The following is a 72,089-nucleotide window of genomic DNA, read 5'->3' as shown; positions in this document are numbered from 1 at the left end:
CAAACGAGGTCACGTCTTTATATTCCTCATGTGACGTCAACGCACATGAGCCATGTTGTGGACCATGAACCGTTATTCATCTCCAGCAAGGTAAGACATTTTACCATCGGAAAAGCATTATACTGTCAGAATATGTGAAGGTCTTTAGCGACCGAAGTGCCATCCCAGGCAATCGTTGTTCAGACACGAGCTCGTGGGTTGGGTTGTATCACGCTGCACCAGACCTCGTATACATTGTCATCACGTATGCCAGTACTTACCGTTTTAAAATCTATATACTTAATAAATTTTTCGCAAATGTCATTATTTTCTTACTTTTATTTTTATCTAATTGTAATTAAAACTGACTTCTAGGGCAAGTGAAAAAGTCTTCATTACTAACAGACTACCTCGGTGAACGGCTTCCACGGTCAACAAAAATGTGGTTTTCAATGTTTCGTGTAGTTACTGAGTGAATGTAAAATGCTGTCGTAATCCATAAATCAAGATAACGATCGATTGTGAAAGGTTTAAAACAGCTGGGCAAGTATAATGACAAACTGGATACGTTTTAGCATCAGCTGCGCGCTACAAATGGGCATTTGTGCGGGACTGCGACTCGTTTCCGCATCTGCAGCTTGTCATGAGCGGTCGCCTTAAACCATTTTGTTTTTCATGCAAAGAAGAAAGCTCAACGCCGAATCATATGCTACGTAGCTGTACATCTTCGTTCATATAAATGATGCAAAGATGCATCCCATGCTATATTTTACTTTATGTACGAGGTTTGAATGAAAAGTAGTGCTCTTACCTTCGTTAATTTTGTCTGGATGTGATTATTTTAATAAATAAAACCCAGAAATAATCCTTAGAATGTCATCTTTACTTACCAATATTCACTTTTTCGTAAAATCGCCAGCCATTTGAATACATTTCTACCAACGATGAACAAGTTTTTTGAAGCCGTCGCGGAAGAAATCGACACTGTGTTTCTGCAACCACAGTCTAACTGTTCTCTCAACGTGTTCATCAGAACCATAATGATGTCCCTGCACACAATTGGAATGTCAGACGGTGCTAAATCAGGACTGTATGAAGGATTCTGTACGGTAGTGAGATTCAGTCTCTGGAGTTCTGCTGTGGTGGCACTTGAAATGTGTGGTTTGGCATTGTCATGCTGCAGGAAAACATTTCCCTTTTCATTTCGTCCGTTGTTACCGTCGTTTCAGAGTTTCCAGCGTTGTGATGTAACGCTCTGAATTTGTTGTTGTTCCAATATCAAGGAAACGGATAACACCATCTGCGTCCCAGAAAACTGTAACCACAATTTTTCCAGCAGGGGGCTGCGTCTTCAATATCTTTTTCTGGGGCCAGTCGCCCAACGACCCACAGTACTCACGTCAACACAATCATCACAAACCGCTTTCATTCTCTGATGAATCTCCTTTGAGGTGGCACCGTCTGCTGTGAAGAATTCAATGACTGCACGTGGCTTAAATTGCATTGACCGACCGTCTGCGCAGGGTTGCATACTCTAACAACACGACCGTTCAATGCTAAGGCCTCCCTCCATCTGGAGCTGTAGATAAAAGGCTACGGAACAAGCTAGTACCTGCCGCATACCAATGCTGCCAAATGTTGATGAGTTACGAAGGTGGAGGCAGTACTTTTCAGTCAACCCTCGTATAAAGAAATGGAAACCAAAAGTTTAGGACTCGCAAGTTGTTTTCGCTATGCAATTCTTCCGAAACGATTGGAGGCAACTGGATGTCACTTAGGCAACTTGTGAGAACATAAACAGTTTAGGAACATATAAAATTGGGGCTACAGTGTAACGTGGAATTCAAACCACGTTTTGTTTCTGAAGAAGCTCCACATGAGTGACAGGTGAATGTTAAGCTGAAAGACGAAGTGAAAAAAGTGAGCCAGCTGAGATTCGACACCACATCCATTCGATCTATAGCCAGACTCTTAACCATACTTTCTTTGGTAGTAGTCTAAGAAGGTGTCCCTCAGATGTCGTATATACCGGACAACACGACAAATGGTGAGAAACAAGAAAATATATAAACTGAAGAGCCAAAACATTATGATCACCAGTTCAGTAGTGAGTTGGTCCACTGTGTAAACGTAATACAGTAACGATGCTGCTTGGTATGGATTCTACAGATTCTTGGCAGTCTCGCAGGAGTATGAGGCAACAGGTGTCTAAGCACTGGTCAAGCGGTCCCTGCAAATTACGGGATGGTGGTTTAGGGCCACGCAGCTAGCGGCCGATACGTGTTCCCGTGGTCTCGTGCGCTGTACCATGCTGCGCTACACCTCGTGTATATTGTCATCATGTACGCCAGTACTTACGTTTTTAAGATCGGTGTACTTCGTAAAACTTTCACAGGCGCATCTGTTGGCGAAGACGGATACTTGCGTTCACTAGAATGTCCCTCAAACCGCTATAGAACGAGTCTGACTTTGCAACAAGGACAGTTATCCTGCTGGAATATAATATCGCCGGTGTGGGGAACTTCAAGCATGAGACGATGCTGGTGGTCAGCAGTCATATTCACATAGTTGTGTGGTAGAGGGAATGGATTGTGCGAAAAACTGAACGGGTGAGAATCGAAGCATTTTATATGTGGTGCTACAGACTAATGTTGAAAATTATGTGAATTCATAATACACTCCTGGAAATAGAAGAAAGAACACATTGACACCGGTGTGTCAGACCCACCATACTTGCTCCGGACACTGCGGGAGGGCTGTACACGCAATGATCACACGCACGGCACAGCGGACACACCAGGAACCGCGGTGTTGGCCGTCGAATGGCGCTAGCTGCGCAGCATTTGTGCACCGCCGCCGTCAGTGTCAGCCAGTTTGCCGTGGCATACGGAGCTCCATCGCAGTCTTTAACACTGGTAGCATGCCGCGACAGCGTGGACGTGAACCGTATGTGCAGTTGACGGACTTTGAGCGAGGGCGTATAGTGGGCATGCGGGAGGCCGGGTGGACGTACCACCGAATTGCTCAACACGTGGGGAGTGAGGTCTCCACAGTACATCGATGTTGTCGCCAGTGGTCGGCGGAAGGTGCACGTACCCGTCGACCTGGGACCGGACCGCAGCGACGCACGGATGCACGCCAAGACCGTAGGATCCTACGCAGTGACGTAGGGGACCGCACCGCCACTTCCCAGCAAATTAGGGACACTGTTGCTCCTGGTGTATCGGCGAGGACCATTCACAACCGTCTCCATGAAGCTGGGCTACAGTCCCGCACACCGTAAGGCCGTCTTCCGCTCACGCCCCATCATCGTGCAGGCCGCCTCCAGTGGTGTCGCGACAGGCGTGAATTGAGGGACGAATGGAGATGTGTCGTCTTCAGCGATGAGAGTCGCTTCTTCCTGTGTGCCAATGATGGTGGTATGCGTGTTTGGCGCCGTGCAGGTGAGCGCCACAATCAGGACTGCATACGACCGAGGCACACAGGGCCAACACCCGGCATCATGGTGTGGGGAGCGATCTCCTACACTGGCCGTACACCTCTGGTGATCGTCGAGGGGACAATGAATAGTGCACGGTACATCCAAACCGTGATCGAACCCATCGTTCTACCATTCCTAGACCGGCAAGGGAACTTGCTGTTCCAACAGGACAATGCACGTCCGCATGTATCCCGTGCCACCCAACGTGCTCTAGAAGGTGTAAGTCAACTACCCTGGCCAGCAAGATCTCCAGATCTGTCCCCCATTGAGCATGTTTGGGACTGGATGAAGTGTTGTCTCACGCGGTCTGCACGTCCAGCACGAACGCTGATCCAACGCTGAGGCGCCAGGTGGAAATGGCATGGCAAGCCGTTCCACAGGACTACATCCAGCATCTCTACGATCGTCTCCATGGGAGAATAGCAGCCTGCTTTGCTGCGAAAGGTGGATATACACTGTACTAGTGCCGACATTGTGCATGCTCTGTTGCCTGTGTCTATGCGCCTGTGGTTCTGTCAGTGTGATCATGTGATGTATCTGACCCCAGGAAAGTGTCAATAAAGTTTCCCCTTCCTGGGACAATGAATTCACAGTGTTCTTATTTCAATTTCCAGGAGTGTATAAGGAATGAGGAGGTTCTGCACAGAAATGTAGAGGAAAGAAATGCGTGGAAACCATTGTTAAGAAGAAAGGACATGATGTTAAGACATCTGTTCAGACATCAGGGCACAACTTCCAACATACTATAGAGTAGCCCGCATCTCGTGGTCGTGCGGTAGCGTTCTCGCTTCCCGGGTTCGATTCCGGGTGGGGTTAGGGATTTTCTCTGCCTCCTGATGGCTGTGTGTTGGGTGATGTCCTTAGGTTAGTTAGGTTTAAGTAGTTCTAAGTTCAAGGGGACTGATGACCATAAATGTTAAGTCCCATAGTGCTCAGAGCCATTTGAACCATTTTTACTATAGGGTAAAAATAACAGAGAAAAACAGACTGGAATACTCCCAGCAAATAATTGAAGACATAGGTTGCAAGAGCCACTCGAAGATGAAGAGGTTGGCACAGGAAAGTGAGTCGTGGCAGACCGCACCAAACCAGTCTGGAAAAGATTTCAAATAACAACAAAAAAAATAATAATAATAAATAAATTTGCTGCTATAATGATGCCTTCGATTACCACCAGAGATCCAATGGAAGCCCAACTCAGTGTAACCAATTTGCAAAATCCTGCCGTCACTGACCGGCATCTGTGATGCAGTGCATGTTTCATGCAGCCATCAGCCATTCGCCTGGGTGATGGCGTGTACGCACCCAACCACTGAACTAGTGTACAAGAACTGGTATTCATTCGATAAGGGACACGTTTCTATTGATCCGCAGTGAGACCACAGTGATTCTGCGTCCACTACAATCATAGCTGACGTTGTCATTGGGTTAACACAGGGTCACGTGACGTTTTCGTGATGTGCAACTCCGTTTTCAACGACAGTCTTTGAACGGTGTGCTCAGAAACACATGTGCCTCCACCAGCAATGTATTCTGTCGTCAGAACTGCCTACCCTGCATTACATAGCGGGGGAATCTCCCTCCTCTATGTTTTGTGGTGTAGTTGTCCAATACCTTACGGCCTAATCGTTATTTCACCATTGTTCCACCGCTTTCAATAGCTGCTCACGGCATTAGTGCGTCAAAAGTTGAGCAAATTCGCGTATCAGAGATTCTCGTCTCCAGCGGGAGCGCCGCAACAAAGTTCACCTTGTCAAAACCACTTATATTCGTGGATTTCAGTATTTGCAGCCAGTATCTTCGTTATATTCTCATATACACCGTGACAACAAGAATATAAGCGACATAAACTGAAGTTTGTTTGCGTGTTTCCACATACTGAGATTTCGCGCTACTCGCATAAGAGTTGCGCTAATAGCTCGGCTATGAGGATACAAATCATCTGAGCCGTGGCGGGACCGGAGCCCGTAGTATCTCTCATATATGTACGATCGATTTCCTAGTGCAGAGGTTTGTCTTGGGGCTTGGGTGGGCACGAGATATAAGCAAGTGCCGACCGCGAGTAATGGAACAGCGCTTTCAAAAAGAAAGGAGGCGGTGCGCGAGTCGGCGATTGGCAGACGGGCAGAAGCGAGGACGGCGTTCCCAAGGCCGGGCGGCGGTTATCACGTGATTATACTGGAGGCGGTAGGAGCTGGCTGGCGCTGTGGATTCTCCGGCAACCTCGTGAGCTGTGGATGTGCCAGTTTCCTTGGAGGGACACGCTGTTAAGGTCTTGCGAAGTAATGGTCTGACATCTTCGCAAAATCGTCCCAGCATCTAGACACCCAGTTGAGTACTCTAATTGCTAAGAGCGCTTAGTTAACTGTGATTGAGATCGCTCCTGGTACAGTAAGACGTTGCCGGACGCTTGATGTTATGTGTGGTTGATTTCATTTGATGCCTCTTACTAAGCGTGTGCTCTGCTTCGCATAATATTTGTGTATGTGCAAAATGTTACTTCATTAGCTATTGTTAACAGCTGTTTAATTTGCTTACTATATCGGTTAATCCATGTCAATATGTCCTCTGCGAGCAATCTGAGTTTTTACTTCTAAAAGTTACCGTGTTGAGCTTTGCACGCCCACTTACGGCGGCCAGTATGTGTGTCATTAAATTCTAGTGAGTGTCCGTTCTCGCGAGCCAGTTCATTTCCCAGTCTTGGCGTTTCTTTATCAGGTATTGTTTCAGTTTATGAAAGGACATGCGAGTGAAATTAGTGTAGTTGAGCCTTGATTTTATAGTGTTAATTTACTGGTCAAGCTTGAATGTTGAAGTTAAGAAAAGTTTTTTGGCCTCCTGTTGTCGGGCGTGATCTGTGTTTCAGTGCGATGAGGCAGCGGACAACCGAAGCGCAGAGCTCCCCTTTAGATAACAAGTTTGGCTTACGGGCAGTGGACTTCGCCTGGGCTGGTGTGTTCCTCGTCGGTCGCGTTTGCTGTGTTCACATTTCGGTGGCCTACTGGACGTCGGGTTGCAAACGGAGCCACGTCTTGGTTTGAATTTAAGTATTACGACCCTCAATCGGTTCCACCGTTCGTGGATAAGCTTTGACCTTACTTCTGTTATTAAACATTTGTTGTTGTTGTTATTGTTGTTGTGGTCTTCAGTCCTAAGACTGGTTTGATGCAGCTCTTCATGCTAATCTATCTTGCCCGAGCTCCTTCATCTCACAGTACCTACTGCAACCTACGTCCTTCTGAATCAGTTTAGTGTAGTCATCTCTTGGCCTCCCTCTACGATTTTTACCCTCCACGCTGCCCTCCAATGCTAAATTTGTGATCATTATACTCCTGATAACGACATCCTCTTGAATAGTCCCCGCCCGGAGATCCGAATGGGGGACTATTTTACCTCCGGAATATTGCACCCAAGAGGACGCCATCATCATTTAACCATATAGTAAAGCTGCATGCCCTCAGGAAAAATTACGGCTGTAGTTTCCCCTGCTTTCAGCCGTTCGCAGTACCACAACAGCAAGGCCGTTTTGGTTAGTGTTACAAGGCCAGATCAGTCAATCATCCAGACTGTTGCCCCTGCAACTACTGAAAAAGCTGCTGCCCCTCTTCAGGAACCTCCGTTGTGGTTGCACCTACGGTAGGGCTACCTGTATCGTTGAGGCACGCAAGCCTCCCTACCAAAGGCAAGGCCCATGGTTCATGGGGGCAGGATTACACATTTATGATTGTACAAAATGGTAACTTTCTATCTGTTAGATGTCCATTTTACAAGCCAACGGGCATTTGAATAATTTATTGGTTCGCTCTGCTAGGTTCTCTAGTCTATTAATTTCCAAGATTGTCAAAGTTACGTTTTAATAAATATGTTCTAAGTATTCGTGTTAAAATTGAGGCTGTGTGTCCACTACTATTTTACATGTAATATTAAAGTATTGGAATTGGAAGGCTCACAAATAACGTGCCTTAATTATTGTTTTGTTTAAGTTATGGTCAAATTCTGCCTTAATGGTTTCTGTCAAAATTTATATGAGATCGTTGCTAATGGTTTATAAGTTTATTAATTATTTTATTCTATGAGAGAGTTTCCTAAATATTATGCCTCACTGACGTGTGTCAATTCTTATGTAAGATTGTTTTTGGAAGTTAATAAACATATTGAGATTGAAATGTTCACTTTATTGGGTCAGCCCTTCCACTCCCCTTAAACAAAGCAGGTGTTAAGAAAAAGCGTTCCATCATCTTTACTTTAAAAACACGCTGTAACGGTAGTGATCATTTGTTACCTTTGAGACTTGACGTAATGAGGTCTTGTTAGTCAAGAACGCCTTTCAGGAGACAAAAACATTATTAAAAATACCCCACTGAGTTTGAACGAGGTCGTGTAATACGGCTACGAGAAGCTGAGTGTTCCCCTTTGCGATACTATAGAAACAGGAATGTGGCCACTGTACGTGACTCCTGGCAGCGGTGGTCAAGAGGATGTACGGCCGCAACATGACGGCCACGGGGCATTGTAGTGCATCTGAAACAGCGATCTGAGCAGCATTTGGCACCCCACTGACACAACGAACTGTTTGTTACTTCAACTATAGCTCCGATCCGGACGCCATGTAGCGCGCAGTCCACTAATCACAAACCGCAACAATTTTCAACTTCTATGGTATCAGGCGACAGATCATTGGAGGGCAGCCTGGACGTCTGTGGTGTTTACTGATGGAAGTTGGATCTCCCTCGCTGCTAGTGACGGCCTTATGTTGGTTAGAAGGAGCTAGTTAAGTATCCGCACACTACCTGTCTACGTTCTAGACACACAAGACATACTCCTCGAGTCATTGTCTGGGGAGTGATTTCGAATGACAGCAGGAGGATTCTCGCAGTAATCCCACGCTCCCAAACCGTAAATTAGTAAGTGATTCTGGTGATTCGACCAATTACGCTGCCTCTCTCGAAGAGAATTCCAGGGGGTGTTTTCCAACAGGATATCACTCGCCCACATACCGCTGTTGTCCACAGAATGTCACCAAGTTCCCTTGGCTTGTTCGATCATCAGGTCTGCCATCAATCGAGTACATATCGAACGTCACCGGATGACAGCTCCAGCTTCATTCAGAAACAACGCCCCGGTAATAGCCGACCAAGTGCAAGAGTCATGGAACAAACTGACTTCCGGCACCTGTACGAAACAATCGATGCACTTTTGCATGCTTTCATTTAACATTCTGGTCGTTACAATACTTATTAATGCACCACGATTTTACTTTTGCAATGACTTATCTCGTGCATATATCACCGTGTGATCATGCAATTAATTCACTTAAATACGTTATGTAGACGAACATATTAACGAAATTTCATTACTCTACGTTAATTATTTTTTGAGTTGCAACTGTTTTAAAGAGCTGGATTCGAGCCAACAACCGATCGACCATACAGCCTCAAAAACTCTCTCTCCGTCCGTAGAGGCTTGGGATGCCCCACGCCACCGACAGGCTGCAGTGTCATCCAGTGTCATCCTCAGCTCACACACGTCAATGGATGCAGATATGGAAGGGCACGTGATCAGCACACCGCTCTCCTGGCCGTATGTCAGTTTGTTAAACTTAAAGTGCAGTAACTACAGGGTGTTTGAAAAATGACCGGTATATTTGAAACGGCAATAAAAACTAAACGAGCACCGATAGAAATACACCGTTTGTTGCAATATGCTTGGGACAACAGTACATTTTCAGGCGGACAAACTTTCGAAATTACAGTAGTTACAATTTTCAACAACAGATGGCGCTGCAAGTGATGTGAAAGATATAGAAGACAACGCAGTCTGTGGGTGCGCCATTCTGTACGTCGTCTTTCTGCTGTAGGCGTGTGCTGTTCACAACGTGCAAGTGTGCTGTGGACAACATGGTTTACTCCTTAGAACAGAGGATTTTTCTGGTGTTGGAATTCCACCGCCTAGAACACAGTGTTGTTGCAACAAGACGGAGTTTTCAGCGGAGATTTAATGTAACCAAATGACCGAAAAGCGATACAATAAAGGATCTGTTTGAAAAATTTCAACGGACTGGGAACGTGACGGATGAACGTGCTGGAAAGGTAGGGTGACCGCGTACGGCAACCATAGAGGGCAACGCGCAGCTAGTGCAGCAGGTGATCCAACAGCGGCCTCGGGTTTCCGTTCGCCGTGTTGCAGCTGCGGTCCAAATGACGCCAACTTCCATGTATCGTCTCATGCGCCAGAGTTTACACCTCTATCCATACAAAATTCAAACGCGGCAAACCCTCAGCGCCGCTACCATTGCTACACAAGAGACATTCGCTAACGATATAGTGCACAGGATTGATGACGGCGATATGCATGTGGGCAGCATTTAGTTTACTGACGAAGCTTATTTTTACCTGGACGGCTTCGTCAATAAACAGAACTGGTGCATATGGGGAACCGAAAAGCCCCATGTTGCAGTTCCATCGTCCCTGCATCCTCAAAAAGTACTGGTCTGGGCCGCCATTTCTTCCAAAGGAATCATTGGCCCATTTTTCAGATCCGAAACGATCACTGCATCACGCTATCTGGACATTCTTCGTGAATTTGTGGCGGTACAAACTGCCTTAGACGACACTGCGAACACCCCGTGGTTTATGCAAGATGGTGCCCGGCCACATCGCACGGCCGACGTCTTTAATTTCCTGAATGAATATTTCGATGATCGTGTGATTGCTTTGGGCTATCCGAAACATACAGGAGGCGGCGTGGATTGGCCTCCCTATTCACCAGACATGAACCCCTGTGACCTCTTTCTGTGGGGACAATTGAAAGACTAGGTGTACTGCCAGAATCCAGAAACAATTGAACAGCTGAAGCAGTACATCTCATTTGCATGTGAAGCCATTCCGCCAGACACGTTGTCAAAGGTTTCGGGTAATTTCATTCAGAGACGACGCCATATTATTGCTACGCATGGTGGTTATGTGGAAAATATCGTACTATAGAGTTTCCCAGTCCGCAGCGCCATCTGTTGTTTACAATTGTAACTACTGTAATTTCGAAAGTTTGTCTGCCTGAAAATGTACTGTTGTCCCAAGCATATTGCAACAAACGGTGTATTTTTATCGGTGCTCGTTTAGTTTGTATTGCCGTTTCAAATATACCGGTCATTTTTGAAACACCCTGTAATAACTGAGGGAGAAAACACGTGTTGAAACGAGATTTTGTACAGCCAGCATGTAACAGATAACAAGACAGTAATCAGAATCGATAATGGTCATATTCCCCGATAGGGCGCCTCTACATCTCTACGTTAAACACCCCTACCCACTTACCATCTTCACCAACACCTGGTAATGTGAGATTTAGCACAATACGAAATTTGTTCCGATAACGGGGCAGTTGTAAGGCATCCCAGTAGGCAGCAAGCATACGCTGCAGAAATGTGAAAAAGTCATCTCCATTGTAAAGCATCGGTATTTTAGGGACCTTACATGAGCTCATCCATCACGACATTATGCTACAGTATAAGACCCTTAGAAAATAATGATTACATTATTTCAACAAAAGGCAATTGCAGGTAATCTCACGTTCTGGAAACTAACGAAACAATATCTACCAATATATGGGCAGGGGCATAAATATTCAAGTTAAATTGAAACACATTTTGGAGACTAACTGAGCAAGTGTTTAACGGCATCGGAAAACCCCATTAACAAGAGAACGGCGAGCTTCAGCGCAGAAAGGTATAAGGTCATAAAAATACAGTATTCCTTTTAATGTAAATACGACCGGGACCGATACTACGTGGCTGTACGGCGTTAAAAGGGTTAGCCTGCAACCAAGCGAGAAAAATTAAATTCACCCCTCGTGAGATGGTCATTGGCTGAAGCTACACTGGGTGACACAGACGCAACACGGTGGGGAGACCCCCATTATATACAAGCATTTTGACATTTAAAATGACGAGATCTCTCTCTCTTCTTGTAGCAGACCGCACAAGTCTGTGGAAAATAGCGAGGGCATTAAGAGCTTTGCTTTCTGCGAAGTGTGGATGACACGCTTTATGTATCGTGGAGACAGATAACAAAGAGGTAGGACTTTTGCGGGCAAAGAAATTGTGCACATCACTCCAACACTTAGCGAGTGTGCAATAGCCATTATTTCGACTACGGAAAGATAATCTTTCTACAGAACGCAGGAAAGTTGAGACTGACTGAAATCAGTCAAGGCCACAATAGGGAATTAGCGTTTCAGACCCAGCATGGAGACAACGCCGTTGCACATGCCACTCATTACAGTACCATTGCACATTAGGCCACAGTAAATGTTGATTCTAGACTTTGCTCACTCAAACTTGTGTACACTTTGACCACTGAATATCAAAAGCTAGGATACTAACCTATTCTCACATTGAGTATATGAGAGTTTTTCAGTGGTTCTAAAAGTAAATTTATTCTCCACCAACTCAGTGCATTGACCAGCAACAACTAAATAGATTAAAAGAGCTGATGAAGATTTTTAATCATTCTTTCCTGCGAAATTTTTTTTTTATGTGTATTGATGACGATTTGAATAATCGCTAGTTGAATATTTCCGAGAGTTAAATATTTTGTGTGTCAAAATATTTTGAGTGTCAAAAGCAATTGAACATGACTGTTGTGTATCACTTGACCCCTGAAAGCACAACTGATTAATTATACGTAGGAGAAGAAAGGGAATAGCTGTTTTGTCTCTCTAGAGTAGGCCCCAAAGTTTCACCTTTATTAATTCATGCATTCTAGTTAGGTGACAGCAGTATTTCTAATGATTTTTGTTACAGTACGCACCTGATATTAGCTTCCTTACAGGGCCAAGTTCATATCTATTTAGAATGTGTGTTGAACACCCTGGGCTTGAGAAGACAGTTCCGATATTTTGTCCATTTGGGTGCTAAGAGGTAAGCTATGTTTGCACACATTAGTACACTCACTGTGAAGATACAAATGGACAGACAATGACATAATGGAGACCCTGCCAGAATGCGGATTTACAGCATTCTGATAGATTGAGGGTCTACTTTTGATAAGTACAAAACACACAATTCTCCTAAACAATAACCTGACGCCAATTGGAGAAAAAATCTCTAAATGTAAATGTAACTCAACTGTGTAGTAAGTGCAGATAGAATGTTATTCATGTATTTCTTATTTGCTGCACAACACATCGCTGAATTGGGTTATGTTGATTTCTGACTCAACTCCATTAACCAAAAGGCTGTACAAAAGACGAGGAAATGGGTTCAAATTTTGAATATAAAACCGTGAATAATACTTTAGAATAGAATTATGTATTATGATCTGATGTTAACGTTTAGTCAGGTTCAGAATTACGTGAACAGCAACGCTTAGTGGTACGCTGAAACAGACAGAAAATAATCTATTAAAAGAAAGAGAAGTCATGGGAGATCTTGATAGGATCGACTTCTACAGAAAACTGGTAAATCAGCATGACCAACGCGAGACAGAAACATCGAATGAGATCGAAAATGCAGCACATGATGTTCGATATGGTCTAAAGAATGGACTTGAGAACGGCGTTGCTAATGAATCAGACGCTGAGTCTGTAGATAGTGATTTACAGTATATTGAATCATGCAGGCTAACAATTGCATGAAAGAACAGGTGTTAGTGCACCTACTCTATGATGGGAAGTGAAGGAAACAGTTCACGAGAAACGAGACAGGGAACCGTTACATCAGATGGCAAAAGACGAAAATGGTGTAGATGATAACACCAGCATATTTCCAATGTTGCGGCCTTTATTACAACAATTTCAGGAATCACAAATGCTTATAGAAGGGAACATAACCCAAGGCCAAAAATATCTATAAGGGCACATAACACAAGGGCAAAAGGTATTAGATGGGCGCATAACACTAGGGCTAAAAGAAACTAACACTGAAATACAAAAAAAGCGTGATAATATTAAAGGCCACTTAGATCAAATACGAACTGAATATAAGGAAGCACAAATCACGCTTCAAACGCTCGTTACAGGGCACAAAAAATTGAGAACAGACATTGACACTATCCAAACAGACACGTTAACGTTGCATGAAGTGACGCAACAAAGTGTGAAAAATGTTAAACAACAGGTCGATGCTTTTGCCATCAAAGCGACGACGAAGGGAATACATGTTACTGCTGAGACGACGTCTGACAAAAGAACGACAAAAGCAGCAGTAATGCAATTCAATGATAGTATTTTAAAAATACAAGAGAAAAACGAACCCCAATTTCTACGGCTGAGATCGGAAATTTTACGTCTTATCGAAAGTCGTGGTGACGTAGAAAGCCTTCGGGAGGGGTTGCAGACTACGATTGAATCCACTTTCGTGTCGGCAGATACTACTGTCAAAACTGCAAATTCTACAGTTATCGATAATACAGCAGATATGGTACACGAAATTAGTTATGACGTAAGATGGAAAGGCACATGTGGACGCCAATCGGAAACCGCATACTGAGAATGGGAAATTAGTCCAAACCAGCGTATGAAACAGTTTGTATTGCGACCATTTGTCGAAGAAAGAATAACAGGTCATTCGGGAATACAAGAGCGTGACTTGCAGCAGGTTTCAGTACGTGAAGCACAAAGCATGACATACGTCATAAAACCATAGAGATACGTTATGCAACGCCACAACCTGTAGGACGAATACCAATGGCTTACAGTATGGCGTCTAACGGGCCAGAATTGCTTGCACGTCAAGGTACAGAGCCGGTAGCGGGCGTTATGCACGCATATTGCACAGTGACACCTGCAAGTGAGTCTACGGCACAAATATCACAGAATGAACCAAGTCACAGACGTTTGCGTGGATTTGACGCAAACCAAGGACCGAATGCCAGTCTTCAAATTCCAGAACATACATAAAAGAGAGAAGCGAGAAGTTTTGATGATAACCACTTTCTTACACTGCGGAAATACCAGCGCTATAAGCAAGATGCAAACATTCTCCAACCTCGCACATTTATTGACCAATTTAAAGTAGGAATATCGACACATTGGCCATTAAAACGTAAGTTAGATATCAAATGCGCAAATGTAAAGGGAAGTGTTGCTGAAACTATGCAGAGGATAGCAGAAACTTGTGATTCGTATGTTTCGTTTAGAGCTGCCTTTATAGTAAGATATTGGTCACCTGAGGCTGAGATGAGAATAAAATATTGATTATTACAAAATGTCTCATTCGATAATTAGTGAGAGAAAAAAGCAGTCAAATTCTTTGAGAATATGGCTAAAACGAACTTGCACTTAGATAACCCATACAGTGATGGAAAACTGATTCAAATATTTAAAACTAAATTGCCAATGAAATATCAACAAGCCTTGATAGGACCTGGGGGCGACAATGTAGAAACATTCAAAGGTGTTTTGAGAGGAGTAGAATTCAACTAAGAAAACGACGCTCAAAGACGTCGCAATTTAAGGCAGAATAATTCTTAAAGAAAACGAAATAGTAAAGAGAATATCAGTAATAGTAGTAATGGTAGGCCGATATTGGGATTGAATGATGGACGACATTGGAATAATTGCGGAAACAGGAGTAGTGGAAACACTAAACCACAGCGTAATGGATAAGGTTTTCATTTTCGTTGGAACAGGCGGAATATAGACGAAAACAGGAATGGAAACTGGAGAACTCGGGGTAACCGACAGACTTACTTTAATCAGCGATCTACAGGACCGTGGAGAGAAAGCGGATGGGGAAGTGGTGCGAGAACGCAGCCACAGGCAAATACTTCGGTTAATTACCGGAGAAATTAACTGCAGATGGAGGTTGAATAACGCCCACCAAATCCTGGAAAACGCTAGGACTGACTGACGTTAGGTATTGCAGGAGTACAAGCAGATAATGCACTTTCTGCAGAACCGAATGGCAAGGCGTCCGCAGCAATAAATGGGTTAAGTTGTGATTTACCAGAGTTAGAATTGGGAACAGGAACGACTTAAAGATCAGTAAAAGGTGTCCGCACAGATACTACAAATAGGGAGGGAGTTAGTATTGGAGCGTTGGGACGAGATAGGTTGGACTGACACTGACTATAAGGATGAACATACAGTATTAACTAGTTCAGATGGCTCTGAGCACTATGGGACTCAACTGCTATGGTCATCAGTCCCCTAGAACTTAGAACTACTTAAACCTAACTAACCTAATGACATCACACACACCCATGCCCGAGGCAGGATACGAACCTGCGACCGTAGCAGTCGCACGGTTCCGGACTGCGCGCCTAGAACCGCGAGACCACCGCGGCCGGCTATTAACTAGTAATGAACATTTTGATTATGGTGTAGTTGCTTGATTCTGCGCAGACGAAAAGTGATTTTCAGCAGGATAATACATATCCTACTGTAACCTGTGACCCTACGATTGATTAAGACGATAGCATTAACCGACAAAATACGGCTAATACAGATCACAGAAAAAGAAGGAAATGCGAATAAGTACACATGATTGTACAGGATGGGCGTATGGGCAGGCGGAATGAATAAGGTAATTTTTAGATAAAGGCCATTTATTGGCTAAAGCATATTGAAAGGAGCTACATAGGCCTAGGGAGGTGAGGGTGAGCAAAGCGTAGAGTTTGGCGAAACATAGTTCGCGATGCTAACGAAAGTAGTTGTCTGCCAAAGCTACGTCCACTGTGCCGCAGCGCCGGGAGAAGCGGGAAGGTCGACACTGCTACAGGGCGCGCATCCCACACACGGGTGAGCAAGAAAACGAGAGAGCGGGACTGGAGATGGGCGGCCGGGTATATTCGACGCACCACGCGTCTTCCTCCGCCCTGATTGGTCGGGACTGAGAAACGCGCGGGAGCGGCAATGGAACTTTCCAGCGCGTTGCCTGCTAAGCGACGCCTGGGGCGGCGTTACCTCGTAAGCACATGAGAGAGGCACATGGCCACGGTGCTCTTCCTCGGTGTTGACTTCCTGTTACTGTCGGCCGTGCCATGACCGTAATGGAAAGATGAAGTTACCGTTTGAAAGCTCATATAATAAAGTAAAATTTCCTACTGTCTGCCGGCCGCTGTGGTCTCACGGTTCTAGGCGCGCAAACCGGAAGCGTGCGACTGCTACGGTTGCAGGTTGGAATCCTGCCTCGGGCATGGATGTGTGTGACGTCCTTAGGTTAGTTAGGTGTAAGTAGTTCTAAGTTCTAGGGGACTGATGACCACAGCGGTTGAGTCCCATAGTGCTCAGAGCCATTTTGAACCTACTGTCTGGCTCATCCGTTACACTCCTCCCCCTTCCGTGGGAGTGGAGTGCCACATAGTGCTACTTTGTGCCTACGGCAGCGGCGGCCGTGACGTCACGGCCGAGGGTCGGTGGGTGGCTGGGGGTCTTTGGCAAGTAATCAGCTATGTAACAGTGTCCTCATTTGTATTACTAATGTTCTTTTGTATTACAAATGTCCATTTGTATTACAAATGAAGTTGTGTGTAGGTATATAAGAAGCAGCGTCGGACATTATGGTTAGTTCTACTGAGTTAACGATGGGTACATGAGTCAAATCGTGGGAAATTTAAAAATTATACTGATCGTGGTGAAGAGAATCGGTTACTTTCGTCAGCAATACGAGAGATTAATCATAAACGTGCCGCAAAACGTAAGAGAGATATTTTAGATGAATCATTGGAGTTAACCAGACATGGATTTCTTGATGCTTTAGAAGATCTTCATTTAACTGAATTATTTAGTGTTACTCCATCTGAAGCGAAACGTCCTAAAGAAGAAAACGAACCGACATCAGGACTATCTTCAAGACCTGATAATCAACCTAATTTAGTAGACAACGAGTTTCAAGATCAAGGATTACCAATTCCCAGTACTTCTGCAGCCACAGAAATGGAAGTAGAAGAACAACCACGATCTTCTCAACAACTACGGCAAGGTACTACTAATACTGATACGTCCACTGGTGGTACAAGTTCTGGACAATTAACTACATTTCTGTTATGGAAGTCAGTAGAACAAATTAAACATAACAGTGTTATAATTATTAATACACATTTTTTTCTTTGTATGGGGTTATGCATATAAATGGTTTGATGTAGTTGCTCCTGATAATAAGAACAAAGTTGTAGGCAAAAGATTAGTTACATCTGGAGCTCAATTTATGACTAACGAATTAAGTCAGTTTATGAGTCAAATACAATTTGATTCATTACCACATAATTCATCTGTAAATAAATTATGGATATCGTTAACTCTTGTTGGTTTACGAGCCAGTTTTCAAACTGGAAGTACATTCAGTGCAAGCGGAAGTATTACTCATGTTCCAATGTTAATTTTTAATAAAGGTGCGAATCTTGCAATTGCTCATGAACCAGTTAAAGTTACGACTGAACAAACTAAAACTATATGTATTAGTGGTATTGCAGAACAAGGCTATACACAAACTATTTTATGAGGTTCAATTTCAGTGAATGATTATCCTACATGTTTAAATGTTCCACGTAACTTGCTTTCAAATTCTTAGTTTCTAGTAAATAATTTGTAAATGGTATTTGGCACAGATTTCATTACAGCGTTGTCATATAAACAGCTTAGCCATTCCAAACCTTTTAATACTATTGTTTGTCTACCATACTGCAATTCTCTTGTAGATACAGGTACTTTTTCGTCAACACATGCGGCCCAGTCAGTTAAACGACGGTTAAATTTGTCATCAGATTCTCTACTACGAATCTGAGATAGCTCTTCTTCGCCATCACTATCACTTTCAAAAATTAAGCGACGCACTGCTTAGTTCCCCCCCATGAACCATGGACCTTGCCGTTGGTGGGGAGGCTTGCGTGCCTCAGCGATACAGATGGCCGTACCGTAGGTGCAACCACAACGGAGGGGTATCTGTTGAGAGGCCAGACAAACGTGTGGTTCCTGAAGAGGGGCAGCAGCCTTTTCAGTAGTTGCAGGGGCAACAGTCTGGATGATTGACTGATCTGGCCTTGCAACATTAACCAAAACGGCCTTGCTGTGCTGGTACTGCGAACGGCTGAAAGCAAGGGGAAACTACAGCCGTAATTTTTCCCGAGGACATGCAGCTTTACTGTATGATTAAATGATGATGGCATCCTCTTGGGTAAAATATTCCGGAGGTAAAATAGTCCCCCATTCGGATCTCCGGGCGGGGACTACTCAGGAGGATGTCGTTATCAGGAGAAAGAAAACTGGCATTCTACGGATCGGAGCGTGGAATGTCAGATCCCTTAATCGGGCAGGTAGGTTAGAAAATTTAAAAAGGGAAATGGATAGGTTAAAGTTAGATATAGTGGGAATTAGTGAGGTTCGGTGGCAGGAGGAACAAGACTTCTGGTCAGGTGACTACAGGGTTATAAACACAAAATCAAATAGGGGTAATGCAGGAGTAGGTTTAATAATGAATAGGAAAATAGGAATGCGGGTAAGCTATTACAAACAGCATAGTGAACGCATTATTGTGGCCAAGATAGATACGAAGCCCACACCTACTACAGTAGTACAAGTTTATATGCCAACTAGCTCTGCAGATGATGATGAAATTGAAGAAATGTACGATGAAATAAAAGAAATTATTCAGATAGTGAAGGGAGACGAAAATTTAATAGTAATGGGTGACTGGAATTCGAGTGTAGGAAAAGGGAGAGAAGGAAACATCGTAGGTGAATATGGATTGGGGCTAAGAAATGAAAGAGGAAGCCGCCTAGTAGAATTTTGCACAGAGCACAACTTAATCATAGCTAACACTTGGTTTAAGAATCATGAAAGAAGGTTGTATACGTGGAAGAACCCTGGAGATACTAAAAGGTATCAGATAGATTATATAATGGTAAGACAGAGATTTAGGAACCAGGTTTTAAGTTGTAAGACATTTCCAGGGGCAGATGTGGACTCTGACCACAATCTATTGGTTATGACCTGTAGATTAAAACTGAAGAAACTGCAAAAATGTGAGAAATTAAGGAGATGGGACCTGGATAAACTGAAAGAACCAGAGGTTGTACAGAGTTTCAGAGAGAGCATAAGGGAACAATTGACAGGAATAGGGGAAAGAAATACAGTAGAAGAAGAATGGGTAGCTCTGAGGGATGTAGTAGTGAAGGCAGCAGAGGATAAAGTAGGTACAAAGACGAGGGCTGCTAGAAATCCTTGGGTAACAGAAGAAATATTGAATTTAATTGATGAAAGGAGAAAATATAAAAATGCAGTAAATGAAGCAGGCAAAAAGGAATACAAACGTCTCAAAAATGAGATCGACAGGAAGAGCAAAATGGCTAAACAGGGATGGCTAGAGGACAAATGTAAGGATGTAGAAGCTTATCTCACTAGGGGTAAGATAGATACTGCCTACAGGAAAATTAAAGAGACCTTTGGAGAGAAGAGAACCACGTGTATGAATATCAAGAGCTCAGATGGCAGCCCAGTTCTAAGCAAAGAAGGGAAGGCAGAAAGGTGGAAGGAGTATATAGAAGGCTTATACAAGGGCGATGTACTTGAGGACAATATTATGGAAATAGAAGAGGATGTAGATGAAGACGAAATGGGAGATACGATACTGCGTGAAGAGTTTGACAGAGCACTGAAAGACCTGAGTCGAAACAAGGCCCCCGGAGTAGACAACATTCCATTAGAACTACTGACGGCCTTGGGAGAGCCAGTCATGACAAAACTCTACCAGCTGGTGAGCAAGATGTATGAGACAGGCGAAATACCCTCAGACTTCAAGAAGAATATAATAATTCCAATCCCAAAGAAAGCAGGTGCTGACAGATGTGAAAATTACCGAACTATCAGTTTAATAAGCCACGGCTGCAAAATACTAACGCGAATTCTTTACAGACGAATGGAAAAACTGGTAGATGCAGACCTCGGGGAGGATCAGTTTGGATTCCGTCGAAATGTTGGAACACGTGAGGCAATACTGACCTTACGACTTATCTTAGAAGAAAGATTAAGAAAAGGCAAACCTACGTTTCTAGCATTTGTAGACTTAGAGAAAGCTTTTGACAATGTTGACTGGAATACTCTTTTTCAAATTCTAAAGGTGGCAGGGGTAAAATACAGGGAGCGAAAGGCTATTTACAATTTGTACAGAAACCAGATGGCAGTAGTAAGAGTCGAGGGGCATGAAAAGGAAGCAGTGGTTGGGAAAGGAGTGAGACAGGGTTGTAGCCTCTCCCCGATGTTATTCAATCTGTATATTGAGCAAGCAGTAAAGGAAACAAAAGAAAAATTTGGAGTAGGTATTAAAATTCATGGAGACGAAGTAAAAACTTTGAGGTTCGCCGATGACATTGTAATTCTGTCAGAGACGGCAAAGGACTTGGAAGAGCAGTTGAACGGAATGGACAGTGTCTTGAAAGGAGGATATAAGATGAACATTAACAAAAGCAAAACGAGGATAATGGAATGTAGTCAAATTAAATCGGGTGATGCTGAGGGAATTAGATTAGGAAATGAGACACTTAAAGTAGTAAAGGAGTTTTGCTATTTAGGAAGTAAAATAACTGATGATGGTCGAAGTAGAGAGGATATAAAATGTAGACTGGCAATGGCAAGGAAAGCGTTTCTGAAGAAGAGAAATTTGTTAACATCGAATATAGATTTATGTATCAGGAAGTCGTTTCTGAAAGTATTTGTTTGGAGTGTAGCCATGTATGGAAGTGAAACATGGACGATAACTAGTTTGGACAAGAAGAGAATAGAAGCTTTCGAAATGTGGTGCTACAGAAGAATACTGAAGATAAGGTGGATAGATCACGTAACTAATGAGGAGGTATTGAATAGGATTGGGGAGAAGAGAAGTTTGTGGCACAACTTGACTAGAAGAAGGGATCGGTTGGTAGGACATGTTTTGAGGCATCAAGGGATCACAAATTTAGCATTGGAGGGCAGCGTGGAGGGTAAAAATCGTAGAGGGAGACCGAGAGATGAGTACACTAAGCAGATTCAGAAGGATGTAGGTTGCAGTAGGTACTGGGAGATGAAGCAGCTTGCACAGGATAGAGTAGCATGGAGAGCTGCATCAAACCAGTCTCAGGACTGAAGACAACAACAACACTGCTTAGTTATTGATGTTCTAACTCGGAGGAAACGATTCATCGCTCAATAACGAGAGACTGTTATTACTTTCGTTGGAATCGGATGAACTCATTGTATCGCTCCGAGATAAGGCGCACTAATTAAAATAATATAATAAATACCGTTGCCTTCTAGACGCCACCGTTTGCAAGTAAATGTTTAACTGTTTAGCCCAATGACTATAGCATTTATTCATCAGGTAGTGACTGCAATAGTTGTTCACTTCAATCGTCTCTTATATACCTACTCACAACTTCATTTGTAATACTTCATTTGTAATATAGCATTGATGCAAAATATGTTTTGTTTTTACTTTTGAAATGAGATTCAGAGATACATATTCCCACTGGTGAGTCACTGCGGGGGCGGCTGGGGCGAGCCGGCATGGTGTTGTTGTCCTCAGTGGGCGGTGAGGGGGCGTGGCCGTGGCCGGGTCCATGCACTGGAACTCAGCGCTTGTAGGTATGAGAGGAGATTCACACGTTTAAAACACATTTAAAAAAGGAGTTATCACTAAGGAATCACTTCACTACACTGCACCAGTTTTTCCACATTAGTTGATGTCATAATTGCACTCTTAAAACTAAAAAAAAAAATGTTCAAATATGTGTGAAATTTAACTGCTAAGGTCATCAGTCCCTAAGCGTATACACTACTTTACCTAAATTTTCCTAAGGACAAAAACACACATACCCATGCCCTTAGGAGGACTCAAACTTCCGGCGGAATCAGCCGCACAGTCCATGACTGCAGCGCCTTGGACCGCTCGGCTATTCGCACGCGGCTCTTAAAAATAAGGGAGGGCAGATGCCTGATAGTTTATTTTTTGGCCAAATTGCTTAGTTGTTTTTAGTTATGGGCGATATTCGCTCTGAGTCTGAGGTTGTGGAACCATGGGAGGGGCGGCTGTAGCTGTCTACAGAATCCCTTTTTCTACAAAGTCCATATTAGTGAGATAATAAGAATGACAGTGGCTGCAGTTATCGTAGCTCAGGGTATAGTGGTGGTATGGAGTGTGGTGGCTGTTTGCCACTCATTTAATTGTGCAGGCGGTCATAAAAATTTTGTCCTCTTTCACATTTAAGAAGTCATCAATTGACTCTAAAAGGTGATCATATGACATATTAGACACAGCTGGCAAGTTAGCTGACAGAAGAACCACGAATGAACTTTCAGGTAGGAAAAATGTAGGTAAATGGGTGTGAATACTCAGAGAGTAGACCATGGTGGCGTGAAAAGTTATTAGTGATGTGGTGACGTCACAGGAGGAACGGTTTGCCAGAACTCCACTGTCTGATATTTCTATCTGGTAACTGTGCGCTTGGATGTTGTGTTTATAGCAATGAAGGGTTAACATCGTAGGTTGGGTAGCTGCGTATAGAAGACTAAACCAGGGATCCGTTAGGCGAACGATAGTTCGTGGTCAGGGTGGTGTTTGGCGCTTCCCAAGGAAGAGGTTAATCTCGCACCCCACAAAGTAGTTTCGAAGGGTAATCTCACGGCACATGAAATAATAGGCATGCATACATTCCCTAAACTGACCCTGTGACATCGTAGTATGCCTTTGACGGTCCGGACTAACAACGAGGATGTCGGCCGTATTCCAGTGTACACATTGTCGGGTGGCTGGTCACGCAACAGGAAATACACGTATTCTGTAGCACTCTAATTGACAATAGGGACAGGCGAGGGGTACAAGTATACGGAATTCTATGCTGTTGGCACGTTTGGATATCTGGGTCCTCGCTATGGCACAATAGTCAGGCAACGTAGTTTCATGTATGGGCAATACTAGATGCATTTATTGAGGTAAGTCGGCGGTAACATTCTGAAGTACTTGAAGAAATTCTTTAGGTGGTATGTGTTATGAACTTAGTCCTCCTCGTATCCCTAGTTGGATTTTGTTACAGAAGCTAATGTGCAGTAATAGAGTGGTCTGGATATTATGTGACAGAGTTTGTACGGCCTCCAAAGTTGCAGAGTTTTCGAAAGCCTCATATTGGTGGAGTATTATCTCGGTAACACTGCGTATCTGTCAGGCAGACTATATAAAATTGTTCTCGATATGCGTTAGTCTGAATTGTTGCCCTGCCAGCATTTCGTGGTTCTGTTACGTAAGTGCACCAAGTTGCCTAATTTCCTTGTTCCAGTGTTGGGCATCCTTATGGTCGGATACTCCGATCACAGTTTTTAACATAGCGCCTCCTGCGTCAAGCCAAGCTCTTTTTATGTGTGGGGCAGATAAAGTTTAGAAGATATTGAGCAGTTCGTGTTGAAAGTAGTCGATATTTCGTCGGAGTTCTCGTAACAGTAGTAAGGCTTTTTTTGGTCCTGTCTGCAAAAACAATGATTAATATTGCAACATTCGATCAGCAGGCTGCTTTAGCATTAATTCTTCCTTCATGAGTGGCAAGGCATCGAGTATCGTACTGATCACTAAATGATGAGGGGTATACCACAGAGTTTCAAATTTTTCAAAGACGACGCCAGACATCGACGGATGGTCCGTAAATGGAGGGGTTCTGGAGACCATACAACCAACTGACAGCAGAAATATCTTCTTCATGGCGTGGTGATGGTTCAGGATGCAAAGAGGTAACAGTGAGAGTCAAGGTGGCGGATCACTTGGGTTCGGTAAGTCCACGCCTCCCAAAATCTAAAAATAAACACAGACCTAAGTTCTTTATGGCGGCCGAGAATGGCAAAAGCGCGACGCATAGCAATAGAGAAAATGACAATCATTGATGGTAATACCTTGAACGTAGAATAGGGGTTGAAACTAGAATGTTAACATCATGTTGCAGACACAGTTCATAAGAGGAGACTGAATAACACTGTGGTGTTGGTCTTCCTTTATACGAGGGAGTGTTACTATCATGTTTTTATGGTAAAGCTTTGACAGCCGTGTTCGCGCACTATTCCTAAAGCAACAGGTGAAGTGCAAATCCATTTTACACATACAAGAGCAAATGATACATAATCCAGAGTATTCTATTGGCAGGTGTTTGTGCTTCTTGACTGCTACGATAACATTACTGGAGACGTTAAATGACACAAGACAAAATGACTACATAACTTCAGTTACTTCCATCAACATGTGACACCATAAATCCTATATTCATTTAGAATATCTGTTTAACAACCTGGGCTTTAGAAGACATTTTAGATGTTTTGTCCATAGGGCGCTAAGAGGTAAGCTAAGTTTCTACACATTTCTACACTCACATTGCAGGTACAATAACGATATGTGGGAAACGAGCAGATGCCGACATCATGGAATTAGTCTTCAGAATGAAGGAGGAACCCAACGGCAATATAGTGATGGTGTTAGCAGTGGCACAAGTCCTGGTGAGGACAGCAAGTTGCTTCTGCAGCCAGCGCCAGTTCCCCAGATGACCACTGCAGGTAAATCTTTATGGAAGTGTGTCCAAAGGCCCACATGAACAACATGTAGCCATGTCACGGCGTCCAATTCCATGCAGACGTTCATTAGTGAGTAGTAAGAGGAAGCAACCCCATGTGAATTGGGAGACTGATGTTAGTGCATACAACCTTGTAACTAATGCCTGATGATGAAGGTTAAGTGGCGCTGGGGTTGACCACCCAGTCCCAAGGAACAAGCAAGTCTGCCACCTCAAAGTGTCGTTCCCCAGATAGCTCACCACAGTAAAAAGTTCTCGGACGTGATGCAGTTTGAAAGGAATGAGAAGTCCGTCAACATGTTAAGAAAGGCTGTAGCTGTATAAGAGTAAAGAGTCTTCGTTTGAGTATAAGCAGTTTATGGGTAAAATTAGTATATTGTGTTGGACATACAAGGCAGACCTTACATGTTTTATCTGAAATACAAGCCTCCTTCCTAGTGTGTATTCATTAAAATATCGTAGCACAGCTTAAATATGTGAGCTTTCCATGTAAATTGACCAGCTACAACTAAATAAATTAAAAGAGCTGATGAAGATTTTCAAACATTCTTTCCTGCGATAAAAATTTTTCATGTGTATAAATGACGATATTAATAATTTCTTAGCTACAGTTATGGGAGGGGGAAATATCTACATATCCATTTACATGGTTACTCTGCATATCAAACGTAAGTGCCTCACTGGTGGTTCATCGAATTTCCTTCATAATATTTCTGTGTTATTCTGCTCTCGAATAGTGCACAGGAAAAGCTGAAAACTTATATCTTCCTGTGCGAGTTCTGATCTTCACTGTAGAAAATGCCTTACACAAAATATATGTACCTAATATTAGTACTTTCTACAAAAAGGTGAGCATGCGCCATTCCTGCTCCAATATGCCATTTGATCGGTAACCGATTTCCAATTAAAATCTATCGTCTTCAGTGTGTGTGCTTGGGATCACACTACATAGCCCACAGACTTGCAAACTACTAGTAAATTGTCGAAATTATGCAGTAGACTGATGTACAGTCACAAAATATCTAGTAAATTAACGAAATAAGGCATTGCCTACCCTTCAGACCTGCAAACTACTCGTAGATCAACGAAATAATGCAGGTAAAACGCTCTGCCGACACACTGGAGGTAGCCCAAGTAAAATTTTTTCCTGCTATTGTCTTAGGTTAGTGGAGGTAGCCCCACCAAAATTTGAGTTTAGCCCCGTTTTCTTGTGGAGGGGGCGAGGGGTGGGGTTAGGTTTGTGGCCGTAGCCTAACCGACCTTTTTTCCAGCCAAAATGTGAACTTTCAGCCATGTTGTCATTGTGATGTGGCTATATCTATGGCCATCATTTTGGATCTGCTACCTTGAATAAATCTGGCACCTTTTTCCTCCTATACATGTTGACATCTAAGATTGTGGAACCGCTACCAACAAAACTCTTAAAATAACAGGAAAGTCGATTCAATGACGAGTACCCGTTCACAAAACGGCACTCAAAATGTAGCAGCGGAGCAAACGAGCAAACACAACCTATCCGTATGGTGTCACAAGCGGAACTGCGATCCACTTTGTGTATATGAGTACGCCACCAGTGCCAGTCCAAACACAGATGTGTCAATACGTGACAGTTTGGATGTTAGTGCACTCGTGAAAATAACACGTTATCTTAAGTGGATTAAAAGGTACCAGGCAAATCTTCAGTGCTAACACTGAGACGACTAAAATATTAATTGAACTAAGATGAATAAATATTAATTTTTGAGAGGGTAAAATCTCACCAGAGTTACAGAACTTAACTACCCAAACGAGCTAAGATTCGCTGGCCGCTAGCACTTACTAAACACAGCCGTAGGCAATTTTGTAGCCATTACATCATTCAGGTGAGCCACGACTTTCAGTATAAATAAGACTCAGTTTCAACTTCATTGGTCGCTACTACATGTGGTGGCCTAGAATATATGACACAGTTAATTTCAAGCCATTGAACAAGTCACAATTAAAAGAAATTTTGAAACACATCAAACATGGGACTACGATAATTTAAAACACAGGTACAAGAAAATAGATGTAATACATGAGACAGAGTGATAAGGAAACATAGTCGATCACGTAACGAGTACCTTATCCCTAAAGGGCAGAGAAAATGGCAGTACAAAATGAAGAGCATTTCAACACCCACATCAGCAAGTATGTCTCCTTAATTTAGGGTAATCCTGCTGCGTTGACAGTGCCGGCAACCAGCACAATTTTGCCAACCACCAGCCTCTTAGACGGTCATGTGCCCATAAGCTCCATGAACAGCGGATTGTACTTCCCATGTGCCTCTTGTCTCTCTCTCTCTCTCTCTCTCTCTCTCTCTCTCTCTCTGTCTGACAGAGACCAACTACCTGTCCCTGTGGTCAACAACCTGCTCCAAGAAACTACAAGCAAAGAGTCAAGTAACAGGCGACCAAAGTGCCACCCAGTGACTAGACAGAGACAGATGCTGCCAATAGGCAAAGACGTAAAAACATAGAATGAACTGACAAGGCTCAAGCAATAAACATTGAGATACGTGAAAACGCTCACCCAGTTTATGATTATGAGAGCATTTAGCCACTTTCAGCAGACTCTAAACGTAGTTCGAAACTACATATAAATTTTTTCTCGCTCTCTTGCTAAACAACAATTATTTAACACATTGTCTAATCTGAAAGAGTTTTATACATGGGAGTTCAATTTTTTTAAAGAATTGTAGATTCACTGGTAAAGGTCTGTTAAACAAAGTGTCAGACGATTAGCTACAAATACTGTACATACTGTTGTACGATGCATATATAGAAGGAGGTGATGCGGTTGATTCTCTCACCCACATAAAGAACGTGCCGCACTTGAATTTAGAATTAACGATCGAATTTGAGAAATGATAGCTCGAAAAGCGGTGTACATCTTTGGTGCCAGTATCTAAAACCTCGACATATTTAGTCACCTACTTATCAGCCTTTATTCATCATTACAGAGCAGAGACAATGGAAATCAATGAATCTCGTCACACGGCTGTTTGACGATGTCAGCTATCTATTTCGACACACAGTTTACTTTGGGAAGTAGCCCCACCTAAACCGAGCGCTTTTTCTTTGGCTGAGAAACCAAAGAGTCATTCGACAGCATTACTCTTCGCAGTCACAGTTATGCTAATTTGAACTTTTCAAATCCAAATACATGTGAAAATGTGCCACTCTTCACTGTGCTTCTTCCTATTAACCACCATCAGTCTATACCACATTTCAAAACTAAGAAAGGTTTCTCATTTCTCTTTATTTAATTATTGACAGTCCACAACCTTAGCCAACAAATTACTAATACTTCTACCTCTAAATAAACTACTTGTTCTGGATCACAAGAAAGGTCCTGACGATAAACAGATCAATAAGCTGTCGCTTATTTCTAGAAGAGTATGTGAAGACTGAATGGCTACTAAATTATGTAAAATTTGTAGAGAAAGAACTGACAACAATCAGTGCAATGTTCGAGACGGTAAAACTATTATTTATCCAAGCGCAACTGCTGTAAAAATATCCAAAGTTTGGGTTCAGTGGAGTGTCAGGGTCCAACGTGGCTCGAGTTACGATTTTTGTCACCCCAATTAGTGTAAGATCGACGTACGAACAGCGTCTCTGGAACGCTACATAAATATGCCAAGCACGACAATAAACTCAAGTCTTCAAGTGCGAACTAGCGTCACGGAATTTATGGTTTCCACGTTATAACGCGATACTGGTGATGCGCGAGGGGACGTCAGTTCCTTTAGAATACCGATACAAACGTCATAACGTGCAGTACATTTCAAAATGGATTTGGTCCGTTGGCACGCATTTTTACTGCTGCAACAAGGCCGCGCGGAGTGGCCGCGCGGTTTGAGGCGCCATGTCACGGATTGCGCGGCCCCTCCTGCCGAAGGTTCGAGTCCTCTCTCGGTCCACGAATGTAGTTGTGGTTCTTAGCAGAAGTTAGTTTACGTGTAGTGTGTAAGTCTAGGGACCATCGACCTCAGCAGTTTGGTCCCTTAGGAATTCACACACATTTGAACATTTTGGTGCCAGAAGCAAGTACAGTTGCGTACACAGTATTTCAACCACATAGTAAATTCGTGTGATAAGATATTCATCTGATGCTACAAGTAGCATACAAAATAGATTTCACAGAATGCCTCACAGAAATTGTGGGAGCAATGAGAAAGTGATTTAATGTCAGTCAAAATGTTACTTTATTATCACAGAATTTCCAAGTACATGAGTTGCATCACGCCTTTAGGTACATAAGCATGCAGGTGCCAATTCAGAGATGTCTCTGAGGAATCCTCCACATCTTTCCCACCCTGGTCTACTTGCAGGTGCATGACCAGCCAGACAGGCCTGGTGCGTTATACATCAGCGGTGTCAAGGATGGCTGTTCTTGCGTGTTTTCCTCTTCCCATTTTCAAATAACCGTGAGCTTCGCTTCTTCCACAAGTGTCGTGAGAGCATCTCGCAGAAGGACGACATCACCGACTCTGATCCTCACCGATATTTTATCTGGGCGTTTCACTCGGTGAAAACTGCGTATGACCATGAGGTACTCTTTGCTCCACCACTTGCTGAAATCTGCTGACGAAATCTGAATTATCTTGTCAGGTCAGTCACGAGTGATAATCTCCATGTAGTTGGTAAGGTTGCGAACCTTGCTGTCACGAAGGAGCCGGTCTTCATTTTGGGCGATTGGTCTCGAGTTGCAGGCGGTTCAATATCCGCAAACCCTTCCTTGCCATTGGCAAAACGTCTGAGTATATGTCCAAGACATCTTTTGATTGAACCGACCATTCTCTCCCACCATCCCCTCAATCAAACAGCTTGCCGTGATTTAGACCTTCCCGTTATACATTGTTGTGCGAGATTTTAGTGGACCTTATCTACACAGAAGGCCGTCCACAGTTCCGTTATCTCTTTGTTGACCCTAGGGAATGGTTGTGCTTTGCCACTGTAGATTACGTGTGGAATGGCAATTCAGCCACACAGTGCTCATATTAACCAACATGTTGCTGCGTTCTGCACTAGCTCTAGACGAACAGCTCTAGTCTCAATACAGAGGAACGGTTCAGTGGAGGATTTAGTTGTGGTAATTCGTACTTTGGAGTACAAAGGCCGTGCAGCATTATCACCAGATGCTGGGAAGGGCCTGTGTGGTGTTACCCAGTCGGCTGGTATCGGAGTTTCTATTTCTTTACCGTCAAAGCCGCGCGCTATTTTACATTGGAGGCAGTGATATGTATCGTTCTTTAATGCGCGACGGGTATGCAACCAAGTGGAAGAACGAAGCGCAGGACGTACAATTAAAATCTCCAGAAGATCTAGCGGTTGTATCTAGGATTAAAAGGCTCGTGAAATTATGGTTTCCGTCCGGGATAAGTGGATGTCCTTCCTCATAAAGGAAACGACCACTTAGACACAATATCTACATCTACATCCATACTCCGCAAGCCACCTGACGGTGTGTGGCGGAGGGTACCCTGAGTACCTCTATCGGTTCTCGCTTCTATTCCAGTCTCGTATTGTACGTGGAAAGAAGGATTGTCGGTGTGCTTCTGTGTGGGCTCTAATCTCTCTGATTTTATCCTCACGGTCTCTTCGCGAGATATACGTAGGAGGGAGCAATATACTGCTTGACTCGTCGGTGAAGGTATGTTCTCGAAACTTTAACAAAAGCCCGTACTGAGCTACTGAGCGTCTCTCCTGCAGAGTCTTCCACTGGAGTTTATCTATCATCTCCGTAACGCTTTCCCGTTTTCTAAATGATCCTGTAACTAAGCGCGCTGCTCTCCGTTGGATCTTCCCTATCTCTTCTATCAACCCTGTCTGGTTCGGATCCCACACTGCTGAGCAGTATTCAAGCAATGGGCGAACAAGCGTACTGTAACCTACTTCCTTTGTTGTCGGATTGCATTTCCTTAGGATTCTTCCAATGAATCTCAGTCTGGCATCTGCCTTACCGACGATCAACTTTATATGATCATGCCTTTTTCGAAGAGACTGAAACTGTATTTTCGATCCATTTGAGTAGTGAGTATTTTCGTTAAAGGAAACTTCGTTTTTGTACAATCTTGAACCAATAACGTCGAAATGCTGAACGTCAAAATGCTGACATTTCTTCCACATAAATTAAAGGAGAAAATTTATCTTAGTTATTTCTCTTTTAAATCAGGGAAAGTGGGCAGTGACTCACAGCAAAGGCAATTATAAGCTACATATTTCACTATCTGTCAATGAGTGGGGTGTTTGTGTAAGTGGGACGTGTGAATCCGGAATCGAGTACTTAGTTTCCGGTACAGGAACAGCTGCGACTTACTTCTGATATTCATTAGACAAGAGACAGAGTGTTTGTGAAAGCCGGTGCTACCCATGCTGCCGTGTGTCCATTGCATGGTCTGTAGTTTGTTGTAATGTGGTCATTATTTCCATCCATGATTATTCTGCAGTAACCCTAGTGTTTTAAAATATACGTCTCTACAGATTATTAACACACTGTTCGTGACATATTGCACACTGTGTTTCCAGAAATTTAGTGTATTACTTCATAATAGTGCAAAATGCACTTTTGCGCCATTGCAGTGGCTTTCTTGAAAATATATGCAGGCACGTTAGTGCCAACAATTACGACACAAGGTGGCGTTCAATGAAAGATAACACATTTTCTTCGTTTTGGTAATTAGTTTACGACAGAATAAGTCTTAAAATTTTTTGGTGATCGTAAGAAAAAATAGCTTCGAGGGCTGATTCTGAACCAGTGTGTGATTACTGGCTGAAATTCTGTTCTCCGAACACAAAGGTGGTGCAATGGAACTTTTATTACCTGAATAGCAGTGCTAACGTTGCTAATATCCCTACCAAAGCTAACTATGTAAGCTCACATCTACCGTATACATCTTCCTGTAAGAATGTAGAGCTAATCTTCTGTTTGCTACAAAGTTTTAAGTGTTTCTGTGGAGGTAGCTCTAATTGAATCCAAATATACATTGTATTTAACATCAGTTTCCCCTTTCACCTCCAATCTTAATACTTTGCGATATCACAAAAGCAACTGCTAATTATTATGGATATGAAATGAGTTGCAAATTCTAGCAAATAGTAACTGTGAACAACTCTGTTAGTGAAACCACCGATGTAAACTGTAATTCACTTTACAAATTAGGATCACGTTGTGCCATGGTATCTCTTTACCTACGTAACTTCAATCAAGGCTATGTGCCTGCCACGTTGCGCATGTGCTGTCTGCTACAGCTTCCGTGGGAGTGAAGTTTTCTGCAGCCACTCGCCGAGTTTTGAATTTCGTGAATTTCATCAATTTCTTTAAAAAAAAATGATTGCACTACGTCGCAGCAGCTAAAATTTTGGCATAGTTTTTCTTTCAGTGTATTCTTCCTGTACCAGAAATTTCGAGGCTGGTTCCGACATGTGGGACTGGATCGTTCCCTTGTCAATTTTATAAAAATATTTTTAGACTTTTTCGCCATATTTAACAAATTACTGTAGACTACAATAGTCTCTGCCATTTAAGGTTTCATCCAAAATGTGTGAGTATTATTCATCAATTAGTACAATATTCATTGCAAGATGATAAGAAACATACACCCATCAAACATCCCAGGAGATATCATCAGGAACTCCTTCTGCAGACGAATTACACCTATCTTTTTGGTGCAGGGCGTTCGGTTTCTAACTATTTAATTTTTACGTATCCTTGTGTACACAACTCTTCTTACAGAACTACATTCAAACACTGACTTTGTTCAGCATTTACTAGACGTTCACTTATATTGCACAAAACATTGTCGCAGTTGATTCTTCCTACTAAATTTACTATAAAAGTTGTTTTCGAATTTCAAAATGTTATCTTCTTCCAACATTACAGTCGGAAAATTTCCGGAAATCAAAAGTCATGACAAGAAGATAAGAACAGGTCTAAATAGTGTTTTCTTACAACATATGCAAGATAAAAATATGAAATTGTAACGAATGCAAAGGATATTTGTATAGATGTGTTTGGAATAAATTAATATCACTAACTTGCTCGCGGAGTGCTTTTAAACTATGTCGCTACCACATGTCTACGTCTAAATCTACGTCTACGTAGTTACTCTGCTATTCACAAGTGCGTGGCAGAGGACTGAATGAGCCACCTTCAAGCTGTCTCTACATCGTTCCACTCCCTAACGGCGAGCGGGAAAAACGAGTACTTAAATTTTTCTGTGCGAGCCCTGAGTTCTCTTGCTTTAGCATTATGGTCATTTCTCCCTACGCAGGTGGGTGCTAACAGAATGTTTTCCCAGTCGGAGGAGAAAATTGGTGACTGAAATTTCATGAGAAGGTCTCGTCGCAACGAGAAACAGCATTGTTTTAATGCATGCCACTCCAATTTACGTGTCGTGTCTCTGGCACTACCTCCCCTATTTTGCGATAATACAAAACGAACTGCTCTTTGAACTTTTTCGATGTCAGCCGTCAGTCCCACCTGATGCGGATCCCACATCGCAAGGCAATACCCGAGAATAGGGTGGACCTGCGTGGTGTAAGCAGTCTCTTTAGCAGACATGTTGTACCTCCTTAGTGTTCTGTCAGTGAATCGCAGTCTTTGGTTTGCTCTACCCACATCATTGTCTATGTGATCGTTCCTGTTGAGGTTATTTGTAATTGTGATCCCCAGGTACCTAGCTGAATTTACAGCCATCATATTTGTGTGACTTATCGCATCATCGAAGTTTGGCGGATTTCTTTTAGTACTTATGTGAATAACTTCATACATTTCTTTATTCACCGCCAATTGCCACTTTTCGCACCATACAGATATCTTATGTAAATCATTTTGCTATAGGCTTTGGTCATCTGATGACTTTACAAGACGATAAATGACAGCACCATCTCCAAACAATCTTAGAAGGTTACTTAGATTGTCTCCTACGTCGTTACTATAGATCAAGGATAATAGAACGCCAGATATCCCTTCCGTTTTACTCGATGACCTTCCGTCTATTACTACAAACTGTGACCTTTTTGGCAGGGAATCACGAATCCTGTAGCACAACTGAGGCGATATTCCATACGGACGCACTTTGCTTCAAGTCACATGCCACACTCTGGTTATATATTTAATAATGGATTTAACTAGCAGAACGAAACACTTATTACTCCATACTATCGTCATTTGTAAATAGTGAGATCAATTGGATCAAGTTTGATGAAGGGGTAGTGGGCAGATGTCGTCATGTGTGCTCCATCTAGCGGTTTTCAGAAAAGCTAACTGAACAGTACACATCCGAAGTGGGCGATCATGTAAGCTACTACCCACTAGGGCACTTATTGTAATAGTCTGTCTGCTCTTGTGATCCGTTGCCCAGATACAGCAATGTATGTTGTTTCATATACACTGTTATATTTCAGGTTGCTTGTAGTAGTTATTAAACCATTTAACAGTAAACAGTAGTGCGTATAAAGCAAATAGTTGAGTATTATTGTTGCGTATGAATTTAGAGGGAAAGTGACAGTTACAGGAAAACTGGAGACATATATCAGTTAGCGGAAGTATCTGTAGACAAGGAATGGCTTGCGAGCCCGTTTTTTTCGTAGGTCTGTCTGTGGCTGAGTAGCATATATTCTTCGGCTCAGTACATTGGGAAAGCCTCTAATTTGCTGTTATATAAAATGCTCCTCGTCGCCCACCAAGTAGGTTACAATATTACACCGTCGTTTCATATAGTACGGTTATTCAACAATAATTAAACAACCAATAGGTATAATGAAGAAATGGACATCAAGAAGTGACTTGGTTTCATTCCTGGCTATTTACACCAAGAAGCAGAAGCACATGCGGAATCTTTCCAAGTGGACGGAGGTAATTGTGTAAACAGCTGCGGTCGCGAGAATTATGTCGTAGCTCCAATATAGGCTTGAAGCACCTCACCGAAGTGGCTAGAGTATTCAAGCATTTTGATAACAAGTGTTCTGTTTGACACTGAAGTTCTTCACAGGATCCTGCTAGGCGAAGTTAAGTGTTTCACATTCGTTAAACCAACTCTCTCTCTCGCCTGTTTGAAATCAGTTCAGTAACATGAAAAGTTCTTCTGTTTAGTCTTGTTCCATTTAATAAACAGCGGACGAAAACGTTACCTACGTTGAACAACTAACGCTACCTCACGTTTCACAGTAATATATGATAACGCTGGTACAAGGTAACAGATGTATTTAATATAGATGCAGATGCAGTATTTTAAATCTTTACAGCCAAGCGGGATTAGCCGAGCGGTCTCAGGCGCTGCAGTCATGGACTGTGCGGCTGATCCCGGTGGAGGTTCGTCCTCCGTTGGGCATCGATGTGTGTGTCTGTTCATAGGATAATTTAGGTTTAATGTACTGTGTAAGCTTAGGGACTGATGACCTTAGCAGATAAGTCCCATAAGATTTCACACACATTTCATGTTTTAAATCCTTACAAAGACGCTTTTTTGTAGAAACTGAAACTGCACTATGAGTAGTGAATGATACAATGACAACTATTTCAACAAGTAGTAAGTCAAATTATTTCTCATTAGCAATATGACTCTGGTGAAATTAGTGAAAATAAAAACAGTTTACTTTACTATATATGACAAAGTTGAAACGTTCACTATGACTACCATTTAGTGTTAAAAAGCTCATCCCTTATTTAGAATGTTTCGTATATGGTTACACAGAAAACGAGTCACCCACTGTACTTTTAGTGCAGAGCACTTACGTAAGTCATACCTTTATTTGCTGTATGTATTTCAAGTAGCAGATATTTATTATTGTATGCTGCACACGTTGACATTAAGTGGAAGGTTAAATGCTCAAAGGCTGTATTATTCAGAGTAACGAGTTCTGTTTATGATATCTATTCTGCCACTCTCCACAACCATCTCTTCTTTATAGTGAAAGTTACAGTATTGTTAGCGACTTATTCGTTCTTCTCACTGCATTTTATATAGAACATTTTCAAGTTAAGTATCTTTTAGACGCCTGCTGCAAAATTTGTTTCCGAGCAGCTACTGTAAGCTATTACTATTAGTTCAGTCCGATGACTCATTGTCAGTTACAAGTCGTCTCAATTAGGAACAGACGAACCAGGTGAAACGAAGCTGGAGCAGTGGCCACTGTAAAATAGAAGCAGCATTATTTCTGATACTATTTATTAATTCAGCTAAGAGTTGTGTGTTTGAATCAGTCTCGCTTTGGCTTACACTATGCGGCACCCCTCAACCAATTTTCCCTTAAAACCCTAGATACTCATATAATCGTTACTAGTCCTTCATTTCTGGGTGCACTTCTGAATAAAAAACGAAAATTCTGTACATTACCAACACATTGTAAGCAAGCATCTTCATCTGTCAGTCTTTGAAGAGATTTATCGTCATCCGCCACCATTTCCTGTTGTCATATGTGATATAGAGGAAACTAGATGTTGAATCTTCTAAATATGTTTTTTAGTTAAATTGAAATAACAGAGAAGGCGAAACTTCTACGGTTTTACTTAAACTGCTGAATGCTTTACTTCTTTTTATCATTTCATTTCAAACACAGACCAATAGAATTTTCCCTGCCAAATTCCGCTCAAACTTATCTTACTCATTTATTGCTCACAATATACAAGGATAACGCGATCTGGCTGCTCAAATAATTAACACAAAAGAATGTCCCTGAATTAGGAAAAATCCTAACCATAACCCATACATTTCATAAGTCACTTGCCTCACAGAAAATCTTCATGACATGAACTACAGGAATTATAGCAGGTATGGAGACAGGTAAATAAAAAGATTCAAACTACTGTTTGCTGTAGCTACTAATACGCATGTGATTAGCAAAGGGTAAGATTTTGTTGCAGAGCAAACAATGTATTTTGCACATTTTACCTCAACCATGTGACATCCACTTCCAAAATTTATATAATCATGCGTGACATCCCGATCCAAAATTTATATAATCGTCATTAATTCCATTATCCACATCTTACAATCCATGTCCAACCAATCTCTCAGTGAAAGACACACGTGCAGACCGTCTGCTCGCGCTAACACTACATCTAACCTCAATCACTGCTTACTATTAACTTCTAACTGTGAGTCCGAACAACCACAAAGTTTCTTACAGAGGGTGTACAGCGCTGTCAGTGATATTAATGCAGTCTACAGTGCTGCCAACGTACAAACATATACATGAGCTACTTACAAAGCATATAGAGGGAAAAGTTTATAAACATCCTGTGAGCCCTACTTCTTTCCAGACGACCAAAATATAGCTAAGGGGGTATGGAATCATTTACGGTTATTTACGCTACGAAAAGAAATGTTCACCATTTCCATCGAAAACAGTCACGAAGATAGATACTAAATATCTGGTAGCAGATTTTATTCATGCATGGACTGAATTCAGGAATCCGGACAGCAACTAACTCAGATTTTAAGAATTACTAACATTCATTTGACATTCGAGTTTCATGTATAATGCATACGAGCCGCGGTACCTATTGCCGTATTTCGGAAGGGGAGCAATACTGTGAACAATTTTCAACATCACACCAGAATCTGTAAGAAATGTCTTTCTCGTATTTCCCACTGCGTCCAATAGCTTGTGATGCTTGAAAAGCATCCGAGAACATCAGTATTTCATTTTCTATCTTCCCCGAAACTTCTTATGATGGCATTAGCACATGAAATCCTCTTCCTTTCTCCACTAAATTTATTACCTGGCCCTCGTTCGTTTTGAAAGCCTCGCTGATGCAAAGGCGTACTGCGTCTACTGCTTCATTTCCTTACATTTCAAGTCTTCATTTTCCATCTCCATTCCTTTGTTAGCAAAAGAATACCATCCAGAGCGTCCTATAACGTCCTGTGTCGGAAATTCGAGAGAACCTTCGAGCCCAAAAATATATAGTGGACTGCTGTTTTTTACTTCTCTTAATTCTAATAACTGCCATATGGTGCCTAATATAGCGAGAGCTGTTACTTTAATTGTCAGCGAAATTTTCCTATACTGTTATGGGTGACCACTGTGTTCCAATTTGAAACTTACACAAGCAGACTTTTTAAACTTTGTCGCATATTCACGGCGCATAAGTGATGAGTAACGCTGTAAAACGCTTATTCGGCATAGACATGTTTGCAGTTCGGTGAATGGGAAAGACACCTACCACTTGAACGTGTTTAAATGTTAATTAAACAACAGACTCATTAATGACCAGAGAAATAAATAAGCTTCGACTAACGAAAATAAACGTCAAAGTGTACACACGTTTGTACAAAATCATGATATTATTTATCTTTAGAACTATTATATGAAACAGTGGGACTGTCCTGTGACTTTTCAGAGGAAAGAGACTAACATAGTTATGAAGGATTAGGTCTCAATAAAACATTGGACAAATAAACTGATTCTTATATGGTCACTTATTTAAAAAAAATACTCCTGTGTCTGTGGTAAACGTTTATACTCTGCCTGATTTGCTGCATATAATGCGTAGCTCTCTTCGTCGGGGCCTGCTCTGTTTGGGTACAATTCACTGCTAACACATTAGTTAATAACATAATGTAAAGGAAAGGAGCGCTATCGGTCCCGCACGCTCCTACGTTAGCTCCAGGATGGTTACATTATATTTCCTTTAAATTTTGTAAGTGATTTTATGTATAAAAAATGTTCCGATTTTCCAAGTTACTGGCGCAGAGGGCATACCTTTTCTGAAAACCTTAGTAGTAAGATAACATTAGATCCACTATTTAGGACTTCGCGCCTGATAACAACAGCAGTGTAATAATATTAAGTGAACATTTCTTTCTTAACTAAGAATAAAACTTTTAATAAATCTAATTTTCTGTGTGCTTTTCCGATCGACATACACATCCTGATTAGCGCTTTGAAGGCATTACGATACTCTCGCACTGCTAGGAGGGAAGTGTCTGGATTTCGCGACGCTGTAAATACAAGTGATTTAGATAGCATTCCGTATGATACGTTTATTACTTAGATCTGCTGCAGTCAGAATGGTTGATCAGGTGTGCATCACAATGTTTTACAGTGATATTTTGGAACTTTAATTCGTAACTTACATTATTTTTATGTTCGGTTCGCTGTTTGCTGTTACGAAAATATTTTGTAGTCTTATCAAACAACTGAGCATAATACGTCATTCGTGCATATGTCATTATTTTATCCTTTGTGTAGAGTTTCTTCTACTTCTTACTGCGATTGTTCGCCATATGTTGTGGTTTCAATTTTCGTCGTCTGTTTTTGTACAGTGATGCCACACAATCGCTTACATGGCCATTGTTTAATGCTATTTACTTTAATTTACACAAGAACACAAAAAATAACAACGCACTGCGTTGAAAGTGTCCAAATGACCCCGAACATGGTGGGTACGATGTTTTGCTGTAAAACATCGTATAACGAGAGTAGAATTCCTTATAAATAAGCAGGCAAGGCAGAGAGGGAGTTATTGTGAACAGTTCTCTCACTGGCTTGTTCTCATCGGAATCAACGGAAAACCAACATTGATAGCAATAATACAGTTATACATGCCGGCCTCGCAAGCTGAAGATAAGGATACAGAGATATTATATGAGGACACTGAACGTGTAATTCAGTATGTAAAGGGCAATGAAAATGTAATAGTCATAGGGAACTGGAATGTGATTGTAGGAGAAGGAGTAAAGACAGAGTTGCAGGAGGATATGGGATTGGTAGTAGAAGTAAGAAAGGAGAAAAATTGAGTTCTGCAATAGATTTCATCTAGTAATAACTAATAATCTGTTCAAGAACCACAAGAGGAGGAGGTATACTGGGAAAAGGCAGCGAAGTATGGGAAGATTTCACTTAGATTACACCATACTCTGGCAGAGATTTTGGAATTAGATATTAAATTGTGTTAGCCAGGACACTGAGATTACAAGTCGGTAATGCAGAAGGTTGAAGTTTTTGAGAATAGTCAGGAAGAATCAATGTGCCAAGAAATGTGATACGGAAATATTGAAGAATGAACAAACACGCTTTAAATTCTCTGAGGTTATAAATATTGCTACAGTAAATAGTTCGGTAGACATTTCAGTAGATGTGGAATGGACATCGCTAAAATGAACGATCACACAAATTGGAAATAAAAACGTAAGAACAAGGAAGGGAACTGTGGAGAAACTGTGGATAACAGAAGAAATACTTAAAAACTTCAGATGATGGACTCCTCTACTCCTTTAGTACAAAAACACACCGGGAAATTGAGGAATAGAAAAATAGAGGACACTTAGGACTGAAACAAAAAAGAGATGCAGGGAAGCTAAAGCGAAATGTTTGCATGAATAATGTGAAGAATTCGAAAAAGAGATAATTGTAAGAATGACTGACTGAGAAAAGTCTAAACTGGTGAAACTAAAAGCATGCGTGGTATTATGAAAAGCACAATTTGAATTTCGCTGATAAATACAGTTCTAAAAGCCGAATGTTGGAAAGAGTACATTCAAGGCCTCTGTGAGGGGGAGGACTTGTCTGATGACGTGATTGAAGAAGAAATAGGAGTTAATAGAAAAGAGATAGGGGATTCATTATTAGAACCAGAAATATAGAAGGGCATACTGTCAAATGAGGCACAAGAGATGGATGAAATTCTATTGGAATTTGTAAAACCACTGGTGGAAGTGACAAATGACTGTTCACCCTGGTGTGTACAATGCATGACACTTACGATAAACCATCTGATTTTTGGATAAACATCTTCCTTGCAATTGCAAAGATAGCAAGAACCGACAGATGCGGTAATTATCGCACATTGAGCTTAACAGCTTATGCATCCAGATTACTAACGAGAACAGTATACATGAGAATAGAAAGGAAAATTGTGGATGCGTTAGATGGCAGTCAGTGTGGCTTTTCGATAGTTAAAGGTACAAGAGGGGCAGTTCTGATTTGCAGCTGATAACTGAGGCAGGACTAAAGAAAGACGCGTTCACAGGATTTTTGAACCTTGAAGAATCATTCGACAATGTAAAATGCTGAAAGATTTGGGCAACTCTGAGAAAAATAGGGGTAAGCTATAGGAAAAGACGGGTATTGTATTTTGTGTACAAGAACCAAGGGTGAACTGTAAGAGTGAAAGACCAACAACGAAGTGCTCGGATAAAAAAAAGAGTGTAAGACGATGTAGCTTTTCATCAATACTGCTCAATTTATACATATAAGAAGAAACGACGGAACTGAAAGAAAGTTTTAAGAGTGGGATTAAAATTCGCAGTGATACGATGTCGGTGTTACGATTCGATGATGACATTGCTATCCTCAGTGAGAGTGAAGAGAAATTGCAGGGTCTGTTGAATGGAATAAAGAGCCTAATGAGTACAGAATAAGGATTCGGAGTAAATCGAGGAAATGCTGAATTAATGATAAGTAGTAGAAATCAGAACTGCAGATCACGGAGTAGATGACGTTAGGAACGTCTGCTCGCTATGCAGTAAAATAACGCATTATAGACGGAACAAGGGCATAAAAATTAAACTAGCACTGGGAAAAACAGCATGCCTGGCCAAGAGGAAAGCACTACTATCAAAGATAAGCCTTTTAATTCGAGGTATATATCTGTGAGATTGTATGTTAGGAGCACAGCATCTTGTGGTAGTAAACAGGGACTGTGATAAAACCAGAACTGAAGAGAATCGAAGCACTTGCCATGTGATGCTACAGACGAATGTTGAAAGTCGAGTGGACTGGTAAAGAAAGGAATGAGGATGTCCTCCACAGGCGAAGAGAATCGAAGCACTTGGCATGTGGTGCTACAGACGAATGTTGAAAGTCGAGTGGACTAGTAAAGAAAGGAATGAGGATGTCCTCCACAGAACCGACAATGGAAGCAATATATGGAAAGTACTAGTAAGAAGAAGTGGCCAGATGATAGGATATTTGTTACGATATCCAAAAATTGCTTCCATGGTCCTAGATGGAGCTGAATTAGTGGTGTGTTTCATCAGGAAAGTCAGAAGACTAATGATTAAATAAATTTACATCGTCAGGCGAATCCCTGAAGTGAATTAAGACCAGGAAGTGAGATATGTGCACTGCCTCCTCCTTCGTCGCCCCATCCATGTTTGGTTCTTTTTACGAGTTTATACTTTGTGGGGCCCTCTGCTGTTAGCTTCTTCGACGAATTTCAGCATTTACCTAGTTTTGTACATTATGCAATTTATTTTCTCTGACAGTTTGTATTTTCTGTTTGAAGTATGTTTCCATGTTACTCTGTGATCAGCGCTGTTCTGCTCTGTACTCCACTTGTCTGACCTATGGTATGGTTCTCTCCAGGACTTTTTTCTTTTCCTTGGGTTTCCACCATTTCACCACATTTTAAGGGTTTATTTATACCCTTTTGTGGTTTCCCAACATTGGCCCCCTTCTAAATTAGTTTCTCGTTGGTTGCGACATGAGTTTTAGAATAGAATGACATTGTAGGAATTGGGGTATCATTTGTACTCCAGTACACCAGTTTCATGTTGCAACATTAAGTACTGGTCATTGCTACATTTTATATTACTTGTATCAGCCACTTTAGCAATAATCTTACGCTTTTTATGCAAGTTTGTCACTTCCTGGTATATTTTCACGGTTTCTGTTTAGGACCTCATGCGATGGTGAAACTATCGTTAACGGATATAGCAAATTAAATTTATTATTATGAATTTGTTTATGTCACCCTGTTTACAATAACAAAAATTTTCTAAAAAATAGTTAGCGTATATGCTGAGCTACGTCACACCAATACTAAGAGATGAAGATCTTCACTATAATTCAGTGTTTTATATAACATTTATGTGACTTACAGAACTGATTACTTATACACTATATGTAGGGATACATGATTCCAATACTAAATGAGAACGGTTTTATATTTGATATCTAACTGAGCAACTGCATATAATTGCTTATTGTGATGAGGTGCATCGGACTAATGCTAAGAGAGGACGACTTTATATACATTTCATTGTTTCATTGTCGTACAGTAACTTTATTAATATACGCATTTACATTTACAAACAGAAAACAGCTCTTTCTTTGCTTGATGTTGTTTCAATAACAGCTAGTTAAATGACTTAATTCATAATTTAATTTCTTCTCTTATTTGATAAATACTGAGTATATTCTCGATTTCAGGTACATATTCTTTTTTATTCTTTCTTGCTGCATCTGTTGTCAAACGATTTTTAAAGCCATAAATTAAGTACATAAAGGAAAAAAGTTAGATGCACGCTAGAAGTGGAGAATATATCTACTCTGTATTACTGGTTGGAGAAGGAAATGTATGTAGAGCACATTTAAGTAACAAGTTGAAAACTAAACTGCATGTTATTAAGCAGTGTTTTGTTTATGTAAATGCAAATGCAAAAATTAATATACTGCTTGTAAGATAATAATTGCTTTCTTATTTGCTAATCTGCCCAAAATCCTTAAAATCCTGACATTCGCGTTGATCTACATGTGTCTCTTTGAAAAGAAAAAGCTAGTAGTCGCATGATCTAGATAAGTAGTTGAAAGTATGTGGTTGAGAACTTAGCTACTGCCAGTATCTTATGTGTCTGAATACTGATTCATATCTTCGAGACCAACTTGTCATAAATCATCCAAACCTCACATTACGACACGTCAAGGTGGAAATGTTTTTTGGTAGGTTTGTGAAACTTACGAACGAGTGTTTCCCAAAGTACTCTATGGCATGCCTTTCCTGAGGATCTGAAACAACTTATAAAATTTCGTGCATATCAGCTTGATTCCACACTGAGGCTTATGCTATGAGTAGTCATAACACTTCTATGACTTTTTTTGGGTCACCACAGTGTGTGTACTCCAGAGGTAAATTGTTTAGTCTTCTATGCTGAACGCCAGTCCCTTCGCCTCCGTTGAGCCACATAGAGATGGCTCAACTGAACAATCTGAGGTAGAGGACCTGGGATCGGAGAAGCCAGTTTAAGGAGGTACGGAAATAAATGTGTCTATCGCTTTGTCTAGCATTACTGTTTACCAGCTTTTTTACAGTTAACAAGCACTGAAGTTCACAGGTACTGTGCTGTTTATTTGTATATGTATCCTTTATTTTCTGGAAGGAAACAAGGGAGACGAGCCTGATTACTAGGAAGTCATCCGCAGGTTTTATCTACTTTACTTGTCCATAAGGTGGCTCTGTTGTATCATATTTATATTGTTCCATGACAGAACGTGCTATGAATCAACGACAGACCCATTCAGTAACGGTGCCTTTCAGACACGTACAGTATAATACAGTGGAATAATACCGGTACAGTTTCGCAGCACTCACTGACCCGGCCTTGTGTATAGGGAAGTACGTTGCAATGCTATTGGTGCTGAAATGAATTATAAGGAACGATTTTCTAACATACATCATCCGCCACGACGAGTGTCTTTTTGGCTCGATCGACGAAGGCTGCGCCTGGTTTATTTGAAAGAAGGAAGAACTGGGAACATGAAGGCCACAACAGCCATATTTGTCAGAGTGTGTCAGAATATTTTTCGCCGATGTGATACTTGCATTGAGATTGATGGCCTTCAGTATCAACAAATTTTGTAAGCTACAAAACGGTACGTTTTTTGCGTAAATGATGGAATCTGCAGTTACGTGTAACTAATGTTGATGAAAGAGTACACAGTAATGTGATGTCTATTATCTCCTTAAGCTGGCTTTCCTGAACACAGGTTCCCTGCCTCAAATTATTCAATGTCCTGTTAAATTTACGGAAACTCCCTTATAACTTTTGAAATGTGTTTGATAATACTATTGTATTTCTTTCTTTCATAGTCTTTTATTCGTCCTTTTCTATGTGCATTAAGCATACACAATATTTCACAATACAGTTGCTTCTTTCTCGGCAGATAGTTGTTACGATTGTGAGTGTTTAAAAAGGAAATGAGCTCTAATAAACCTGTGTTTTATCCTTGGTTACTCGTTTAGGGTGGCTACCTAGCATATGCTGCTCAGCCTTCATGACCTCATATATGGTGTCTGATTCGCTATGTTCATAGACGTAATTGATAGTTGTGTTTCCTACTGCTTCGTTGTCTTCTTCGTCTTTCTTCTTCTTCATCATCTTCTTCTGCTCCGCTGCTTTGATCTGTAGTTCAGGAGTACCTTTTCCGACTTTCTTTTATTGTTTTAAACGTTTCTGAGAGAGAATACTCACGTTGTAGCTGTCCTAATTTTAGCAATCGTAATTTCCGTGAAATAGCTTTCTGCACTTCAGCAAATTTGTACTTTGACACAGACATGCTATTATATACCGTGCCAGTTTTGTGGTGGTATACCTCGAGGCTACGTCATACCTATTGCAATGATGAGACAAAGCATATCCTTTTCTGTTGTATTAACTTTTTTAATTCTGTCCTTCAACGTCTTACATTTTCTAGCTTTTGTCTCGGCCAGACTTTCCATCCAATTGCTATCTTTCTTATTTTTTGCATTGATTGACTGATTATTCTGTCAACGTACAGACGCCTGTGTTCCGCACCTTAAGAACGAGTGTGCGACATACCCGTAAATTTCCCCACATTCTACAGTATACTGATATATGTGTATGTATTGGTACACTTCCTTTTAGGTAGAAACTAGGGAGGTTTCCTTTATGTTGATTGTCATCCAATTTTCTCATTTCATTAACAACCAGAATGCCGTGTAGCGTGTGATTCCAGCAATCATCGCATATGATAACAAATTCATTGAATGTCATGTCGGTTCTGACGTATGCTTGCTAAAAGCGTTTTCAATTCATATTTCCCTGTCTGAATGCGATAACAAGGTTTGTATTATCCTACACCAATTTCATTGGAATCCTAGAATTTCTTTCTCAAATAAAAGACATCAGGTTCCTTGTGATACCCGAAAAAAATACTACAACATAATCATATTTGAATACACCGTTTGGTGTTTTACTTCATCTCATAAATTTCCTGTAATAGTTGATATTTACGCTTAAATGGGGTTTTTGAAAATTGATATATGTTCTTTAAGTGAACTCCTTGAGGATGTGTTAACAGCGAGAAAGTAAGATAGTATTCCTGCTGTCGGGTAGACTAACACTCAATGCACATGTATTATTGTGAAGTAGTGACCAATTTATCTCCGTCTTCCAGTTCCATATCACTGCAGGCCCAGGTTTTTTACTTCGAGAGTCTCGTAGCGAGATTGCTTTGTCCACTCGACAATGGTAATAGCTGTGTGTTTATACTAATAGATACGAGATACTGTAGAGAAATAAATAACACACATACAGATCTTTCACATTCTTTCTACCTATAAATTTTATAAGAAAGCCCACAGTTCTGTGACCAATTCCAGCATGGTTGCTTCACACACTTCAATTTGTATAGACGCACAGCTTGTATCACAAAGGTGAATGAGGGTTTTGCGTGCCATTTGCAAACAATTTTCTTCAAAATTTCCCATAGAACAGGTAGACATATGGTTGTGATCTTAGATCACACTCTAGATCATGCTGCATAGTGCGCCTGGCATGCATTAGAGTTTTAAATGTGTATTCCTGTATAGATAAGTGTCCTCTCTGTCGTTATATACTTTCACTGTTCCCATTGGTGCATGAACCCACTCATCTAGCTATAATGTTACATTGACACAACAGTACTGTGGGTTTTCAAATAACAGGACTGGGTAGAATTCTTGATCTAACTTCGTACACACACTGACACATTTAGTACCACATTTCTTTAACCTGTTGGTATGGTTACATAACATTACTTCGATTTCGGGTGACTGGTGCTGTTGCGATAGCTGCATCAAGTCTTAAAGGAGAAATAAGCACAGATTATTATTAAAACATATTGTATATTATCAACAACATTTTTATTTGTCATTCTCATCAACATTTTAATTGCAACGTGAATTTCTTGCACTTGCACACTTTGAGAGGTCTCAGGTGACTGGTTGAATAGTTTACCAATACCTGTATATATAAAGGTTTCAGTAAACTTTGTTATTATCTTAGATAACAAACAGATACAAATCGTTTTCTGCTTGTGTATAAAACAAGCAGGTATATGCATGTGTGATCAACATTTTTAGTTATAAGAAATAATGAAATACGTTTAACGTTACGGATTCATGCTATAAGTGTCTTATGTCACCTGTGAAATGCGTGAAAGGGTGGAACTACGTGCCGATTCACGTCTGCATACGTTCATCATTAGTATGATGTATGTAAGGTATACTTGCAACGTACAGAGCGTAATTACAGCAAATGTACTACATTATTGTGGTCTATGTGTGACTTATTTGTTGTGTAATTGTAGTGTATATAAGACATATTTCAGACACGTATGTGCCTAACACCATGGTCAGTCAAGGATTCCAAAATCAGATACTGGATGGCAAGGCGGACCAATGAGCAGATGTGGACTCAGATCACAATACAGTAGTGGTGAAGAGTAGGCTGAAGTTCAAGTGATTAGTAAGAAGGAATCAGTATGGAAAGAAGTGGGATACAGAAGTACTAAGCGATGACGAAACACGCTTGAGGTTCTCTAATGTTATAGATACAGAAATAAGGAATAACTCAGTAGGGAGTACAGTTGAGAGGAATGGACATCTCTAAAATGGGCCATTACAGAAGTTAGGAAGGGAAATATGGGTACAAACAAGGTAACTGCGAAGAAACCATGGGTAACAGAGAAAATACTGCAACTGATCGATAAAAGGAGGAAGTACAAAAATATTCCGGGAAACTAAGTAATACAGAAGTACGCGTCGCTGAGGAATGAAATAAATAGGAAGTGCTGGAGACTAGGACGAAGTGTATGCATTAAAATTTAGAAGAAATCGAAAAGGAAATGATGGAAGGACAGGCTCAGCATATAGGAAAGTCAAAACAACGTATGTTAACATTACAAGCAACTGTGGTAGCTTAAAGCGTTCAACGGGAATTCCACTGTTAAATGCAGAGGAGAGGGTCGATGGGTGGAAAGAGTACATTAAAGGCCTCGATGAGGGGGAAGATTTGTCCGATGAGACAGAAGAAGAAACAGGAGTCTATTTCGTACAGATAGGGGATCCAGTATTACAATCAGAATTTAAGAGAGCTTAGGATTTAAGTTCCAATGAGACAAAAGGGGTTGATAAAATTCCATCAGAATTTCTAAAATCATGGGGGAAAGTGGCAACAAAACGACTATTCACATTAGTGTCTAGAGGCTGGCGACAAACCACCTGACTTTCGGAAAAATATCATACACAGACTCCCGAAGGTGGCAAGGGCAGACCAGTGCGAGAATTATGGCACAATCAGCTTAAAAGTTCATGCATCGAAGTTGCTAACAAGGATAATATACAGGAGAATGGAAAACAAAATTGAGTTTAGAAAAGGTAAAGTCACCCGAGAGGCAATTATGACGTTGACGGTTAATAACAGAAGCAGGACTAAAGAAAAATCAAGACACTCTCACAGGATTTGTCGACCTGGAGAAATGTATACACAATGTAAAATGGTGTGAGATACTCGGAATTCTGAGAAAAATAGTGGTAAGCAGTATGCTGAGACGGGTAATATACAATATTTACAAGAACCAAGAGGCAATAATAAGAGTGGAAAAACAAGAACGAAGTGCTAGGATTAGAAAGGGTGTAAAACAGGGATGTAGTATTTCGCCCCTACTGTTCAATCAGTACATAGAAGAAGCAATGATAGAAATAAAAGAAGGTACAGGAGTGGAATTAAAATTCTAAGTGAAAGGTTAGAAATGATACGATTCGCTTATGACATTGCTATCCTGAGTGAAAGAAGAATTGCATGATATGCCGAATGGAATAAACAGTCCAATGGATACAGAACATGGACAGAGAGTAAATCGAAGACAGGTGAAACTAATGACAAATAGCAGAAATGAGAACAGCAAGAGGCTTAACATCAGGATTGATGGTCACGAAGTTGATGAAGTTAAGTAATTCTGTTACCTAGGCAGCTAAATAAGCAAGATGGGCAGAGCAAGGAGGGCATCAGAAACAGATTAGAAATGGAAAAATGTCATTCCTGGCCAAGAGAAGTCTACTAGTGTCAAGCATAGGCCTTAATTTGAGGCAGAATTTTCTGAGAATGCACATTTGGATCATATTGTATGGTAGTTAAAAAAGGACTGTCGGGAAACTGCAACAGAAGAGTCTAGAAGCATTTGAAATGTGGTGTTACCGACGAATGTTGAAAATTAGGTGGACTCATAACGTAAGGAATGAAGAGGTTCTGAACAGAATGGGAGACCAAAGGAATACGTGTAAAACTCTCGACGAGGAAAAGGAACAGGATCATAGGACATCTGTTAAGACATCAGGGAAAGAGTTCCATGGTTCTAGAGGGAGCTGCAGAGGGCAAAAACTATTGGAACACATGCAGCAAATACCTGAGGACATAGGTTGCAAGTGCTACTCTGAGATGAAGACGTTAGCACAGAAGAGGAATTAATGGCGGACCACATCAAACCAGGCAGAAGACAAGCGACCTAAAAAAAAAAGTGCCCTATGCACTGTAATTACAGCATATATGCAGCATATGTGTGGCACATTAGCATCATGTACATGGCATGTATGGGACATTGGGTCTGTGTAACATGACATTGGAGTTAGACTTCAAAAATGTTAGCCATACTTGTGATAGTCTGTCTGCAGGAGCGCCCATATGTCAAAACTAGACTGCTTAGTGGAGCTACAATATCTTCACACACAAACATCAAGCATTCCCAGTAGACAAATGTTGACTGTCTTGCACTGAGTAGACATATCGCATCGATTCGTCATTCATGTCTTAACATACATAGATCGACTACAACTACGATTATGTGTGTGTATTCTGTCCATTTACTAAACCCAAAGCGCTGTGTGTGTGTACTTCATGGTTTGGGAGAAAGAAATCAGATTATTTAACATAAAATAATTATTTACTATGGAGTATTACGATAACAATCACTCACTGTCATGCTGTATTCCCATTGATTACTTCGCAAATCCAGATAGATTTGATCTAGAAGTCTGCTGCTGTTGTTCAGACAATAGTAGTCCTGCTGTAATGATAACAAAGCGTGAAGTGTAATGACATATATGTGTAGTGATGAAAATAACAATTAGAGGTGGATGAACGCTTACTGCCAAGTATTTTCACCATAACGCACAACTGATGCTCACATGGCAGGAGACTGGACAGAGATTATAAAAAGGGCATACAGTTCCTGTAAATGCCATGTTCTGTTGCCAAACACAATGAAGTTGCACGGCCATTATTTGATGGTAGATTTACACAGCAAGTAGACAGGTCGTCTTATGTTGGTAGGGACGCAAAACTTTAAATATGTCACGCATTTGTGTTTGCCCACAATATAAAACTGCAAGTTATTTGACAACTTAGACTGCACGAGCTTTGTGGAAAAAGTGTTCAAACAAAACGTTGATACATTGACGAAAGTGCTGATGTACTGCGGGGTACTGTTGTTTGGTGATACATAAACATATAATGGACGATGAAGAAGAGGATTATTTGCTCTCCATTTACGTGAAGCGCAAGAAAATACGATAAGTAAATAATATGTTTTTGTACCGTTAGAATGAGTATGTATCAAATATATTAACAAACTCTTAAACAACGACGAAGAGAGTTTCGAAGTATTTTTCACAAATTCTCGTCATAAATTTTCATCGCTTTTGTACTGTGTTGAACAAGACCTGCCACTTTCATAATTTTGTACACTTCCGTAAATGTACAAACTGTAACGACCATTTAATAACTTCTGTGCATTATTGCTTACACAGTGTGCACAGGAAGGAACATTTATCTCAATCCAAATCGTGCAGAAGGATTGAAAACCGCAAAGGAATTTCCAACGAAAAGTGCCATTTCCGTAATAGGTACAGGCGGATATGTTCAAACTCATGAACTTCCAGTGAGAGGTCTATACAGGGTATTTCAGTAGCAGAGTTTAGGTTTTCTGCCTCTGTTTGGAAAATTAATGAACCTGAACATGAAGTCACGTCTGTTTCTGGTGTGACCGTCTTCGTCGTTTTCAGTAAGAATAGAAAAAAAATATGCCAATAACTTGCTTAGATATTGTTAGTTACCGCTGCATTTTCAATTTGTCGGCGTCGCTGTGTTATAATGTTGAGAAGAAAGTGCTGTTAAAATATACGACTGAAAATTATACCAGCAGCAATGACAAATATTGCTAATAAAAGACTATATTAAGGAATAAGCAAATGAAGGACAAAATATGGTGTTTTATCCATAAACATCTGCGTACGTTAAAATTATTTCATTTGAGTTTACTTACTTGTGTTGTTGGTATCTTCTCCAATTTAAGTCCAAGTCACATTCTTGTTCCCTATAGTTTTTATTTGTGTATTCACTATGTCCCACACACACTGATGTACGGACAGTGCGTCAGTTACTGGAAACTTTTTACACTTTCTAGCCACTTTGCACGTGAACTTTACTAGAGCCAGAGTACAAGGCATTAGACTCGTCCAGAACCAGTTGGTCAGTCATGCCTAAGGTACACTGCTGCATCACTACGCGTTGCACTCTTCGGCAAACAGTTTCACTATTTTCTTGCTCTGGAGGGGACGTCGCACGACGCCGTGTGCGCACGCACCATGCGGTGCCGAACTTCTACTCCTAAGGAAACATGGCTTTCCTAGCTTTCAGTCTTCGTGCTACCGCTGTACTGTGTACACGACCGCACGCCCAGCTGCTACGGTGGGCGTCGTCATTTAGATAAGCACCATTGGAGAACCGTCGGTCTGCAGGTACTGTAGCCTAAAGGATCGGGCTAGTGACAGGGACCAGTTGCGCCTAGAAACCTAGTAGTTGTCTATTTTGTTCGCTGGATCGCGAGAGAGCACAGAAGGGAATGAATCTGGTAAGTTGTTTATTGAAACAAATGCTTTCAGTCTTCCTGTGAACCATAGCAGAGTAACTCGTGTGTTTGCATGCTTGGGCTTGTCAAGACATCCCTTAGTTAACTTTTGTTTAATCTCTTCTTCAGTTTCATGGCTGTGTCGTCTGGCTCTGGCCGTTATTTCCATTAATATTATTAGAGATCCTCTGTCAGATAATTAAATAATTTGTAAATCACTGCCATTGAAACATTACTTAGTGTCTGTAAAAATATCCGTTATGTCATGGAGAAGCTTTCAGCTTTTAATAAATTTTATTCATTTTAAAATACAATCCGAGTGACTTTCTAACACTATTTAAACCCTTCATCACACGCAATCCCGTGTGTATTAACAAATTTTGCGCTGTCATTGTGCTACGGGAGTGTGTTTGTCCCCTAGACACTAGACACTACCCGAACGACTATAAAAATCAACCTCACATCTAAAGCCCACAGCTGCCCATGACAAATATATATATGGGGCTCCTACGCTTAATGATTCAGATATGATCGTGAAATGTGTTAAATACACAATACACCTAATGTGCATGCGCATTACGTGTATTCATTGCAGTGGTTACACTGCTTTCTGCTTTCTCATATGATTGTCGTTGCTGATTATTCCCTGTTTTAGGGAACGTTTTCCATCTCAGTGGCATGAGATTACTCTGTCCGCTTGTCTCCCAATTTTTACATTGCATTTGGCGGAATGAAACTGACTCATCAAATTGAAATTTTTCGGCAGCCACTGCTGATGATTGCTATTCAAGGTATAAACAGTGGCTAGGGTCGGACCCGGTACCTTTAGCGCTCTGATTGCTAGTGATATACGCTACACCTTTCTTTTTCTGTTTTTACCCTTAGGTCACTGTTACATGGAAGGATATTGAGCAGATAGGAATGAGAGGAAATTTGGATCCAACCCACATAAGACTGATGTAATTTTTGTATTTCTTACATAAATGTGTTACACAGCCCTCACATAGTGTTAAAACTAGTTTCATGCTTGCACACTAATAATTATTTGATTTATAGGAACTCCTGTATGTAGGTCGTCAGTCATGTAAGTCGTAAGTTTACCACATAACTTAATCATGTTTTTTGTGCCACACACATTTTCGTTTGTCTTGGCCAAACATCCGCTGGTTTATTCTGGTAAATCTGGGGTCCTGCTGCTCTGCCATTGATGGCCTCCCTTTATGTTTAGAAGTGTTAGCATTTTTTTTTCCAGGATGGAACTTAAAACACAGCGATGAAATGCAAGATATCCCCGTTCTTATATGTAACTGCCATTTATAAGTATATTGCACCGATACATCAATGCATTGCGTTGTCAAACTAAAGTATACTCCTGGAAATGGAAAAAAGAACACATTGACACCGGTGTGTCAGACCCACCATACTGGCTCCGGGCACTGCGAGAGGGCTGTACAAGCAATGATCACACGCACGGCACAGCGGACACACCAGGAACCACGGTGTTGGATGTCGAATGGTGCTAGCTGCGCAGCATTTGTGCACCGCCGCCGTCAGTGTCAGACAGTTTGCCGTGGCATACGGAGCTCCATCGCAGTCTTTAACACTGGTAGCATGCCGCGACAGCGTGGACTTGAACCGTATGTGCAGTTGACGGACTTTGAGCGAGGGCGTATAGTGGGCATGCGGGAGGCCGGGTGGACGTACCGCCGAATTGCTCAACACGTGGGGCGTGAGGTCCCTACAGTACATCGATGTTGTCTCCAGTGGTCGGCGGAAGGTGCACGTGCCCGTCGACCTGGGACCGGACCTCAGCGGCGCACGGATGCACGCCAAGACCGTAGGATCCTACGCAGTGCCGTAGGGGACCGCACCGCTACTTCCCAGCAAATTAGGGACACTGTTGCTCCTGGTGTATCGGCGAGGACCATTCGCAACCGTCTCCATGAAGCTGGGCTCCGGTCCCGCACACCGTTAGGCCGTCTTCCGCTCACGCCCCAACATCGTGCAGCCCGCCTCCAGTGGTGTCGCGACAGGCGTCAATGGAGGGACGAATGGAGACGTGTCGTCTTCAGCGATGAGAGTCGCTTCTGCCTTGGTGCCAATGATGGTCGAATGCGTGTTTGGCGCCGTGTAGGTGAGCGCCACAATCAGGACTGCATACGACCGAGGCACACAGGGCCAACATCCGGCATCATGGTGTGGGGAGCGATCTCCTACACTGGCCATACACCTCTGGTGATCGTCGAGGGGACACTGGAAGTGCACGGTACATCCAAACCGTCATCGAACCCATCCTTCTACCATTCCTAGACCATCAAGGGAACTTGCTGTTCCAACAGGACAGTGCACGTCCGCATGTATCCCGTGCCACCCAACGTGCTCTAGAAGGTGTAAGTCAACTACCCTGGCCAGCAAGATCTCCGGATCTGTCCCCCATTGAGCATGTTTGGGACTGGATGAAGCGTCGTCTCACGCGGTCTGCACGTCCAGCACGAACGCTGGTCCAACTGAGGCGCCAGGTGGAAGTGGCATGGCAAGCCGTTCCACAGGACTACATCCAGCATCTCTACGATCGTCTCCATGGGAAAATAGCAGCCTGCATTGCTGCGAAAGGTGGATATACACTGTACTAGTGCCGACATTGTGCATGCTCTGTTGCCTGTGTCTATGTGCCTGTGTTTCTGTCAGTGTGATAATGTGGTGTATCTGACCCCAGGAATGTGTCAATAAAGTTTCCCCTTCCTGGGACAATGAATTCACGGTGTTCTTATTTCAATTTCCAGGAGTGTATATTTTTCCCCTGTACAGTCTGATGATTTAACAGATCAAACAACTCCATGTGGTTGTTGTAAAGATGAATCATATGACGTTGTTTGGTAACCATGCTCCTCTTTTTACTAAGCCAAAGTAATTTTTCTGTCTCTATTGACTTTACAGGTGCTGAGTTGGAGCTATTGTGAACACGGTATTGTCATTTTATCTTGCAACTACCGTAATGCTAAACTTATCACTTCTGAAATCAATGGTTTCCTGAGTGGATGTCTTCGTCTTCTTACTTTCCACTATAGAGAATTTAGAGATCTGGTTTTCGCAAAATGTCCATGTTCCTTGGATTCCTTTATCATATAATTCAGAAAGGAGGCGTAATGATATGAAGTGATCTTCAAAACACAGCTGATACCAGTATTGTCCCACACTCAATAGCACATCAGCATACTGGGAGCTTCCACGATTTGCATAAGATTTGGTCCTCTAGGGTGTGGATGCGAATGAGGGGAAGGAATTCATTATCATTCTGTGTGCCTACAGGGAGGAGTAATTCCAAGGGTGGAGCGAGTGCTTCTTGATGCCATGAAGAGCACAGGGTGCAGCTAGCTGTAGATAGTAGCTCATGAATTTTTTTTTTATGTTTGGTTAGAGGGGCGCTCATCTGTGCGGTCATCAGCGCCCGTACAAAGTCCCAATTGTTACACTGTCCAATTTTTTCACAGTCCACTTCAGCCACTGCCACAAATGACAATGATCGAATGATGAGGACAACAAAAACACCCAGTCCCCGGCAGAGAAAATCACCAACCCTGCCGGGAATCGAACCTGGAACCCTCCGATCTACTAGACCATGACTTGCCGACGTGGTGATTCATTTCGTTACTACAGATGTATATCACTTCTGACCGGACTAAATTCAGTCTGGTTACCATTGTCTAGCTGAAATAGTAAAGACTGTCAGTCCTGCTGCGAGATGAAGAAGGATCTCACCTTCTGTAGTATCGTCGACAGAACCGTCGACCATACTTTGGTGCAGAGCCGAGTGGAGGGTCTCAATCAGAGTGAAATGTTGATTTTTGAATAATAAATAGAATATGCCCCAATCGCTTAATTAAGGCTAATAAAATATATTAAGAATAAACTTTGTGTAAATAAATCTACTGTAATGTAAGGAGAAACGGTCACGACTTAATGCAGGGAATGTGTTTTTGTGCTGTTCCGGTAAAGAATATTCCAGAAAAATGTTTATATGTTGTTGTGTAACACATGTTGAAGACAGTCGCCGTAATTTGTTTTGGACTACATAAAAGAAGGAGCTGTGAGCTCTCTCTCATTTGTTTTCGATGGGTGTTTCACAAAATGTAAATGTTGCCCTCACATCTGTAACTTTTGGCTAAATAATTACGCTAATTTAATTGTAATAGCCGTGTTTTAATTAAGAACCTACTTTCCTATTTCATTAATGCCAATCTCAATTTAGTATGTTACATTCTAGAACTTTTTCAGGCTGCAGCGAAAGAGAGTTGCCGACGAATTGTCGGGTGCCCACAGCAAAACGCTACTATTGTTCAATCGGCTTTTACTTTCTCGAAGTTTTGTTTCAGCGTCCCTGAGATCTCTTTTACTGATCTTTACTGTCCGTACCCGTTAAAGGTAACTACACAAACTGTGTAATTTAGAGGTTTGAGGTCGGTCACTGGTCTCTAAACAGTGTCGTCGGTCAACGGTCTCGTAGTTCTGACGGGAATCTGATGCTAGTTGGAGGAATATAGTTTCATCATCAACAAGTAAAAAGTTTCGGAGCACTATTTAAGCATTTCGGAAGCCTTGCCACCAGAAAAAGTGATAATTATAATATTACAATTTTTTTAAATACCAGTAATATTGTGAGAGCCTCTTCCGGGTTCCGCTATATAGGAGAGGAACCACCTAGACGCAGGAACTGGCAGCGCGTTAACGGGACCGGAAAGTATTTTTAGATTAGATCATTTCGGGAAGGCGCAGAAAGCGCTGCAGTTTCAATGGGTGCAGGACAAACACAGGAAGAGTGCAGAAATAGGAACTCTCATTATTGCAGACATAAAGTGTTGTAGCTATTTTGGAACCCTGAGGTCCTAGTGCTAATAAAAAGCACTGAATTTCAAATCGCTATAGGTACGGAAAGTTGACTAAAGCCGAAATTTATACAAAGGGCTTAATCGTATTCACAACGGACAAATCAAATACAGTTGGTGGAGTTGGTGGAGGAGTGTTTATTGCTGTCAAAAACAGTTTATCTAGTAGTGAAGATCCTTTGAGTTAGTATACTTGACAACCCGCATAAATGAGTAATTGATTCCTTTTACCCAACTGCGGACTCAGATACAGTTCAAATAAAGAGTGTCATTGCAAATAGGCACCCCACTCATACAAATAGACTTGGTGGTGACGTCAATGTATCCTCGACACGTTGATGAAAGTACATGTTTAAAGTCGGTGGTAGGCACAAAACGACGTCAAAAATCGTATTGATTGCCTTCTCAGAAAAATTATTTTCAACTACTTTTTCAGGAGCCTGCTCGAAATGCAAATGGTTGCGAAAACATATTTCGCCAGTTAGTAATAAATAATCTCACCAAACAAGGAGCGCCATACAGGGATAAACGACCACACAGTTGTAGCTAGATTGAATACTACAACATTCAAGCACAACAAAAATAAACACAAAATAATTATATTTTTTAAAAAAAAAAGCTGATAAAAATACGCTTGACAGCTTCCTAAGACACCGTCTCCACACCTTCCAGTCTGACTATGTAAGTGTAAGCCATATATGGTTTAAATGCAAAGGAATAGTATCGACGGTAATTGAGAAATTATATATCAAATAAATCAATAAGAGATAGTACTGACGCCCCACGGTACATAAAACTGGGCAGAACGCTATTGCAGAAGTAACGAAAAAAGAACGGCAAATTTAAAAGAACGCAAACTCCCCAATCTTGGTAATGTTTTATAGAAGTACAGAGGCTCAAAATCTATAGCGAACTTTAATGCTAGCTGCTGTAATAGTTTACACAACGAAACTCTGTCTCGTACACTCACAGATATTCTGATCGACTGTAAAGTAAATCAGGGACAAGACACTATCAATATCTTCACTGTGAAATAACAATGGTGATGCCACTGAGGACATTGCCACTAAAGGCAGAGTTACTACACAAAACGAAGTAAATTTTCAAGAAATAGAATCTAGAACAACTGCCAAGATGTATAACTTAGAAGTAGATGTCCTTGGTGTAGCGAAGCAGCTTAAAACACTTAATAAAGTGTGATATCTTCGTCCGTGGCCACTTTTGCTAATTCGCAACGCCAGCGGCCGAGAAGGAAGAGGAGGGAGCCGAACTCCCTGCTGGTTGTTGCTTTCAGTTAACTGTTGGCTGTAGCGTGGGGCAATCTCATTAGATATCTACTCGTCACTTCATGTCCGACATCAGAGAAGAAATGTCAGTTCACCACAAAAAACAAGGCTTCCGTCCCAGATTCTATAACAGACAGGTTCCTTTCAGAGTACGCTGATGCAAAAGCCTCATACTTAGCAATCATATATAAACTCTCGCTCGAAGGTGAATAAGAGTAATCCGCTGAATTACACATTTGTAACATCTATTTTGGACTTATTTTGTATCTGTATCGGTATTTCTACATCATTTTCTAGTGTTGCTCATGTAGAATGTTGAAAGTGTCATGGAAATTCTTTGACTATGTATACATATACACATTTCAGTTATGTGAACTTTGGTACGATGTTGTTTAAATTATGCTTGTGAATTTAACTTCAAATGACTGTTATATAATGTTCTGCAAATGACTTGGTCCATAGATAGGGAACGTAGTGCTGAATGTAAAACTTGTGGGGAAAGCCAGCAGCTACGTAAGTAGCGAGACGGAGTGGAAAAGGTGTGGTTGGCGCGCAATTGGGAACTTTTCCTTTGTGTCATGTATGAGTCTGGGCTGATCAGTGCTGCGGTTGAAATATCGTTAGCAGCAGCGGAAAATTGTGGCTCATTTGTTTGGTATTTTGGGCCCAAAAGAGCTTAAGTGCAATATTTATCTGCCTCGGATGATGCATTTAGTGATACCATTATCATTGAATGATTTTGGGCCCTATAAAAATATAATTCCAACTCCAAGAAGATCAGTAATAGGACGAGGCTAACAGTACTGCGATGACTTCATCGCTGCCATGTGAACAACCACTGACAATTACACCACCAATACCATCAGCCTTCCGCTAATTTGTTTATATTTGGCATTCTGTAAATGGAGCACCTATTAGTGAAATTTGGTTGATTTTAATGATAATCGTGGTGTTACTAAAAGCTCCATCTTGCACTCATGATTATCCCAAATCACAAGCCTTGGACACGAATCCTATCCTAGTGAATACAATTCCGAGTATCTTAATTTATCGTGGAAACACTAATTCGGCAACTGCAAAAAAAAAGAAGGTATGATTGCTTTCTAATACGTGTAGTTACAGTGTTTAAAGTTCCGTTTCATAGATTGAGAAACACTCCATTTCCAGTGCATTTTTAGAACAATGTGTAAAAATTTTCTTAAATAATTTGCCTTATTTGAAAATGATTATTAATTGTAGCATTTATGCACTTTGATCCGAATTACAAAGTCTTATCAGTGTTCATTACATGAGGAAATGTTTGAACTTAAATTTAATGTTGTGTTGGCATTTGCACAGCCAAATATATTTTGAGTAGGTTAAATAACTGCTTATCAAACCACATTTGTTATTTAAAGAGTTACAGTTGATGATGCAAAGCAAACGCTTCTTCAGACCCAGTGTAGTTAGGTTTGCATTTTAATTAGGTGCTTCAAACCGAGTTTCATAAACAACAATTTACTGTGTTATCTATTCTAATGCATGTTGGTTAATGCACAGGCATAGAGATCTACTAAGCAATGAAGTTATAGGGTATGAGCATTAAAAGACCCCCATGATTTAAATCAGAATCATGTCATGCTTCTTTCCTGTTTAGTATTCCTACTATTTTCATGTGTGTTAGTGATTGGTTCGATAAACTGTTGCATCTAGCTCATTTAAGGTAGGTATTGTTGAGAGGGATATGTTAGTGTTCGTTATCTCGTTGGCCATTTGTTTATATGATTTTCAAGGTAGTAGTACGTTTATCTACAGAGTTAGGTTACTGTGTTGTTGTGTGTACGGGTATAAAGAAAGAGTTTAATGTGGGTGTCAAGGAAGGTTAGTTGAGCCCTTGCATTGCCTTCTGCTTTATCATTTTGCTTGATACAAGAATGTCTTATTAGGCTGGCGACCAGTTTTAATATATAATGTTAGAACTTGCTTTTTTTTGGGAGAACGTGTGTCTCTGACCCGTCGTTTACTGTTGCCTATACTCTGCTGGAGTGTTTCGGAAACGAAATTAGGTTATTTCATGGTCACAGCTTCCTTCAAAATTCCTCTCAAAGATATAACGTTAGCACCGGTTATCGTTTAAAGGCTACCGGTGTTACAGTTACAGACTCGAATCTCTAACGTCGATTGCAGTGGGATTTTCGAACATACTGTGCTCGAACATTACGACTCACCTCGAGGAAAACGACTTATTGACAAATAGCCAACACCGATTCAGAAAATATAGTTCTTGTGAAACAGAACCAGCTCTTTATTCTCACGAAGTAATGCTGCTATCGACAGGGGACGTCAGATAGATTCCGAGTTTTCAGATGCGCGGAAGGGCTTCGATTGTTGGGAACACGATATTATTGAGACAATTCATTATTGCACAAGAAGTGTATTCCCAGTTGGGATTAAAGACAACCATCAGGTGTGTAATGGAGTGACAACAACGAAAATTTGTGCTGGACTGGGACTGGAACCCATATTTCTCGATTTACACGAAAGGTCACGTCAACCACTTTGGCTAACCGTGCACGGCCTGACCCAAGCTTCCAAATGTCGCCGTTCACGCTTGACAACCTACCCTCGTAAAAGTTACACAATTCCCGTACAAGGAGAGGTCATTTTAATTGAAAGAACCTACGCAGTATCGGTAGGTAAATACTATAATGGAATGCATGTATTGTTAAGAAGTACGATATAACACTCCTTCAGGCTTGCATGCATGTATCGTATCATATTTACCCGCCGATACCAGGCAGCAACTATCAATTGAAATGTCGTACCGTGTACAGGAATTACATGATGTGTACGCGTATATGTTGTGACTCACGAACGGCGACGTATGGAAGTCCGGGCCTGGCCGTGGGTTGTGTACCGTTAGCCTGAGCGATTAAGGGCATTGCTCGAGTAAAGCAGGAAATCCGGATACATTGCCGTCGTCCCATTATACAGCTCATGGTTGTCGGTATTCGAAACTCCGAATACATTTCATGCGTTTCATGTCGGCTGTAGCCTCCACAATGTCCCGATGCACAACTTCATACTTTTTAACAACACAGGCGGGTCAGTACCGCATTCATTATTACACTCTCTAAGATTACGTTTATCACAGTAACATGTTTTCTTTCCGTTTAAATAACCATTTTCACTCTGTTTGCCACCGTATGCCCTACCATTTATCATCTTGCTACCCCCCCCCCCCCAATCAAGATGTGGTCATAGTAGGTATATTCATCACTTTCGTATATTCTCAGAACTGATTGAAACTGAAATCCCTATATAATAGAAATAATTGTAAATTATCATTTGCTGTAAAAGAGCCCCTCTTTGTGACTGAAGTACTGTATGTAATATAGCGATGGATACTGTGGATCACTTTTGATGCAGCACATTTATCGATGGGCTGTCAGAGCCAGTCGATATGTTTATGTCATGTGTCTCCATCTGCTATCAACACGATGTACGTGACGTTGGGCAGATGGCAACCATTTTCGAGTACCATTCCTTTGTTCTCACACTGTATCCGAGAACATGGGACCTTACCATCGTCCTCAGTGTTTCTCTGTCAACAGGTTGCTGTGAACGACAGAAGGACAACATGTCTGCGAACAGGTTAACATCTCCTCTGAAGACGCGTCCAAGAGTCCTGAAAGTTTGGAAATTTGTGCTAAGATCGTATGGGACCAAACTCCTGAGATCATCGGTTCCTAGGATTACACACTACTTAATCTAACTTTAACTTACGCTAAGGACCACACACACACTCATGCCGTAGGGAGGACTTGAACCTCCGACGGAGGGAGTCAAAGTGTCCCAAGTTTTTGGTTTTTGATTCATCAGTTTTCCGACTGGGTTCACGTTGCCTGCCACGAATTCCTCTCCTGTGCCAATCTCTATCTCAGATCAGCAATTGTAACCTACGTCCTCAATTATTTTCTCGGTTTATTCCCATCTCTGTCTTCCTCTACAGCGTTTACCCTCTAGAGCTCCCTTTACTACCATGGAAGTTAATCCGTGATGTCTTAACAAACGTCCTACCACTCCGTCCCTTCTTCTTGTCAGTATTTTCCAAAGACTTCTCTCCTCGGCGATTCTGCGGAGGACCTACTTATTCCTTACATTATCAGTTCACCAATATTTCAACATTCCTCTGTAGCATCACATCTCAAATTATTCTACTCTCTTTTGTTCCGGTTTTCCCACTGTTCCTGTTTCACTACCATAGAATTCTGTGCTCCGAAAATACATTCTCAGAAATTTCTTCCTCAAAATGAATGCCTGTGTTGATAACTGTAGATTTCTCTTTGCCTGTAACGCCCTCTTTTCCAGTGCTAGTCTACTTTCTATGAACTCCTTGCTCTGACCATCATGGTTACTTTGCTTCATAGGTAGCAGTATTCATTAGTTTCATCTCCTTCGTGCTTATCAGTTCTGGTGTTAATTTGTTGCCTTTCTCATTTTTGCTACTTCTCACTACTTCCATCTTTCTTCGATCTACTCTCAATTCTTATTCTGTACTCATTAGACTGTTCATTCCATTTACTAAATCCTGCAATTCTTCTCCACTTTGACTAAGGATAGGAAAGAAAGGACAAAGAAAAATTTGTAAAGCGTCCTCTAATGATAATCAGCAATGAGGTTTTTCATTGTCCCTTTGAATGTCCAAACGAAGTTTTGAATTACTCTGGTTCACTCTGATGGAAATGATGAACTGCAGAAGTTCTGTATCCCATGGATCATGCAAAAAGACCCGAAATCTTGGCCAGTGGCAGGGTGCCACACTGCTTAACAATGGATTTCTGTGGCGATAGATTTGTTCGAAAACACATAACGTTCTAGATGCCCCATAATATTCATCCTGGCAATATACAGGTAGCTGCTGTAGGTATGCACATTATTGATCTAGGTTGTCTCCAGAAAGGATCCGGTGTAATGGACGTCGAACCGCGTCCAGGCCTCCATCTCCTCAGGCCATGCCAAAGAAGATTACAGTGGTGCACATTACACATTCACATCCGCGACCTGTCTGTGTTAGCCCGAATCTTCAACCATGAAGCTCAGCTGCTGGAAAACAGCCAATACCACGAGGTTGGCCATTGCATACCATTTTATTACAGTAAGCAGAACTTGCATTATTCATATTTCACATTCAAACTACAGTGACCTAGGGCTGGAACTGGTTAACCCCTATAACTCGTCAGCTTCACTTGGGTGCTGTTTAACTGTAGATTACAAATAACAAAATATGTAGCACAGTTTGTGATAGGTCTAAAAGGAACAGTATGTGATTGAAATTCAATGTTATGTCCATTTAGCTCAACATTTACCAACATTGTTTTGTTACCACGAGAAAGAATACAGTTAAAATTATTTTCATACTTTTGAACGTCAGACTCAAAATCATCCACTACACATACGGGGGCACTAGTGCAAGTCGGGTACATGAGGCTACAGCGTTCTACTTTGACGGGTTTTGCCGTCCTGTTGATCTTTTCTATCGAAAAATGCGTCACCGCTGTGAAAGTTTGCCATGGACCCTTAGTTTTCTTCGTTCGAGAGCGTGCTCCATTTCCTTAGTCTGTTCAAATACTTCATTAACTGATAAACACTCTACCCCCATGGAATCAGGTGAATGAGATCATTGAAGAGTCCTGCGACTGGATCATGAACAATGAGGATATTTGTAATAAAAGCTTATTGGTAATCGCTGTATTGGTATAGGACAAATTACAGTCTCGACTTTCAGATTCGAATTTGAGATCCGAGTCAGAATTTACATTACGAACCATTTCCTTAAAAGATTACCCTGTTTTATACAGGTACTATAAAAGTTTTGGCGTTCCACTACCACTAGAATCTCATTCTTCAAATATTCAGTTAATTTGCCCTTTATTTCCTTACAACCCAACTCACACGGGACTTTTTCCGGAAAAATTTGCTGCATAAACTATAGACCTCAACAAAACTATAGACATCAACAAAAGCAGTTAATAGTAAGGAAGCACATTTGGTTACCTGAAGGGCAATGTGCTGTATCCTGTATTTGTAGCTGGCACACTGTTCATTTCCTGGTCCTTGTGGTGTTCACCCAACGTGGTCTCGCTGTTACTCTCGTTCCTCCCACAGTTGTAACAATCTTCCCTGTTAGAAGAAAATTTTTCCTGGGTGGTACTCAGTTTTTCTAACTAGCATAATGGAACATAAAACGTTCTGTATTGTCAATTGAAAATAAATTTGTTGCGCCACGTGCAGTGTATTACTAAGACTTAATTGTTCTAGTCAACGTGACAGAAAAATGTTCACCAAGCAAATCGACAAATTTTCGTCGACGGAAATGAAACGATCGTAATGTCCATTACCAGGACTGACCGTCTTCACGGCAACCTCGAAAGTTGAGATACCTCGGCGGTGTATACTACTACATTTCCATTGACGTATATTTTCTTCAATGGCTGCCTGTGAGTGCCTATTCCGGCCCCGGTCACCTGGTAGACAGCGAGGGCAGCGTTGTTTTGTAAGTCAGTACGAGTGCACAAATGTTGTTTCCAAAACATCGGTATTAATATACAATTAGGAATAGTATATGAACATCTGTTTATTTCAACAGAGTATAATGAACATCCAATTCGGATTAGACACATATGAATGCGACCTGGATGAGAACTAAGTGCCATAAATGAACAAACAGTCGCAGATGTAAACACCCGTCCGAAACAATGTTAGTTACCCCGTCGCTGTAATGCTGTTGTGGTCTCTTAAGTTCGTGCGCTGTTCTTCATGGACAGAAGATCCCAGGCAGGTGACTGCGCTGTCCCGACTGCTGCTAACGCGAGCTTCAGTCTGCATTGATATTGCTCTCGGACCCAGAACTGGTGAAGACAGACTGCCGATTGCCGATGGTAAATTGATGAATACGGATGACTTATTAATTCTTGGTTCCGCTGCAGTTCTTTTATGAATTCTGCTGATGAACTGCCAATGCCTCGCTGGGCTACGAGCAATGAAGACAAGTGGATTACAAACCTTCTTCAGAACGGTCTTCTTTTGCTGCAGACGATGATGTACTCGTACGCCAATCTTGTTGGCTGTGCAGGCGAGGAGATGAAATCGTTGTTCATGACTGGTGCACATGACGAGGCTGTCGAAATAAGGCGTTCGCCACTGGTGACAACTGAGAACAGCCACTGAACTCCTGGCGACTTTTGGCTTCGGGTGGATGTGGCTATGTTGATACGACGTTACGTGAGCAGCTTGTACCACTCGGCAGAGGTATCGACATGCGATACATTTTCTTTTTTCTTCTCAGACTTTCTAGCTTCCCTTCCGCATTCAGGTTTATGATGCTTGTAACACCTCTGTTAAGTTTACAGTGATAAAGTTATACAAACAATAATTTAAAATTAAGAATAGAATTATTACAGGGGAAAATAGTGCAGAATCAGAGTTCGGTAATTGCAGATCGAAATTATAGTATATAAGCAAGTAGTTTATCGCCTAAGTACAGCAAATCCACGGTAGCTCCGTCATGGAGAAGGCAGTGACGTTAAACTCTTGTGATGAAAAAGTTATGAAAAGGTCTGATTCTCATTATTGGTTCCTTTTTTCCTTGATTGTTTTGTTAAAGGGCGGGGAACCCGTATCATTCAGTGAGACAGGAATTAGAATGGACTTCATCGTGTTAAGATTCACGATAAACTGTTAGAATATTACGGAGATTAAAAGTAATGCAGTGTACCATTTCTCACTGTTGGTAGCAACGGAGTACTAAGGGGATTTTAGGATTTTAGCTCTAGATTGGAACTTTACGGACATATAGACGACAGAAACTCAGATTATCAGCTGATATAAGTGAATTCAGAGGTACCGGTATTCAGATATTAACGTGTGGACTTTTGAAAGAGTCGTGTGCCGTTAGTTGCGAATCTGGACGTAGAGCGCGTGTATATCGGCATTTGCGGAATATTAGATTCCTCCAGGATAGGAACCTTTTAAACAGGCCGTCATCTATCACCATCTTAATCCTTGAATATTGAGTGAAAGAAAAATACCAGAGTGTTGTATTTATTTCATTTACCTAGTACTAATCAGTAAAGGTTTTACGGAAGCAAAGCTATTCAGCGGTGAGTCAGCATCATCTAGCGGAAAAGCGTAGGCATTAACTAACACCTAAAGTGAAGTGAACGTTTACGTGTTTTACGGACTGATTAATATGAACTTTGGTGACTCTTTGACGTCGCCACTCCCTCCTAAAGGTGGCGCAGGCTGTCGTAAACACAAAAAGGGAGAGTTTTAGCCGGGAAAATTACTAAATAAAAGAGATATTTACCAAACTCGCAGTAATAGCAAAACACAATGCCCGCACCTCAACGGAGAGTCGTCGCTGTCACGTCGGGAAGTAAAGCAAGAAAACCTACCGACGATACGTATCTACAAGGAGACGTTGACGTGGAGTACCTAAAACGGGAACCACAAGAGAGTTGGGGATGTTTCATACTCCAGGCTTCGACACGTTGAAAGTTACTCCTTAATTCGTTAATAAGTCTTTCTTCTCATGATTACTTCCCACAGGGATCCTAATGCGGAATTATCCAGAATCTTTTGGCAATGGAGAGACGATCATCGCTTATGTCAGCGCAATCCCCCCATTTACGGCCGTAGAGTTGGTAAATCGTGCTTCCACTTCGTCTCTGGTAAGATTAAATACATTCTACATTGTGTCAAGTACTTGCATTGTTTCCAGAATACAGTACTATCCTACTGAAAATTCAATAATGTGGCACAGGAGAACCACATTAAAACTCGGAAAGCAAGCACACATATAGAGCATAACTGAAAAATATAAGCAGTATTTTGGACGCCTACTACGATGTAAACAGCCAGACACTGTCAGAACTGTTCCTTGCCTCAAAATGTCGTGTCTAGTTCGTAAAGAAAAATATTATACACATAAATAAGTATGTACCTGAGTCACAGATGACGACTTCATAGATAAAGGTAAGACGTGTATGGATAATGATAATATTTGTTCTAATCAGTAGCACATGAATAGCCCTAACCCTAAAATTATTAATATAATCAAATGAAACTGTATCGTTCCATAGACCTTTCCAAGTCTCTAACAGGTGTTGTGTACTTATGCAGACTTTAACGACGAATAAATATTTGTACCGAGATTCGAAGCTAGGTCTCCTCACTAGGCAGACGTTCCTATCACTACGCCACCCTGCCACTGTGTCTTTACACAACTCCATGGTCTACTCTAGCACGCCTCCCTCATCACTTCAGTTTGCTTGTGTACGTCATAACTGCAAATTGTAAGCAGTATTTTGGACACCTGCTATGTTGTAGAAAGCCAGACACTGTCAGAACTGTTCCTTACCTCAAAATGTCGTGTCTAATTCGTAAAGAAATATATTATACACATAAATAGGTATGTATCTGAGTCACTGATGACGACTTCGTAGATAAGGGTAAGACTTGGAAAGGTCTCTGGAACGATATGGTATTTTTTCACTAAAGCCCATATACCTGGGTTTCAGGCAGGATTGTTGTTATTGTTGTGGTCCTCAGTCGTGAGACTGGTTTGATGCAGCTCTCCATGCTACTCTATCCTGTGCAAGCTTCTTCATCTCCCAGTACCTACTGCAACCTACATCCTTCTGAATCCAGGCAGGATTACCAGTATCATTCACTGCTGAGGGGCTACTGCAATACAGTTGGAGAGCCTCTACATTGCTGTTCGAGTTTAGGGGGTATCAAGTGGGTTGAGGCGAGGGAAGGGGGGCATGCTATGGTAGTCCGTGAAGTTGCGCAAATCCACTCTGTCACGGTGGCTCACTGGTTAGCACATCTGCTAGCTAGCGGGAGACTTAGGCTTCAATCCTGGCCTTGATACAAATATTCATTCGTCACTTCAGTCTACATACAGACATAAAATTAATATAATGTTACACGCAAATAAGGACGTTATAATTGAGGAACACATAAATATTGTCAATTTAATGAGATTTAGTAGATGTTATTGGGATTAAATATGTTCTTATCCATTCTACAGTAGTACAACACGAACCACCTAGATAATATAAGAGGTACCTTAACCAATTTTAAGTAGTTGTTACAGAATTATGCCATATCTACATTTCACCTGCACTGTATCACATGACACGTGTTTCTGCTTACGCTAGGAGAAATTTTACAGCGTTGTTCTTACTTTATTTCGTAGACATCTTGATCTCAATGGCTATAGGCGAGAATATGCACCTAATAAAGACCAGTAGGTAATCTTATGGTGTTGCTCCATTCACTACGAATCTCATAGCCAAAAGTTAAGTTCTTTAATACTTTTCCGGCATGTAATTAAAAAGAAGAACCAAATGTGCCCAAAAGAGTATGTACATAAATAAACATGTCCTGCTGTAGCCTACACGTTTTGTGTCGCAGATCTTTCATTTCAGCTTAATCTGCTATGAAAATTAAAAGCCTGTCAAGCTATTTACATCTCTGTAGCTCCTGTGATATGAGTCTGATCTGTTTAAAGTTTATTCAGAATGTGACAGCGTCAAGTTTTAATACTGTTCAGTACTTTAATAACTTCGGCAACTGTGCTTTATCATTTTCTTTAGATACTACTGTACCTTCTACACATACAACTGTAGTGATTTCTTAAAATCTCATTGTTAAAAAAACTTCAGCAAAAACAACGCCGTAAAATTGACTTAATTCTCGCTGTCCGGCTTAAGAGTAGAATACAATAGATTATATGTCAAACAAAAGGACATACATAAGAATTCTGAGAGCAAAGTGTCGGAGCACGAACGCAGGACAACACGCCTGGCCCCGTACTGAACGCTCTGGGGTAGTCTGAGGCGACCACAGGTGCGAAGGGGACCATCGCCAAGCCGTGATAAGGCTGAAAACTGCATCGCAAGACCTTATGTCATGATGTAATACTATTAAAATACCAACTGGCCGAACTTGGAGATTGCAGCCATTCACTAAGCCTCAGTCTCGCCTCAACAAAAATCCTGTTATACTATCCAATTACTGGAACGCAAGGCATTTCGCTTATCATTCCGGTCCCTCTTACCTTCCCACACAAGTATCCTTCATAGTCTTTCGTAATTACTAAGTATTCTCACTCAAATTCAACAGATTGGAGCATCCTACATTATTTGTGAACTCGAAACAAACAATCCTGATGTATCCAGAATGAGATTTTCGCTCTGCAGCAGAGTGTGCGCTGATATGAAACTTCCTTGCAGATTAAAACAGTGTGCCCGACCTAGACTCGAACTCGGGACCTTTGCCTTTCGCGGCAAGTGCTCTACCATCAGAGCTACCGAAGCACGACTCACGGCCGGTACTCATTGGCAGAAGTAAAGCTGTGAGTACCCGCCGTGTGTCGTGCTTCGGTAGCTCTGATGGTAGAGCACTTGCCCGCGAAAGGCAAAGGTCCCGAGTTCTAGTCTCGGTCGGGCACAAAGTTTTAATCTGCCACGAAGTTTCAATCCTGATGTAAACTATCATTTCCAATCCTGATACGTTGCCGCAACTATACCAACACATTCCAGTAATCGTACAGCTACACTCACATTCTATATCTTCTCCTGACGGAACCTCAACCGACTCACATTTTCTTTCTTCTTCTTTTTTTGAGTTATCAGGTTTTGCCTGGTTTGACGCAGCCCACTAAGAATTCCTCTCCTGTGCTAACCTCCTCATCTCAGAGATGCACGTCCAGCCTACGTCCTCAATTATTAGTGCTAGATTCATTCCTATCTCTGTTTTCCTCTACAGTTTCCATACTGTGCAGTTCCCTGTAGTACCACCGAAGTTATTCCGAGATGTTCGTTAAGATTTCCTACCATCTTGTCCCTTCTGTTCGTCAGTATTTTCTATATATTCCTTTCCTCCCCGATTCTTCAGAGAACCCCCTCATTGTTTACCTTATTAGTTCACTTAATTTTCAAAATTTTTCTGCAGCACCACATGTCAAATGCTTTGATCCTCTTATGTTCCGGTTTCCTGACGGTCCATGTTTCACTACCAGGTACGGCAGCCAATGATGTCTGTCCCGATGTTTATCAGCCCTATTCGTTTCAACTCTTCGTCACCAGTGGCGTTCCACAACAGAAGTCACCAATTCCGCTTTCCTCTACAGCTTTCATTATCCTTTTCCTATTCCCACAATGGCGCTGCGCACACATCAGTCTCCTAATCTCTTTCTGTCATCACAGAGTCCACTCAAAACACTATCATTTGAAGAGTGTAAGTTTGAGTACGATGGGCTAGGTGTGCAATAGCCAAACAAAAAGAAGAAGAGAAAACTAAGTTAAAGATACAATTTAAATAATTTCAAATTTCAACAATGAAGCAAAGCAGTCGAATCTGAATAAATATCTAGCCATGACGCTTAACAATAAACATGAGGAATTAATCATGTGTCATCCTGGTACTTAAACAATTTATATCAGCGTCTCTTAATGCACGGAATTTACAATCAGAAGCCGGCCTCTGTCAGTAAGACAGGACGGGCATTCCGCCTGAAGAACTCGTCAATTTTACGCTGTAAACTAGCCGTACACGATATTTACAGCACTGATTGAAGTGAATATTGTTAAAAATATGAAAACAGGCTACATCAGACTAAACGCACAGCATATGAAAGCAAAAAGGTTTCTAAACTCGTTACAAACATTAACAAATATCTGATAACGTTCAGTGAAAGCACAATTGACTTTTAAAAACTATACAAAAGTTAGTAGTATTAATGCTTATTATTTAGCGTATGGCTAATACAGACATAGCATGAAATTACATATACATATGTACATATTGACACACAAGATACTTAAGTTTGTCTTTACAGCTGAATATCCAGTCATTCATTCCAGCGCACTGGATCGGGAGTTGCTAGCAGGAAGTCCTCTTTGGCGCCGTGATAGGCTCGAATCCTGCATTCACTGACAATGTGGTGAACAGTCTGGTATGGAGCCCCGCAGCCAAAAGCTGGATGAGGCAGCTTCTTCCACTTAAAGAGAGCATCCCTGCATCGCCCATGGCTCGTACGGATTCTGTAGAGAGTAGACGAGGTCTTGCGTGGTAAGTCGAATCCACTTGGAAGTTTAGCACCTGAGAAGATGTTATGCAGGTGCACATCTGTCACTGCTTCCCACCGACCTTTCCATTCTTCAAGAGGTTTGAAATTCTTAGCAACCATGTCAGCAGCATCGTACAGAGTTCGATGGCGTGATTTCAGTCTCTTGCGATTTAAGAGTGGCAGGTATCTATGCACGGGAAGGTCAGAATTCCTGGAGATCTTGTGGATTTCTCTCAAAAGGGCAGCACATCTGCATAGATCAGGAGGCATTATACCGGTTAACAGTGCAAGCCAATAAAGTGGAGTAGATCTGATTGTGCCAGATATTATGCGCATTGTCGTATTCAGCTGGGTATCAACAAGCCTTGTATGATGACTACTCATCCAAACAGGTGCACAATACTCAGCACTTGAGTATACCAAGCTCAGAGTTGAAGTTCGCAGGGTGGTTGCTGAAGATCCCCAGGTAGTTCCGCATAGCATATGGAAGATGTAGTTTCGAGTCCTCAGATTTTGAGCTAAGTTAAGAAGGTGATGTTTGAAGCATAGTGTACGATCCAGGATGATACCAAGATATTTTGGGTTCAAATCGTGAAGAAGAATTCTGCCTCTGAAACCTACTTCCAGTTTTACGTTCGCCAACTGTTTATGTAGATGGAACAACAAACTTCTGTTTTACTCACACTTGGTTGGAGTCTCCAGATTTTGAAGTAATTGTCTAATGCAGACAGGTCATTGGTTAGAATCTCTTCTGTTGTCTTCATTTTCTGGTGTTTGACGGCTAGAGCCAGGTCATCGGCATAGCAGTATTTTCTGGACGAAGTGTCAGATAGATCAGATAGATATAGGTTGAACAGTAACGGTGAGAGAACTAATCCTTGAGGCAATC

The sequence above is a fragment of the Schistocerca gregaria genome, chromosome 3, assembly GCF_023897955.1.
Source record: "Schistocerca gregaria isolate iqSchGreg1 chromosome 3, iqSchGreg1.2, whole genome shotgun sequence".
In the NCBI taxonomy this organism is placed as follows: domain Eukaryota; kingdom Metazoa; phylum Arthropoda; class Insecta; order Orthoptera; family Acrididae; genus Schistocerca; species Schistocerca gregaria.
Note: the sequence above shows the minus strand (reverse complement) of the source record.